At 38.9% G+C, this 72,089-nt stretch overlaps 1 protein-coding gene and 2 long non-coding RNA genes across 3 annotated transcripts; 1 reads left to right on the top strand and 2 right to left on the bottom strand.

The window, feature by feature from the left end:
• Nucleotides 1–34,808: 34,808 nt before the first annotated feature.
• LOC131519119 (uncharacterized) lies at nucleotides 34,809–52,271 on the top strand. The gene is made up of 3 exons (XR_009265473.1): nucleotides 34,809–34,920; nucleotides 51,084–51,325; nucleotides 52,151–52,271. It is a non-coding gene; the product is annotated as an uncharacterized LOC131519119 (long non-coding RNA).
• Nucleotides 44,086–66,229, bottom strand: LOC131519118 (uncharacterized). Its single transcript, XR_009265472.1, has 5 exons — nucleotides 65,753–66,229; nucleotides 63,367–63,508; nucleotides 50,612–50,780; nucleotides 44,808–44,943; nucleotides 44,086–44,442 (listed from the first exon to the last, which is right to left on the bottom strand). It is a non-coding gene; the product is annotated as an uncharacterized LOC131519118 (long non-coding RNA).
• On the bottom strand, nucleotides 64,001–65,814 carry CCER1 (coiled-coil glutamate rich protein 1). The gene has a single exon (XM_058741821.1). The coding sequence runs from the start codon at nucleotides 65,380–65,382 to the stop codon at nucleotides 64,153–64,155; it is 1,230 nt and encodes a 409-aa protein (XP_058597804.1). The 5' UTR covers nucleotides 65,383–65,814; the 3' UTR covers nucleotides 64,001–64,152.
• Nucleotides 66,230–72,089: the final 5,860 nt, after the last annotated feature.

Below are 72,089 nucleotides of genomic sequence, written 5' to 3'. Positions count from 1 at the left end.
TCACAAGGGAAAAAATATATATAGCAGATATTGTACACCATTTCATTTATTCACTCGTACGTCAAGCTATTATTACTTTACTTGACCCAGATATTCAGTTAACAATCAGACCAAGCAAAATTTGATACAACCCACAAAGTAATCTGGGTATTTCATGTCAGAGTCATGACATATTAATTATGCTCAAGAAAAGTGAATACTATTTCCCAATATTAAAACACTGAGTTTAATTGCAAAGTTTATATTAGAAAATTATTTATTATTCACGTCATCTCTAAACAGTATTATTAATAACTGTTAGTCCACAAAAGCATAAATGCCATTCTTATATTTTTCAAAGAGAACTATTATTACCTAGAATTGGAGCCAGTGTAGCAATAAATGTATGAAGACACTTACTACTGATGGCTTAAGTAGACATTTTGCTTGCGATGTGTTTATATTTGTCTGTAGAAAGTTTAAGTTAATTTTCATGCCAAAAGAACTTCAAGGCATTCTCACCTATAAGATCATCCCATGGAAATTACTCCATCTTTACATAGAAAGGAATGTGATGCCTTTCTCCAATCACTCTTACATTGAGCAAGTTTTTATATTTTTCCTGTGCAACTTCACACATCAAATGTCATTATAACAGCTTTGTTGAAAAATAATTTAAATAACTATATGGGAAAATTACGGGGCTTGGGATGGAATAGTCTTCCAATGTAATAGTTTTATCTGTGTGGTAGAAAAGATTCTAATTTAGACCTGACTCAGTGCTTGAAAACAAATGAACATAATGTTTTATGGAATTTCAAAACAATAAATAAAATGACAAGGCAAAAAATTCAAACTGTAATTGTAAATCATAAACCAGTCCACCCTATAAAAAGATAAAGGGGCAAAGTCAATTCAAATGCTTTGTTCCCTGCTTTACCCCCACCTCCCCGCCACCATTTACCAAATTAAGGCGAGTGCCAATGGCCCTCTAGTGGTGATGTACTAAGGTTATAGATTTTTACACTCAAAGGGTAAAAAAGCTATCTCGTTTCAGAACTACTAAAGTGAAACATGTTCCTGTAAATGCCAAATTCTAGGAATATATTTTTAAATCTCCGTGTGGGATGTAAGTAGACAATTTTTCCTCAGCCAATGTGGGGTTTCTTCTTGTACCCCTCAATAAAAGATATGTCAAGTGAAGATGACAAATCGGGATACCACATGGTACATCATAATAACGCAGTACTTTTGCCACATTAAATTTTGCAAAAGGTTGCAGATGAGTCACAGTAAAAAGTTCTCCAAGAGCCACCGCGCATCTCTTTATTGCACCTTAATGTTTTTCGGCAAGCCTCCTCTTACTGGAGCCCTGGCATTTTCTTCAAAAGGACTGCCAATTGTCTTAATGTTGCTAAGATGTGCAGAAATGAGTCTTGAGGTTTCAGACGGGAAGGCAAGTGCCGTCATCTCCTGCGCAGCCTTCTTCCTAGCGGAGCTTCCTGACTTTTCTGGACAGAATGCTCCTAAAAAAGCCCTCCCAACATCAAATGTATTATAAAGAATACATGGTATACCATCTACAGGACACTATTTGGTTCCTGGCCATAGCAAACAGTGGTCCTTAAAGGGGAGGGTGCCATAGAGGTTTACTCCTCTGTGTAAGGAGAGACTTGAACTCATTTTTGTAAGTTAGTGCCCGGATGTCCCAACATGGATCATCGACATTTAGAAGCTTTGCCCCATTTGGCTTAAAAAGCAACCCAAAACTTTGCTATAGCGGGAGTAATCTCTGATTTTGTAACAACAGAAGGCAGCATTTGATCCATTCAGCTTCCAACTAAAAGATGACCCCAGAGCTCAGGAAGCAGTGGTGTCAGGAGGGGTAGGAAGTTAGGTAGAATATGCGCTCATTCATTTCACAACACCCTGCTGCCCAAGACATAGGGTTAGTTCACAAGGCACGTTCGTATTACTGAAACGAATTAAGGGAGGGAGGGAGAGAGGAGGAGGTCAGTTTTTCCTGTTGGCATGAAAACCTTTTGGAGCGCAATAGTTTTTTAAAGCAAACAAAGAAAGAACAAATCACTTTTACTAATTTATTATGAGGTGCTAAGATTCTTACTTTTTCTTTTCTTTTTTAAAGAGAATGTCCAGATGGGTAATCAGGGCTAAAATGTCATGAGATTGCAAAAACCAAATATAAAACGATTGTTTTGCAACCGAAATTTCCTTTGTTGTGTACACTTAAAAGATTTTTGATAATTTTTCTGCTTCACTATAAATGCAAAATGTATCATTTGACATCTGCAAACAGAGACAAGTTATGTTCACCTTAAATTCATGGTGATAACATCTTTCTTTTAATTTCATTTTTTAGAGTTTATTTTCCTCGATTTTAATGCCCAGGACTGTCGTAAAGGGCATTGGCTTTCTGATTTTTTCTTATTTTTGTAATATTTAATGCTCTATTGATTAAAAATATTTCTTAAAGGAAATATGGTGCATACACATGCAATAGGCTCATAAATATGTATGCACATTATTTATATGCATGCAATATAGGTGTGTGTACATATATGTATACATATGCATACACACTCACTCACACACACATACATGAATCTTGACCACATCTGAAATATGTGAGTAGTTTTCTAACTATAATGTGATGAACTTTGAAGAGAGAAGGTTGAAAGAAAAAAATGCACTATATTCTAAAGCCAAGTCCAAGATTTTTCTTGCTATCTAATGAAATATAATTGTGCAATGAGACATTATCTTAGTACTTAAAAATATTTAGCAAAATAACCAATGTCATAGATACAATTTGGGCTACAATTCACCACACTCACACTGATGTACTAAGTGCTTTGGATAGAAGAAAACTGTGCATTTTTTTAAGCTGTGAATTTTTTTTTACATTTATATTTATTTTTGAGAAACAGAGAGAGACAGAACACAAGTGGGGCAGGGGCAGAGAGAGATTGAGACACAGAATCCGAAGTAGGCTCCAGGCTCTGGGCTGTCAGCACAGAGCCTGACGCGGGGCTCGAACTCACAAACTGTGACCTGAGCCGAAGTCGGACGCTTCACTGACTGAGCCACCCAGGCGTCCCTAAGCTGTGAAATTTTAAGTTAGATATTTTATCTAACTTTTTTGGTTATTTGAGTCCTGAGCCTTCAATGATGCCTTACAGATTGATGGTCGACCCCTGGAGAGATGAAACAGACACCCACCAAAGTTGAATCCCCCTCTGCTATTTAGTATCTTTGTGCCCTTAGTTAAGAAACGTCAAATTTCTGCAAGTGTTTTCCTAATCGTAAAATACTACTTAACTCCAGTTATTCAAAGAAATAGAAGAAACAAAGTAGGCCAAGTGTTTCTGCACGGTTTTTACTATATACGAGCTTGGTAGATGGCAATGCGTGATTGTTACAGGAGAAGAACGAGTGTGGTGATAAGATGAGTTGGTGCACGTCCAACTGGTGCAGAGAGGTGGGTGAAAGGTCAGGGGACAAAAGGACAGGTTGATTACCAGCTGTATGTTGAGGAGGGATTGAATCTGTGGAATAATTTCTCAACTCCGCACCTCACTTTGCATTTGTGGTCACATTCTCTGTGATTTTTGTTTTGTGCATGGTCTAAGGTTTATTTTCCAAAGGCTCTTTATGGTGAGGGAGGTATAAATATAGGTAAAATGAGTGATTTATTGGACACTCAAAAATTACTGGCTGTCTTATGCAAAGACGAAAACTATGGAATTCAACTTGGAATGTGAATTTAGTCATTTTAAGTGCTAAACGTATGCATGAGGAATGAATTATAATTATCACCTTTTAGAACGATGCAAACTTTGGCTTCTAGAACAATACCTGCCAAATGATACAAAAGATGAAAATACTGTTATCTCCCTGTTAGTGCATCCCTTTAGCAATATCAACCTGCTTTTCAGTACACAAAATAAAATTGATTTCTAAATATGCCTAAATTCCTCTACTTTGAAGATCAGAGGTATCCAGAAACGAGCAGTATTAAGAGCTGATTTCAGTAAACATAGGGAACCAACTAAACAGAAACCTGAAATCCTGCAGCCTTGGGATTGCCCACCATTCCCCCCTCCCTGTGTCTTTATTACCATGACAGTCATCTGAAATTCAGAAATTAGATTAAGATGGAACACTCCAGTCTAAACTGAGTAATAATATATCCAATTAAAATCAAATGATTTCCAAAATGATAATATTTTACCCTGAAAGCGTTACATATGTATTGAAGCAAAACCTTGACTTTAGAACCATCAAATTTGGTTGGGGCACCTGCATGGCTTAGCCGGTAAAGCATCCAACTCTTGCTTTCCGCTCAGGTCATGATCTCATGATTCATGGGTTCAAGCCCTGCATCAGGCTCTGCAAGGATGGCACGGAGACTGCCTGGGATTCTCTCTCCCTTTCTCTCTGCCCCTCCTCTGTTCTTTCTGTCTCTCAAAATAAATAAACTTAAATAATAATTTTTAAAAAAGACCTATCAAATTGGGGAGAAAGAAAGAAATTCCAAGGCTTTGAGTCAAAAAGGTAAAGGCCAAAGACACATGAAGTGGATGTTTGCAACAAAGATTAACATGATAGTGATTTTCTAGAAATAAAATTATATTCAGATGCATTATTTTAATAATCGTGTTAATTGATGGTTTATTCACGTGTTCTTCAGACACTAGCTGTGTTACAGGATGGAATTTTGCAAGTAAGGGTTTTAGCAAGCTTTCTTAAAAAAATTTGAATTCCTTTGAAAAAGTTCTTCTCTAAGCTATTTATTACCTATTTTAAACTATAATTTATATTCCTCTAATCCTTAATAAATAATGATTTTTTTTTTGCACAGAGCAATGAAAGACTGTGTCAGAACAAGACAAGCACAAACCATACCATCTACACACAGAAATTCTGCAACATTTGTTTTGTTATCTGCACATGGGCAAACAAAAATTGAGAAGACAAAAATATTTATTGAGAGTTGTGTTAAAATATTTCTCCAATTTTTTATTATAATTTTTCCAGAGTTTTCTTCTTCAGATATTTCTGGATACGGAAAAAGAGTCAAGTAAAGACAGCATCACAGTTTAAAGAGGGATTGGGGCAAAAGGAAAGAATGGGAATAGGCTCAGAAGGAACTGTCAGAGAGGTAGAAGGAGCAACAGTTGAAATGGTACAAAAGGTATAAATGTATATTCTATACATTTAATCATCACAGCAGCCTCATAAAATAGATACAAAGGTTATCAGCATTTTACAGACCAAAGATACTAAGGTAACAGAGATGCTAAATATAATGTCCCAGGTCTCACAGTTCATTGGTGGAATGGTGGGATTTGAGACAGAGTTTATATGCATACACTTAATCACCAACCAGACAAGGAATAAACAAGTTTGAGAAAAGGGAGTCAGTAGTATCCATCCCTGTAGGTTCAATAAAGGAAAGAAGCACACTGGTCAGCAACAAGGAAGTCACTAATAACTTTGGTCAGAGAGGTTCAATGAAGATGAACACAGAAAAACAGGCTTTGACATTACACATTGAGAACTTACATGGCAACTTTTCTGACTTCGGATTCCCCCAGTCCTTTTATCCAAGTAGACATTTTCCAGAATGACTCTGAGACCAGATTTAGGATGCAAGATGTTTATCAAGGATCCACTAAAGGAGGACGAGGAGGGAAGGAGCGGTGTAGGGGAAAGAAAAGAAGTCAAACTTGCATGCAGACCTGAAATAGTTTTAGCCATTCCAATAGGGGGAGTCATCTGGAGGGATTACTATGAAAGTTGTTTCACATTGGGTTAAAATGGCTCAGCTCTATAACCACTCTTGGCTCAATCACCAGACATGGCTGCCCCAGGAATGGCGGGACCACAGATGGGGATGGGGTGGGAGGCTCCCAACTGAAACAGACACTTTAAGAGCTGGCCCCTGGAAACCCTTCACTCCCAGATTATCTGCAGAAGTCCTTTGGAGGGGACTAATTCCACCACACTTCCCAATAAATTTTTATGCTTCTATTTCCTTACATTAAATCTCATATTTGGATAATTAAAAGTGTTTATTTTTTTTACTCTTTTTTTTCTTATGTATTTTTTTAAAGATCAGTAACATCTTGAGGTCAAGGACCTTACCTTTTCATCTTGTTTTCTCAAAATCTAACAGAGCTATATGACTCATACTAAAATGTGTTGACAATTGAATAAGCTTTTGAGATAAGTCTTTAAGGATGACTAAGAGTTTGTCAGTCAGCACAGAACCAAAGGCTAAACAGCTTGTGTGCTAATTAAACTTGCAGTAATTCTGTTTTCTTTTGTGTTTTTTAAATATATAAATGAATAGTTTACATGTATTCACTGCACTGTAAAAGCTTACTCAGTGCCCCAAGCAGAAGTCTTTCCAAAAACAATCAGGGAAATAAGTAAAATGCACTTACTTATTTTCAGATAATTTATTTAAATGTAAACATTTCAGCATATAAATCATTTTCAGGGAATTTTTTTAAGTTTAAATTGAATTTGTAAATTTTATAAGTTTAAATTCAACATAAAATGGGAAAAGAAAGACAATCATTTCAGATTTTTTTAACTATAAAGTCATTTTCTCCTTGCATTATACGTTATACATTCTTTTCTATTTTTTTGTGATTTTTACTCTATACCAGATACTGTTTCAGTTCCTCTTTTATTTATTTATTTAAAAAAAATTTTTTTTTAACGTTTATTTATTTTTGAGACAGAGAGAGACAGAGCATGAACGGGGGAGGGGCAGAGAGAGAGGGAGACACAGAATCGGAAACAGGCTCCAGGCTCTGAGCCATCTGCCCAGAGCCCGACGCGGGGCTCGAACTCACGGACCGCGAGATCATGACCTGAGCCGAAGTCGGACGATTAACCGACTGAGCCACCCAGGCGCCCCAGTTCCTCTTTTATAAATGTATAATAGTTTACAGATTTTTATGAGAATTGAATTAAATAGCATTCAAAGTAATTAAGAACCTTGAGTATAACAGATCATGAAAGGTGCCTTATTTTTTGTACCTGAATTGTCGCTTTTCTCTGTAAATAAGGAAAAGGCTGTTTCTCATCTCCTTATTTTCAGCACCTAACACAGTGTTTGAGCCAGAGTGTGTAATAAACAAATGTTTTCTGAACCAACAGAAAATCCATGAAAACAGGATCAAAATCATGACAAGAATTTTAAACAACTAGAAATTAAAGGGAAAAAGTAGTCTTAAGTAGATATAAAGTAAGCATTTAAGACTTTATTACACTACTCTTCCTTCAAACATTAGCTCACAGATGATGTTTCTCCATTGCTCACACAGATTTTCCTTTGTAAATTTGGAATAATGACTTGGGGAATCTGAGATTATTTACCTCTCCTTTTCAGCTGAGAGTGTCAAGGTTGCGTAACTTCTTTATGGTGGTCTGAAGGCTGGAAATTCAATCTCCAAAGATATTCAGTAGTCTCCCCTTATCCACAACAGAGGGAGGGATGCCTTCCAAGAACCCCCAGCAGATGCCTAAAACTGTAGATACTATGGAACCTTATGTAATTTTTTATGTTGATTTATTATTTTGAAGAGAGAGAGATAGCAAAGGGAGATGGGACAGAGAGAGAGGGAGAGAGAGAATCCCAGGCAGGTTCTGTGCTGTCAGCAGGAGCTCAATCTCATGAACCATGAGATCATGATCTGAGCCGAAATCAAGAGTCAGAGGCTTAACAAAGTGAGCCAGCCAGGCACCCTGGAACCCTATGTATACTATGCCTTATCCTATACGTATCCCTATGACAAAGTCTTATTTATAAATGAGGCCCAGAGATTAATAATAATAACTAATAATAAACTAATAGTAAACTAGAATAATTATAACAATATACTATATAATAAAGGTTATGTGAGGTCAAGTCTCTCTCAGAATATCTGATTGTACTGTACTTACCCTTGATGATGTGAGATGATAAAATGCCTTCGTGAAGAGGTTAAGTAGGGTGAATGATGTAACCATCGTTAACCTAGTGTTAAGCTAGTATTGACCTTCCGTTGCTATGTCAGGAGGATCATCTGCCTCAGGACCTCATTGACCAGAGTAACTCAAACTTGAGAGCAGAACTGTGGAAGGGGGTCCGGGGACTACTGTAATTCACAATCATTCTTTGTGAGTCAAAAGTATTGATTGTAAGGTTACTAATGTTTCTGCCATCTACTCTTCTAGACTTGTAAAGGACCAAAGTATAAAATAGGATTCTTTGCATGGGTAAATTATCTACATGTTTTTAATCCAGCAGTTATGTATTTGTGGTTAAAGTTATTTATTTATGTAATAAATCCTCTAGATCAGTAAAACCACTTGCATAATAGATCCGTTGATATAACACAATATAGTCAGATACTACAACTGTTCTTTTTATAGTTTACTCAGTTGCTTGCCTAAAATATTCGTTCCTCTTGTAATCCAAAGCATGCCCGTCCTTCACTGCCAAGGTAAAGTTTTGCTTAATACAGGGTGCCTAAAGTGTTGAAAATTAGGATTCCAGTTTTGGCTTCATGTCTAACTAAGCCACATTATAAGCTTGGAGCCTTTTTGTACACACAAGGATTTACATAGTTCATTTGTAAGTTCCTCCCTGTTTTAAAAAGTTGTAAGGGAAAAAAATAAATAAAAAATAAAAGTTGTAAGGAACTACAGAGCACTTTGCCCTTCCTTACCCTTTCCTTTCTGATTTCTGACGGTGTTTCATAGCCGCTACCATATAATTTGGCACTTGGAAAATTGTGTATACAGTTTTGTGTGACATTCACTTCATTTATCATTTGTATAATTTGTCATATTTTCTAAAAATTCGCAAATTCTTCAGGGTAAGGCTGTACTAAATTCCTTTAGTCTCACTCTCTCACTTATTGACCAGTAATACCAAGAACACACTTGTTACTCATTGGCTCATTTAATAAAGCCGATGCTCAAAAACTTAAACTTGGGAAACAACTGGATGACTCTCAACGTTACTGTATAAAAGAGAGCTATTTCTCTACCGAGGAACTGATAGTTGAGAGGTATATAAAATTGTCAAAACTTTCCTTTTTTTTTTTAAGAGGGGGAGAGAGAGAGAGGGAGAGAGAGAGAGAGAGAGAGAGAGAGAGAGAATCTTAAGCAGGCTCCACATTTAGCACAGAGCCCAATGGGAGCCCAGTGCAGGCCCTACATGGGACTCAATATCACGACCCTGAGATCATGACCTGAGACAAAATCAAGTGTCAGATGCTTAATGCACTGAGCCACACAGGCACCCCAAAACTTTCCATTTGCTTTCTTCCAGGACAGACTTTACCAGAGAGACTGCCTACATATGTCAATCATATTCCTCTGCTCCTTTCTTTAAGAACTCCATTGACCCACACACACCGTCAAGGAAATGAATAAATGAAGTTTGGTCTACAAATGCCAACCTCTGCCAGAAGAAGAAAGCAGAAACCAGCTGCAGAAAATGGCAGTTTGATGACAAATGGCATGTGAAGATTCTTTTCTTTATGTCATCTCTCCCTTTCCTACCAATTAATCTGGAACACTTCTCCTCATTTTGAATATATCTTTCTCTTCCATCTCTTCTCCTACTCTCACATAAGCTTGAAAAATGATTTTTAATGTGCAGTCTGAGTGGCGCTTCAGAGTTTATGATCTTATTTGATGCTCCTAAGACCCCTGTGAAGTATAGAACTTAGCATCTGACTGGTGCAGAGTGAAGAAATTATGAGGTCAGAATTTGGACTTCCTGAAGCAAAGCCCTCCAAGTTACTATATAAAACCAGAAGCCAAAAAATAATAATACATCCTCCTTCCTCACTTGTGCCCTAACTTTATTTATTTTTAATTTGTCCTTAAATCTTCCTTCCCTTTACACTGAGGTTGCTTAAATATAAGATAATAAAGAAGACACTAAACATTTTACATAGAGCAGTCCTTAAGAAAAAAAAAAACCTTCTCCATCTTGGTAACAAAATGATTATACGTAATATATACCGTAGGGTGAACAATAGCTTAATAAAGAATACTTGTGAATTTTATTATTACAAACATTTCCAAGATTGCCAATGTTGGGCCAATGTTGTCTCTTGCCTCCATTTTGGTAGGTTTTCAGGGGGATTATTCCAGAACTGGTACAAGAGTGTGATGAACTCTCATCTCTTCTGTATACCTGACTTTAGCTTCTTAGAGTACCAGATTTTCCTTTTATACACTCTGCAATTAATCAAGCGTAGCCAATTTAATTTTAAAGAGTATATGCCAAATATTTCCCATGACTTGTGATGTTCTCCTTATACCCGGTTGAACTGTGATCTACGAACTGATTAACTTTGCCCTTTTCTTCTTCTTGTAAGAGCCTGCAGGTAGGTACTGATCCATTCCAATTAATATCTAATGATGATAAACTAAAGACAAAATTCCAGCTAACAGCTTCCATCTGTGGTTATGCATAAAATATCTGCTTCTGGCAAGTGACACTATATGCAAATTTTAAAATTTCAATGCTGCAGGAGTTACATAATGAATTCATATATGCCTAAAATAGAGATTCCCCCACTTTTCATCACCTTCCCTTTCTTTAATGCTTAGGAACCCTATAAATACAGTTAGCAATACATTTTTATCCTTATTGATTTCTCTTAGTATGCTGATCTTAAATTTTTCTCTTGTCATGGTTGCCAGTACCAATGAATACATAATATTTTGGCTCTTACCTTTAAAAAATGGAAAATGCATTTCACTTAATAAGTATTAATTGAAGAAGTTGACATTACTTTTAGTGTCATTATTATGTTCTTTAAGACTAGTGACCGTGTGTAATTATTACTATATTCCCCTAAGACCTTATATTTAGCATATACTTGCTGCCTTGAGGTCTCTCTATATTTGCTGCCAGCAAAACTGTCCATCCATATGATTCACTGTACTCAGGCTTAAAAATGGATGGAAGTAATATATTCCATGTGTCACTATACAGATTTTTAACTCTTGTTATTTCAGAAAGACCATTGTCTAATCCCACTCTCTGCCCCCTTCCCTTTAGCTGTCTCTCTGCCTTCCTCTCCAGGAAATGTCTAGCTGGTTTTGAGTTGTTCCAGCTTGGGTGAACATACATTTATGTATTAGCCTAGTGTTAATTTCAAAAGAGCATCATCCTTAGCACTGGCCTTAAAAATAGTCACATTAATAAATTAATTGACATTAAATGGATGAGTCTTGATGGTATCCAAGGGCTCAAGAAAATGAGCAATTTGAAAGCTCAATAATAAAACCTTTTAGGGCCAATATACTCTCTATGAATGTACTACTGTGCACCGTGTATCTGACATCAAAAAACTGGGCATTTGTTGCTTAACAGTACAGCTCTGTTGTCTGTTAGTGAATATGCTGTCTTGCCTGACTGGGAACTGGGTAAACTCTAGAAATTAAAAAAAGGAAGTTGGTGAAAAGTGAAGAGATCGCTTTTTTTTAGGCATGAAAGAACACATTATATAACTTCTACAGCACTCAATATTTTTTTTAAGTCAAGTGGGAGATAGGAAGGTAAGTTTCCACTATCTTTTGATGGGACAAAACCACATAGTTGGCTTTTTTTAACTCATCTTGTGGAAAAGTATATGTGTTCCTCACATTTCAGTATCTCTTAAAGAGCATACTTTAAGTTGTAAACCACACAGGTTAATTCTTCTCTCACTTGAGGGATTCAATCACAAAACATTGCCTGAAGTGAGAAAAGTAATTCTAAAGGTGTATTTGCATAGGTACTGTGCTGTGTCTGTGTTGACCTTTATTTTATTCTTTTTAGATACCCACTGAGTTCAGCTGGGCTCTCTGAATCTCCAAGGTTTTGGAATAATGGCAATTTTATGATCAGTAAATGTTCCAGGAGTAGAAAATGTGAGCTTTGAGAAGCATGGGAAGGCCGGGGTGTTTATCCTCTGGGATAAGGCACATAATGAGGAATCACCGTGGGCAATTTTTTTAGTTTATGGGAACTCTGAGAGCAACCATTCTCACTCCCAGATAGGTGTTTGGGAATAGCAATTTGGTGAACGTGGAGAGACTGACCCTGGAGATGACTCGTCAAGAATGAATGAATTTAATGTTACAGAAATTAAGTGAAAAGATATCGGACAAAATAACATACCAGAGAAATGGCTCATGCAATAGACGTACTAACTTTCAGAAAGTAGAAATCAGCCTATCATTTTGATTTGGGTACGAGTGTTACTTTATTCACAAACACACTTCCAGGTTCAACACTGAATTCAGTTTTGCAGTGGATACTTTTGGAGCTACTGGCCAGTCACAGCTACCATTTCTTTGCCCTGGCTCCCCCGCAGCCATCAACCTTGGCAGCCACGGAGCTCAGTGCACCCCTTTTGCTTATGGACTCAGTGGATTAATTAAGAGACTGGTCAATTTCTGACTGAAAGTGTGCACATGGAAAAGATTGTTGTTTGGGGTGGGTGTACCAGTAAAGCACAAGTTCAGGAAGCATACAATAGCCATCTTTTGTCAGACATAGGAACCAGAGAGGCCAGGGAGAAAAATAAAAAATGTACAGAGAACAGAGATGTGGAAACAAAAGTCAAGATGGCCCTGAAGTCCCTCATTTCAGCATTCTTGTGAGGCCTGCCTGCTTCCTCCCCTGGGTTCCCATGAGACGGCCTTAATCCAAATCACCTCTGCCTGTTGTTCCCCCTTAAGCTAGTTTATGTAGGTCACTGCTAGCTAAATCCTAAAGATTGACTCAAGTATTTCTTCTGTTAGTCAGTGAACTGCTCACTTTTTATATTTCTTAGTAAATTACATTTAGTGCTATTAATAAGGAGAGTCTGCAGAGATGGATAATATCACCTAATTACATTCAAAATGAGAAATCCATGAGTTGTTATTAACAAAAAGAGATGAAATGCAGAAAAAATTGTTATTGCGATTGTTGCTAAGGCTGTTTACCTCTCTTTTATTACTGACTGGTCTCAAGTCAAAGTTAATATAAACCACATTTAATTTTAATGCTTAGTATTAAATATTTAAAATACAAAAAAATGCAAAATTATGATCCTTTTAAGAAGACAGATGTTTTAATCTTATAAAGGAAGACAAATGTGTATGTAATTAGATTCAGATATCATTTATTCAATGTGGCTAACACATCATAACACTTCGATATGTACAAGAAGCAGCTGAGAAGCTTGTTATGAAAATGTGTGTGATAGAGGGTACACGTTAACAATTCTGATAGTGCTTTATATGTATATTTGAGTTGAACAATTAAATAAATGGATAGTGGATGGTAGGAGCCAGATTTCTCACTATTGGAGTGGGGATTTACAGGTAAGCAAGGAGAAGAGCCTGGAATGACTCATGTGGAGCTGGGATAGAGTTGGAGATACCAGTAAGCACTCATATTTAGCTTAATATATTTGGCTTAATAGCTTTAGATACAGATGGTTACCTATTAAAAGACTTACAGATACATGTATATACGCAGCTAAATATGAACGTATATTGTCTGTTTTTGTCAGGTGAGTGTACCTAAAAGAAATGGCACCCCAGAAGCGATGAGCTCACCTAGCACGGAGATTTTGGTGCCTGATGCTATTCTCCAATAAAAGGAAACATGGCTCCTCAGAAAACTGGCTGCTTCTTCACCTGGGGCAAAATGGGTGGGCCAGAGCATCTCATTGTGCCAGAAAATAAGAAAGTGCTAAAAAAGAAGAAACAATAAAACCCACTTTAATGAGACTCTCAAAGGGGCATAGAAGACAGTTGAAGGAGCTCCCAATGACCAAGCTGAAATAATTTGAGCAAACCAAGTAACATAGGATTAGGTTACAACCCAAAGTATAAAATAAATATCCATAGTTTATACTGATATAAGTAAATGATTGAATAAGCTACTGAAATGGAAGAGAACAGACAAATCGTCCATGCATAAGAATTCCAAGTAACTTATGTAGATACTCTGCCCTAAGAGATATGGGTTTAAATGCGGTGGGAGCATAGTGACTCCCTTCCAATGAGCACAGTATGAAAAAAGAGGGAAAAAATAATTTTATGGTGGAAGAAACCTGATAAACAGTACCTCAGCCAGGTGATAAAGGTCAACATCCACAGTCATAAGTCATGTTGACAATATGTATCCTAGATATGTGATGTAAATTGGAATTAATCTCTTTCATTTTGTCCCCTCAAACTTTGAACCTCAGTCTACCTACGAGAACAATATCAGATAAATTTCAAGTGTGCCATTGTCGGTGTGTTGTATATCATACTTTCTTAGTGTTCCCGGAAATTGTGAAAGTCAATGAAAGAGAATGTCTGAGGAACATTCATGACCGGGAAGAGCCTAACGAGATGTAACAATTATATGTAATGCAGGATGTTAGGACAGACAGAAGAGGGAAAAGTTAAAGAAATCTGATAAAGCATGGACTTTAAAATTAATATGCCAACATAGGTTCATCTGTTGTTACAAACATACTGTATTACTGTAGATGTTCATAATAGGGGAAGATATGTGAGGGGTATAGAGGGATTTTCTATTGATCTTCCCAATTTTTCGGTACACTTGAAATAGTTGTTAAAAAAAATAGTCTATTTTGAGGGAGAAAAAAAGTAGATCCTGAGATCTGCCCAGGAAGATTTTTATGTAAGAGGACTGACGTGCACTACGGATTCTAATTCCTCTGGTCCATAACCATGTTTGGAGGAACACTGCCCTAGTGTGTGAATTTTTGGGGGGAAGAAATTGTTTTCTCCATTGTTCATTGAAATGTATTTGCTAATGACAGATTATTTATCTGGCCTACTCTCCTTTCTAATTCTGCTTTCCTGGATTATCTTCACCTCCTGGATTTTTAAAAGCTGGAGATCTTCAGGGGTTGATCTTAACACCTTTTCTTCTTTCACCTGTGTGGATGTGGTCACTTGCTTCCCAAATCCAGCATGGTAGCACCCATTCCCCCAGCTCTGGGGGATGCACAGAGAGCCCTTGTGTGTTGGAGAAAACTTCAATTAATGACCGGCCAACATAGGACTACAATGGCCTGAAACCTTTCCTTACTTTTGGACGATTCTGAAATTCTGTTCTAATTTTAGCATCCCTGTGATGTGACCTGAGGCCTTTTATACTTCATCATAGTCCAACTTCTCATGCTTTCCATTCCAGACTTTTTTCTTTCATATTTTTTTGATCCTAAAAGTGCTCTCGAATAAACTGCCTATATGCTAATTCTCACTATAGAATCTTTTTTTCCTGGGAAACAACATTGCTTACTTCCTCCATGAGTGATTTCATCCACATCAGTGGTTTCCTTTTGCCTCTGTATTATCAGCATTAATTTCTATCTCTATCCCTGACCTCCTCCAAATTCCAAACAGTCTATCTCACAGATGTCTCAAAACATTCACTTGGATTCCTCAAAGTCAGCTAAAAATAAATAAGCCAAAGATGAAAATCATAATTTCTACTCTGAAACTTTGTCCTCCTTCAGCCTTGTTTAGTGTAGCTAGATATATTCTAAGAAAATACCTATGGTCTAGATCTTAGTATCATGTGTAAGACTCCTAATACGGCCACCACAACACTGACTAGATGAGTGGAAGCCAGTAGGTCTGAGGTACGGCAATTTCCTAATCACTTTACAGGTAGTAGCTCATTTACTTCTCTCAACAGTTCCATGAAGTAAGTTTCATTAGAGTATTTTTTTTTAATTTTTAGAGAAAACTGCCATACAAAGAAATATATAAACTGTCCAAGATCCTAATGTCAAAACAGGGATTTGTACATCAATAATATGTGTCCTAAAAATCCATATGCTAATTATTATCCTGACTCACTGACATGAGTAATGGTTTGAACGTTGGATGTATTTGGTTGAGACAGATGGATGAAAGAAGTAGCTGGTCATATATATATGTTGTGGTTGTTAAGAACCCAAACAGGAAGAAACATACTACTTGACCACACATAATTTTTATATTCTCTGAGACTGGTTGAGAGGAATGTCAGCTATTCATAACCATAAGAGAAGATTCTTGATCTTACGTGACAAATGTCCCCTAAACGAGCTTATACTATGTTCCTTTCTGTTAGCCAGTTTGGATTAATACTACACAACTGCAAAACCTATCTACCTATACATCATTGATCTGTATATCCTCGTGTATATACACTATTACTCACTCCTCCAGTATATTTTCAAGTCAAATTTTACTATGAATGCATCTAAAAGTCACTCACTCTTCTGCATCCAAAGCATGACTCTCATCACTACCCCTATAAATACACTCAGGACTTCCCTCACCCTCATCCTGGATGCTGCCTAAAGCCTTTCCATGACTTCCCCTTGCCCTTAAGAGAAAGACCAAAATGTGTATTATGTCTTAGAAGGCTGCATATGCTGGTTCTTTTTGCTTTTCGTTCCCTGGTCAGCATGCAGCCATTACTTCTCTGTCTGTCTTCTTTCAGATCAATTAGCATGCACCACGCTCCTTCCCACCTCAGAATTATGTCCATACTGCTTTCTTCTCTACAGAAAGCTCCTAAACCCATATCTGAGGTGACTCATATTTCAGATTTTCATTCAATCAACACTTGCTTGAGAGGGCTTGTGAAACTCCCAGAAGCAGATCAGTGTCTCCTATTATAAATTCTCATAGCACTATGCCTTCTTCTTTATAACTAAGATACCCAGTGGTTGACCATTAAATACCTTTTAAATTATGACCAACTACATACGTGAACAACATGATAAATCACTGTTAAATATATTTTGGATATTTTGTTGTATGTGTACTATATTCACAAACAACTTAACCCTTTTAAAACTTTTATTGCATTTAGTGATCTCCAGTGGTTAAAACATTTATTTCAAATACCGCACTTGGCTGGGGACAAGGGCAAAAGCTAGGCATCTCAACCAGTTTACAGAGATGCCTCTGGATCAAAATTCTTTCCCTGTAAAAACCAGTCTTATTAAAAGTAAATTGTAAAGCATGTGAGACAAATAGTTCAGGCTTTAAAAGTCTAAAACAAACAAACAAACAAAAACCCACCCAATTCATTCATTGCCAAGATTCCATTCTTCACAGAATTATAGGACTTTTGGTTTGTAATATATTTCATTTGAAATCAATATACCTCCTCTACCTATGAGGTTGGAGAGAGCAATTATAAAATTGAGGGAAGAGGACAAGAAATTCAGCAGATCTAGGTATAGGAAAAAATCCTGTAGTCTGATATCCTAGATGAGGAGCATGATTTAAAAGTGAAAGGATCAAAAAGTAAGTGGGGCGTGAGTAAAAAAAAATGGTGATACTGGCCTTTAAAATGCTTGAATCAGGGGGCAGCTGGCTGGTTAAGTCTGGAGAGCGAATGACTCTTGATCTCAGAGTTGTGAGTTCGAACCCCACGTTGGGCCTACTTAAAAATATATATATATTTTTAAAAGTAAAATGCTTGAGTCAGGACTTTCATTCTAAAATTGGCTATCCCATATTTCCTGCTGGGTAGCACACGAGAACCAGGTCATGATGCTAATGCACAGGGGTAGATTATATTTTAAGTCTCACTTATATCCTCTTCACCTGCCATTTTCCAGTTTGCATTTGCATGGCATATCCTGAGCAAAATATGAAGACTTTAAGTGTGATTACATCGTATTCTTCTCTACGTTCCAAATTGTTTGTAGTCTTTTAAGGATAAAACATTTCTCAAATCCAGGAAAGAAAAAAAAGAAATATTTTTCATTGAACACCTAGAGTGCTCCAGGACAATATTGTCACATTTAATCCTTGCAGTACCCCTGATGCTCATGATAGCCATCTCCATTTCATATAATGGGAACCTTAGAGTGCAGAAGAATCAACATCTTTCAACACCATAAAATTCCAAAGTGGAATCTATGTCTCTCTCTAATGCCCATTTTCTCCCTTCTATACCAAGCTAGTCATCTGCTGCCCTCCAAGTGTCTTTACTGCCCTCCTCTATCACAATGTAAGCTCGTTTTTCTTGATTTCACATCATCTAATCCATGACGACAGTTGGTTGCCTAAAACAAGACATAGTCATTTTCAGCAGTCTCTTATCTCTTTATGATCTGAAAGGGTTAAAGAATTTCATTTACTGAAGGAATGTCAGATTTCAGATGAGCTGTGGAGGATTGGAAAGTCATATTAGGATCATTTGGTTGGCTTTTCAGGTAAAGCTCACTTAACCTTTTTTTTAGGGTGACTGCAGTCTGCAAGGAGACTCTGCTTCCCATCAGCCTGAGCATCTCACTTGAGAATGACCTGAAGGCAGGAGAAACAGCAACTGCTCTAACTGCCTACTTCAGGCAACTCCTGAGTTGGTTAGTTGGAATTCTTTCTTCCCTGGCTTCTTCTAAAGGGTTTTTAGAGTGATATTCCCGCAGGCGCAGAGCAAATAAGAATCCCTCAGAAAAAGAATAGCAATCTGCAGAATTAGGGTCCAGGTATCTACCTTTTTATCAAGCCCTAGTGGTCCAAAATAAATCACACTTTGAGAAACACTAATGTGGAGATAGTTCTTTCTGACTGTGCACCTGCTAAGTGTCCTTCCTGCTGATTTTCCTGCATCTCTACTCTTTTTGCTAAACTTCCAACTTTCCTTTCCCCTCATTTGCCAACCCAGTGACATTATTCTGCTTAGTGATGTACTATATATTATTTATTTGTTGTTTATTATTTACTGTGGTCTTTCCTCTCTATAGGGTATATACCTTTTAAAAATCTCTGATACAGCTCTTGACAACAATGTAGTAAGTACAAGAGTAGATTTTCTTTAATAAAAGAAGTATTACTCTGTTGGCAAGACATATCCCCATGCTATTAATACTGAAAGATGTTCTAAAGTTTATATTGTCTGTCATATTAGTATGGCAAATCAATATTTTTGAACTGCAAGAAAGAGAAAGTGAGTATATTGGTGAAAAGAACAGAAAAACTTTTTTTTTCGGCCATGCTTGACCTTTATCAAGATGATGGATTGAAATGACCCACAATGTTGACAGAATGCTTTTGCTGAGATGACCAGATACCACAGTCATTGGAGTAATTGTAACTCAGAAACAAAGCCAACTGAAGTCAGGCCATTTGCCTAATACAGATGGGAAAGAGAGGCAAGTTGTTATATTTGCTTTATCTTACATGGATGAGTTTTGGCAGAATGGTTGAATAAGAGTTAAATTACAGTTTCTCTCTTTTGTTAGCCAGTTTCCCAAATAACATTACTATATATGGCATTTTAAGGACTATCTCTGAACAGTCTCTCAAAGCCTTTGGCTATAAACTTTCTGAGGAACATTATCTAATCTCATTGTTCCATGAATCATGATTATAAAGTGACTCTCAAATTTCTATCTCAAGTCCTTATTCTTTGCTAGGTTATAGTCCTGAATCCCCAGCACAAATTCGATATCTCCCTCAAAAATATGGATCGCCTTCCCTTCACCATAGCTCCCTCTCTGGACTGAATTGTACTTCTGAAAGTTCTACTAGCATTCCCTGAGTAACTAACATTTAAAATCTGAGAGGAGCCCTTAAGTTTTCCCGTATTAACCACTCAAAACCAATTTTTCATCAAGGTCTTTAAATTTTTGGCTCTAAGTATCTTTCTAATTTTCAGCATCATGACCCTGGACCAACTCTTAACTCACTTTGAGTTCCCTTACATCTATCTCCATTTCTTCCCTACTCAACAAATTCTGCATTCTGCCACCAGATTAAATCTTTCCAAATTGCAGCCCTCATCTTGTCCCCCAAATTTGCAATAGATTTCCAATATCTGTAAAATTATTAACCTTATGTCCAGGCATCGAAAGCCACTTCTTACTTTTCTAGCTATAATTCTAAAGCTCCCCTGTATGCACTTTTAAATTTCTATAAATAGGTGTTTCAGTTGAAAGGTTACTCCTAAAATATATGTCTACTTGGAATCTGTGAAAGTGACCTTATTTGGAAAAGGGGTCTTTGAAGATGTAATTAAGTTAAAGATCTCAAAATGAGGTCATCTTGGACTAGAGAGGCTCTAAATCCAATAACAAGCATTCTTAAAAGAGAGGAGGCAGGGACAAGACATAGGAGAAAGTCATGTGAAGACAGAGGCAGAGTGGAGTTATTCAAGCCGGGAAACACCAGGAGCCACCAGAAGCTGGAAGAAAGAATGAAGGATTTTCCCCCAAAGCCTGTGGATGGAGCATGGCTTCCTGACACCTTGACATCAGACTTACAGCCTCTAAGACTGTGTCTCTTGTTATAAGCCACTCAGTCTGTGCTAATGAGTTGCAGCAGCTCTAGGAAACTCACATAATAGGTCAACTGAGTCTTCCTAATGATATCTGCTCTCATGGTGTTCCTTGTTTAGGATGCTGACCATACCTCTTCTCCCACTAAAATCATAGTTAACATTTTCAAGCACATACAACAGAAGACAACTGTTCTAAGACTTTCCATATATTACATTCTTTTAAATCTTTCATCAGTCCTATAAGTTTAAGGTACTGTTATATCTGCTAGTGACTAGGCACACATTCCAGATGAGCTGAAATTGAACAGAAAATGTCTTACTCTCGAATCCATGCCCCCAAAGTTTTCAAAAACACCAAGGCCAAAGCTCAAAATGTGAAATCTTTCTGATCACCTAACTGGAAGATATTGTTACGATTTCTTATAGTTATTTGGGTAAGTACCACTCATGAAATATACCATAGACTCTCTCACATATACTTTGTTTATTCACTCAGCTAGATTATAAAATGCCTAAAAGAAGTGACTGTGTCATATAAATATATATCTCTAATTTTCTTCTTTTTTTAAATGTTTATTTTATTTTTGAGACAGAGAGAAACAGAGCATGAGCGGGGGAGGGTCAGAGAGCAAGAGAGAGACACAGAATCCAAAGCAGGCTCCAGGCTCTGAGCTGTTAGCACAGAGCCCCACGTGGGGCTAAAACTCATCAACCATGAGATCATGACCTGAGCCAAAGTCGAACACTCAACCAACTGAGCCACTCAGGCGCCCCTCTAATTTTCTTCCTAAGACTCTGGCATAGAGTTCCTCTAGTTTCAAAATAAATAAGTCATCGCATAAATACAATTCTTGTAGAAGACAAATCAAGTGACCATGTTCAACACGTTTAAAAAGATGAAACCATTTGTCTGAGGGTTTTTTGTTTGTTTGTTTAAAAAAAAAAAAAACTTTTGGATTTCTGACTCACCAATGCATTATTCTCTCACCACTGGGTCTTTTCGCATTTTATCTAACAAACTTAGAATACAGAAATGTATTTAAAATATTTGGTTTTGGTAACCTTTATTAACAATAATTTCCAAATAAAAGAAATATAAAGTAATTAAGTTTGATAAAACTGGGAAAATTTTCAAATCTTTAAAAAATAATTTAACAGATAAAGTGAATATTCGTTGATATAATTAGTTACTTGGTTTTATTTTCAAATGTAAATATTAAAAAAATGTAAGAAAACCAATTTAGGAACACCAAATCAAGATGCTAAATTCAGTGACTTATTTATTCTCTGCAGGGATAGAGATAATGACTCACCTCCTTCTTCCCTTTCTAGACTCAGTCATCCTTCTTGAACAATTTGTGTGAAAGCAAAATCATCCCCAGAAAGACAATCTAAAGCATCACTTAATGAATTCTAGAGAAGGGTTTTCCCAGCTCTGTTATAATCTATAAAATGTTGAAAGATGATAATTTGTATATTTAGTTCTAAGTGTTACTCAACGCTACATCTATGAAAAAATATCTAAAATAAACATGATGCTTATTTTTTTCTTTGTAGAAATAAACACAAAGGAAGTGTTTTAACAAGTACAGCTTTAAAAATCATTAATAGTAAAACATTATTAGGTACCAAATCTGAGTATGCATGAAAAGTATAAAGTTAAATATTTTTCCCTAAGATTTAGTTCCCCATCACTGAAGAAGAAATTGCTTGATGGAAGTGAGGGCATAACCAAGGAGGAATGAATAGAAGTCATCAAGAATGTGATCAAGGTCAGAGCATAGCACCAGCTGTATCAGTTAGGAATGCTTCAGCTCAAAGTAACAAAACATGCAAATAATAATAGTTTGAATAAAGGTTTATCTGTTTACCCATAATAAGAAGTCTTAAAGTTGACAAATAGTGATGGTTCCTCAGCCTAGCAATATCCAAAATCTCCATGATCACTTGGTTTTCTTCTCACGTTCCTCATTTCAGAGCTTGAAGCTTTCGTTATTTGTCTAAAAAAGTACAGGGAAAATGAGTAAAAGCTATTTACTCAGAAAAACAAAAGGCTTCTAGGAAACCCCATTCAGTTTACTTTTTTTGATATTCTATTGGCCAGAGCTGTGTCACATGGTCACCTCTGTGGAGACCATGGAGGGTAGTAGTTGGATCATCCAAACATCCAAAATAGTATCTGATATAAAACTACAGTGGAAAGTGACAGTGATAAGTTTTACCGAGAATTTTTAAATCATAACCTGAGGATACATTTTTCTTGGAAGATGGAACTAAGGTTAAATATGACTCTGTATAGTCACTTAAATAATTTAAAAGCATTCAAAGCTTCCTCAGTGCAATAATATCATAACTGTACTCTGTGTCAATTACTTTCTCCATTTTAAAATCATTCTTCCTGGAATCATCCACATGACTGAATCCTTTTCAACATTTAGGTCTGAATTCAAGCGTTACTTCCTTACAGTACTTTTCTGACATATTACCTAAGTTACCTCCTTCCCACTCATCACACTTCCACTATTTGAGTATATATTGTTTGCCTTTGTTTCTGAGTAGATCAAGCACATCTCCTGTACTTAGAACAGCCTCTAGCCTATAGTATTCAATAAAAGTATAGAATTCAATAAATTCTAGCCTATTTATTCAATAAGTGTTGATACAATGCACAAATATATATGTGCGTATATCTCTGCATACCATCTATGTTTATATCTAGATTTGTCAATCATCTACATTTAGAGAGTTTTGCTAAAAAGTTAACAACAAACTATAGAATTTCTATGTCATTGTAATGAACTCTCCTATGACAACTTCAAACCAGTGCTTATCCAGACAGAATGACTTTAGCATGAAATTTTATTGATAATTGGCTATTCTTGTCCTGGGCCCTGATAATCACAAGTGGCACATCTGAGCTTAACTTTACAGAAATAACAATTTTAAATGTGATTGTGATGCAGTTCCTTCATAATAATGCATGCAAGTTCTTACAAATAAAATCATACAACTTCTTTTAAACATATATTTTTCTTCTTGACAAGCTTACCAATTAGCAATCAAAGTCCTTACTAATTACCAATTAGTAATCAAAACATATTTTCTATGAATCAGTTTTTTTAAACTTTTAATTAGAATATATATAGAAATGAGCTATATACAAAAGAAACCATTTTAATATGTGTGATTTAAAATTAGAGTAGCTGTTGTTTAAAGGTGGCTAGCTTCTCTGTTTAGCTTGGTGAGAGCAAAACGCCTTGAAGCAAATCTGGTTTTGAGAAGAATTTCTTGAATTATTTCTTAATTATGAGGATGTAAGGCAATTATGCAACCATTTTCCTGAAAAAAAAAAAGGAAAGTGTAATGGGTGCTTGACAAGGGTATATACATATTCATAGAGAACCATGGAACACCAAGGGAGCCAAACACCATGGGCCAAAATATGATTAGACTATTCTTGATGGGGTGAGATGACCCTGACCTCAGGAAGTGATGCCCAAGTACAGATGCCCAGACTTATGATGCAGTCTTAATCACCTAGGCCTGGATTGTCTTAGGTGGTGTGGTATAGTCGTGGAGACATATCATGACAGGTAGCTCTGTTCCCATAGGCGATGGGAATGATACAGGTCTATCTGAGGCAATGATAAAAGATTGTCCAGTTCTTGGCCAGATGCCTGGAGTGATGCTATTGGAACAGAGTGACAGGAGTGATGGGCAGGTTATCATAACCCAGTAGAAGCTGAGATGGTCTTCAACCAAGGTGCATACTCGATGGCTAATGTTACCATGGATCTGGAGTAGCCAGGACTAAATCTTTGATATGAACGGCAGTGTTCCAGTCCAGAGGCAAGAGCAGAAGCCAAAGCATCAGCAAGAGGCTTATTTCTTTGGATCATTCATCTCACAACTGTGGCTTATGTTACATCTAGCTATGATTGTGATAACTGCTAGCCTCAAGACGATGAACCTGAGATCTAGAGCTTATGCCAATGTGGGATAAATTAAGACTAAAATATGTGAGTCTAAACACTGGGAGCTGTAAATATCTCAGGAAAGTTCCCTGAATGGGAGAAAACAAATCTGCTTCATACTACGTGCAATTAAAATGTTAAGTGAGGGCTATTTTGATTCTTGATGCACATAATCTTTAATTCAATCAATAGAAACAACTAGCTGATACAAAGCAAAATGCCCTTTCAGCAATCATTTATTGAAAGTTCAGTAGTTGAGTGACTGTGCAGGGTTCCTGGCGAGGTGCTGAAGATGTGTTCTTTACTACTGCAGTCATTTTGTTCTGAGCAAAAAGGTTTCTTGCCATTCCTCAAACTCGAGGGTGCTTCTGTCCTAAGCCTGTTTCCCTCACCTGGAACACTCTGCCCCAGGTAGATGGCTCACTGCTTCAACTCATTCAAGTCTTTGCTCATGTGTTGCCTTGAAATGAGGTTAACCCGACCCCTCGCCCCATAAACTACCCTTTTATAAAATTGCAATCCCCCCTCACATACTCTGGTATTCCCCATTCACTCCTCTGTTGTTTTATTTTTCTTGAAACTATGGATTCCCTGATGTATTATTTAATTAATTTATTTATTGAATGATTACTCCCATCCTTACCAACAAGAATTCAGGCTCTATTAGAGCCAAATTTGTGCATGTTTTGTTTACTGATATATGGCCAAAGTCTGGCAATAAATGCTCTCTAAAAGTTGATGAATGAATAAATGATTGAATGAATGTAGGTTGAGAATGGGGAGAAATAAGTGTAGCATGAAGCTTGAATTAATAGGAACCAGGAAGAAAATAAGCAATGAATTATTAGGTTACTGCAGAATGATTGTAATGAGGCAGCGAGGGAAGGTATGAAGGGGAAGGTAACTTCTGAGTTCGATCACAGAAGAGGGAATGTCAAGGGTGAGTAGAATTTCACATGTGTAGAAGCAAGGGATTGAGGCAACAGCTGAGCAAAAGCACAGATGAACATTTAGCTGGGCATCTGGAGTTTTAATGAGTCTGAAGAGTCAGGTGTATGGTATTGTGTAGTAGGAAGGGCTAGAAAAGGTACATGCGTGAGCCAGATTGCTCTTGGCTGTGAAGAATGAAATCATGAATGAAATATCCTTAAGAACACTGGCATAAGCAGTTACGTGTTTACTCTTTCTCACAATTCACATTCCTAGTAGGGATGGATGGCTTCCATAGAGATAAGTCAGCAGTTGGTTGAGCTCACCAAGGACCCAGGTTCTTTTTACTTCTTCACATTCTTCAGTCTTTCCATAGGTTTCCTCCTCGGGCTGATGCAAAGGTGGCTGAGACATTCCAAGCCACACATTTTCAACCATATCCAGAGGAAGAAGAGAGAATCTTTTCTCTTCCTAAGGGTCTACTTTAGGAATGATGAGCCTTCCTCAGAAGACACTTAATGTACTTCTCCTCACAAGTCACTGACCAAATTTTGACCACTTCCTGAGTAGCTTATTTACTTAACAAACGCTTGGAGAGCCCATCTAAGGTTGCCAAGCACTATTCTAGGTATTTTAAAATTTTTTAATGTTTTTTTTTTATTTTTGATAGAGAGAGACAGAACTTGAGCCGGGGGGGGGGGGTAGAGAGAGAGAGGGATACACAGAATCCAAAGCAGCCTCCAGGCTCTGAGCTGTCAGCACAGCTCGAACCCACAGACGCGGGCTCAAACTCACAGACCAGAAGATCGTGACCTTAGCCGAAGTCGGATGCTCAACCGACTGAGCCACCCAGGCGCCCCTCTAGGTATTTTTAAATACTACAGCATTAAACTAGTTGAAACCCTTGCCCTCGTAGAGTTTGTATTCCAGTTGGGGAAACCAATAATACACAAATTATCGAAACATTTAATGTTGGATTATGACAAATTCTAGGGACAAAAACACAGTAGAGTAAAGGAGAAGGAAGAATATGGATATTTTAAAGGAGGAATTTCAGGTTGAGTGGGCAGAGAAGAAGTATCTGAGAAAGTGACTTTTAGGCAGACACCTGAGTGAACTGAAGGAGGGAGCCATGTGAATATCTGAGGAAATCTGTTTCTATACAGAGAGAACAAATCTGAAGCTCTGAGCCAAAAATGAGCCTGGCATGTTCAAGAAAACTCTGTGGAAGGCAAAGTGGCTAGAACAGAATACAAAAAATAGGTTATGTAAGGAGCTGAATTAGAAAGTTAGCAAGGAAGGCAGATCATGAAGGGTCTTACAGGCCTTGGTAAGGCTGCTGGATTTTGTTCTAAGGGAAGTACTGAATGGTTTTGAAGAGAAGAGTGTTGTGATCTGATTTACATTTTGAAAAAGATCACTCTGCCTGCAGAGAATCAATTATAGGGGCAAATGCAGGAGTAGAGATAAGAGGCTAGGGAAGAAGTACAGATAAAGAAACTGTGGCTTAAAGAAGGATGATAGTGGTGAAGATCAGAAGTGGTTGGATTCAGAATACATTGTGAATGTGGTGGAAGGGCTGGCCCCTCATGGGCCCAGTGGACTGAACCTGATTATTCAAACTGATCTGGGAGGAATGCATATTGAGGAGTAGAGCATAATGCCCAGTACAGAGTGGATTAGCATCAGAATCTGGAGGAACTTTAGTTATGTGCACGCCAACAATATTGGTTGCATAGCTAGGATACATGTAGTGGGTCATTTGGTCTGAGAGGCACTCAGAGTTTGGGTGCAGACTGATTATTAGGGCATCCCGTGGGCTGTCTACACAGGGAAGCTGGAGAGCTTCGGCAGTGCCTTTCTCAGGCTTTTCCAATGCTCTAACAGGCTGCAGTTTCTAAATTGGTCTGCTATGCAATGACTGGCAGTCCTCATCGTCATAGGACCATTCCCACTGTTTTTTTTTAATTTTTTTATTTTTTAACATCACCCTGGTCTGATTTAATGATATGTGGGAACTTGTGCTAGTTACTTATCAAACAATTTATGAGCTTTTGGCTGAGCTCTGTAGCCACCATCTGCATGGAGAGATGCTCTTTTTTATTTATAGTCTTGGAAAGGGGAAATTTCAGAGGGTTCTCCTTGGTCTTTCCCACTATGATAGCTCCTACCCTACAGGACTAAGGCTAGATGTGAGAGTTATCCCAATAAGTAAGTACGTCTGTCCCAATTATACATTCAGAAAGTGAGAAAATAACCACCCATGTGTCTATGGATTCAGTGGACCTGCTGTGGGCTGGATATTGGCCAGAACTCCGTTTATGTCCTGGCCCCATATGCCCCCATTCAAACAGGAGGGTCATGACTCTTATGTTCAGTAGTCTTCCAAGTGTACGGACATTGCCCTTTTCCCAATGTACAGTCACTGGCATAAAGAGTCATCGTTACTTTTGGGACTAGATGGAGGAAAATCTTTACCATGTTCATTTGTCAAGGTACTGCAAGATATTTCCTCCCGGGAACACTGCTTTTTCTACAGTCAATATAACTGGGTCTGAAAATTGGTTTGGATACAGAAATTGGACATGTGTGAAAGATAGAAGGAACCTTCAAGTGTCTACGCTCTAATTCTTGGAACTTGTGAATATGTTATGTTCAAAGGCAAAAGGGACTTAACCAATGCAAGTTATGAAGCTGGACTTTAAAATCAGGAGGTTATCTGGGATTACCTAGACAGCCCTAATCTAATCATACCAGCCCTTTCAAGCAGAGAACATTCTCTAGCAGAGTCACAGAGATGTGCCAGAAGAAGGAAAGAAAGACACAGAAACAGGGGAGTTTAAAAGATTTCAAATGTTATAAAGACTCAATGAACTGCTGCTACGGGCTCTGAAGTGTAAGATCCCACATGTAGAGACCAGAGTGACCTTTAGGAGCTAAGAGCGACTTCCAGTGGACAGCCAACACACAAATGACAACCTCAGTCCCACAACCGTGAAGAACTAAATTTGGCCAACAACTTCAATAAGCTTGGAAGCAGATTCATCCCTGGAGCCTCCAGAAGGGAGGCTCCAAATCAACATCTTGATTTGGGTCTGGTTAGATTTTAAGTAAAAGACCTAGCTGCGCCTTGCTGTACCCACAGTTCAGACCTATGGAACTGTGAACAAACGGCCCTATCCCAATGTTATGATGTCATTATTTCCCAATTAGGGCCCTGAACTTCACAGCAGACCTGTACTGTTTGACAGTCGAAACTTTCTTTTAGCTCGGTTATTCTAATGATTAAGTCTCCAGGCTGTTTTTCAGTGTTCTTTCCCTTCCCTCTACAGGAAATGAGAGCTTTTACGCATGCTGCCAAAATGGCCCTCTGACTTCATATTAGCTTTCAATTGGTGATTAATCACTCTCAGCTTGTTATCATTTTCTAGAGAGTCAATTAAACTGAGAAAAAGCTACTCAATTTCACTGACCTTATAATTAACCGTTTTCCCCATATTTCTCAAACTATTGACAAAATGCACCAGCTAATGCACTTATTCTCTTCTGCTGCTACACTAGTATACCATTCCAGGTCACATCGGTGGAAGTTTTAAAAGATGTCAGACTATAACTTTGTGCCAGAGGCTATCTGTGCCCACAAGATACCAGTCTCTGTTGCTATCTGGGCAGCAAATGATCCAGTTACAAAACCCCTACGTATCTCCTGCTTCCTTGGATCGCTCCTGATAGCAATTACAGGTTGAGTTCCATAGTCAGTAGAGTCTGAGATGCAGTGTTTCATGCAGATCATGAAGCAATGCCTTGGTACCAACTCCTGGGAAAGGGAGGGGAAGGAAGAGGGATCAGGACGGGAGAAAAGTCAAGAAGCATTGCATGTCCAATAACAAGCTTGGGAGATTCTACAGGAAACTCTAAAGCTAGCCTGGCCTTCAGTTTGTCCCACATTGAAGCAAATAACCAGACCTTTATGCCTTTTATTAAATATCCATTAAATGAGGAACCCCTGAAAGGGGCACAACTTTGGCCAAAGTGGCTTTCTGCAGCTGAGTTAGTCCCTGGAAGAGTCAACAGCTAAACACTCCCCTTCTCTCTTTCTCCAGAACAAGCCCTTCAGGGAGGCAAACAGTATGCTGGACACAAAGCTCTGCCAGGGACACAAAGGTAAAAAATGTCAAAATTTCAGTCTGGGGGAGGAATATACACATGATTTTGTCACATCAGAGTTATAATTAAAGAAAACACAGTGTGGCGTTATCCTGAGGTAGGTGTTGAGGAATGAAAAGAAATTATCCAAGAAGAACAGTAACAATATTCCAGACAAAGCATCATCATGAAACATACAGAACATGGCCAAACTTCTTCGTTAGGGATCTCAGGCAGTTTGGGTTGTGGACAGTTACGTGTGTGGCCTCAGCTTCTGTATTTTAAAGAGAACTAGTGGGCACAATCTAGAGGATGGATTAATTGAAACGCTTACAATGACTTCAGATGCTTGTGATGGTCATGCTTAACAAAAAAAGCCACTGCAGGTTTCTGAAAAGGTAACTGACTTGATCTCCTCCAAAATCTGGCTAAAAAGCAAACAAGCAAACAAACAAAGTCAAACAAACAAACAAACACCGTATCATGATGTCAAGTGGATCATGGGACAAGAAAGTGAATGTGAGAAATCAGAGAGCTATTAAAATAGGGCAGGTAACCTTCTTACAAAATAATGTCGCTAAAGAAGGAAATTTTGTACTGCAGGTTTGCAGATGGTCCAAAGATCATGTGCTTCTCTAAATTCAAACGAATTTCTTTCAGATTACCAGCCCCTTTTTAACTAACCCCTGACTTGAGGTTAGTCACATGCTTATCATGTGAAATATTCTCTATCTCAGTATGAACTTTCTCCTATTTTTACCATGACAATCTCTAGCAATTAGATCCTTATTTTTCATCCCATACCACTGATACTAAAGGGTGAATTTGGACAAAATAAAAGGGGCCAAATGCACAACATATGGCTGTATCCCAGTGTTCAGTGAAAAGAACACTAAAAGGCACACATGATACAATCAGAGGCCAAGAAGAATAGAATTGCAATGGTATTTTGCTTTGAGATCTCTATTCATTGAGGAAGATTGAATCTTGTGGGCCTGACCCCGAGGACTATAGATATGGAGAAGTTGTGACATACATCTGGATACGGACTGTCTATGATTTCTCCTTAGTAGAGGTCAAAGTGGCTTGAAGGGCAAAAGTAACAAATAAAAAGAATGTCTGAGGACTCTTCCGTCCTGAGCTTAGCTAGTATATTCACAGCTAAGAAAGTAGGTATGTAGTGTTGTTTTATTTTTTTAATTTTTTTAATGTTTATTTATTTCTGAGACACAGAGACAGAGTATGAGTGGGGGAGGGGCAGAGAGAGAGAGAGAGAGAGACATAGAATCAGAAGCAGGCTCCAGGCTCTAAGTTGTCAGCACAGAGCCCGACGCGGGGCTCTAACTCACTGGACCACGAGGCGTACGCCCCCCCTTTTTTTTTTGGTAGGTGTGTCGTGTTAACCTTGAACCTGCAGGAACAAGTGAGCTAATCTCTTCCTCCGGAAATAAGATTAGAATCTATAACACTTGGCCAACTCAGGAAAGAGCTGAGAAGACAGATTGTTGATGGACTTCCCAAAAGAAGTTGGTCTTAAAAGGACGCCTGGGTGGCTCAGTCAATTGAGAGTCTGACTTCGGCTCAGGTCATGATCTCACGGTCTGTGGATTTGAGCGCCGCATCGGGCTCTGTGCTGACAGCTCGGAGCCTGGAGCCTGCTTCAGATTCTGTCTTCCTCGCTCTCTGCCCCTCCCCCGCTCATGCTCTGTCTCTCTCTGTCAAAAATAAATAAACATTAAAAACAGAAAAAAAAAAAAGAGAAGATCCCTAGATCTTAATTACCCCAATCACTAAAAAGATGTAATTATGTGATGTGACAGAAGTATAAATTGTCACTACAATGGCAGACATTATAACATATAAATGTATCCAGTCAACATGATTCATAGCTTACATTTACACAATGTTATATGTTATACATATTTCAATTAAAACAATTTCTAATTAAAAAAAAAAAAAGAGGAAGACCATTTCAGGAGCCAGAAGCAAAGAGGAAAAGGAACTAAGAGATTCTCAGTAAGGGAATCACCAGTTAAGCGGATCATCTTGGGATAAATCAACCAAATTCTCTGTCTCCTTGGTAAAAGGAGTCTTTCAGATTTCTACAGAAAGACCATTGGGCAAGGGCATCCATCATCAGTGTGCTGCGAAGGTTGTGCTGTTGCCAGCCGTAAGGAAGGAGACTTCAAACAGCTCTAATTATTGAGGGAAGGCCTTTGGCAGGATGTGAATGTTGATAAGGTTGTGAACACTATGAGGAACAAGAGAAACTTGTTACAGAATGACCCAAAAAGGATCAAATGAGTATTTAAAATACATCGAAAAGAAGCTGAGTTCTTAAAAATCAAAACCAGGTGAGAGCACATATCTTGCTATGTAAAGATACTCATATACTGTAAGTGGAAACCCATAGGAAGCTCTAATACCTTATTTCTCCTGTTTTCTCCTCCCTCAGGTTGTATCTGCTTCTCTACAACACATCAGCCTTCTCACTATCTTAAGCTTCCTTGTAACTTCAGTTTGCACATCATGGCTTCTTTTGGGCTTTTTCCCTGTATCATAACTTTCCACCTTAAACTCCTACCAGTAACTGGAAAACATTTCATGTATTTCTTATTCCAAATTTAAGTTTATGGAAGCAGAAATTGGACAGGCCTGAGTCATCTTTTCAAGTCAGGCCACAGAGGTCACTGTTGCCTACTCAGCCTGTAGTCAAGGGACCATTTGTTATGTACACATCAAGGAAAAAGGTTTTTTTTAGAAGTGACTATAGTCAAGGAGGATGTTCCAGCCAATATCTAAGTAGCATACTGGCCGAAGTTTTCATATAGTGCACTCAGAATCCTTTGATAGTAGATCCAGGCCATCCATAGCTTCCTTTGTTTATGCCTTGGGCATTATAAGTAGAAAAGTCCATTGACTAGATCTCAGGAATAAAGTGTTTTTTCAAATAAAAGAGAAGTTTTTATCCGTATTCCTGAACACCCTCTTCCTCACACTTTTTAAAACCTTCTCTAGAATGATAAATCTGGAAGCCCCATGACCATCCCCAGGATACCAAACAATGGTCTTTAGGAAGATTAAGCTTTCACTGCCCTCTAGTGGAGTGGAGGAGGCAGTTTTGTTGCTAATAATAACTGGGGTTCAAGTTTGAACATATAAACAGGATCCACCTTATTGTCCAAAAAGAATCATAAGGAAAAAAAGAAAGAAGAGAGGTGTTTTTTTGGTTGTTGTTTTGTTTGTTTTTTATAAAGGGGTAAAAAAAGGAGTTTGTATGGGATACCAAAATAGCCTGGGAAGAAAGGAAAAGCATGGAGGAAAGCCTGAATGCTGAGAGCCCCAAGGTTGGAGAACACGTATGAGTTAAGCTGAGGCCCAGAAGTTTCCAGGGAATGAAGCACTGTCTGAATGACAGGAGCTGTGTGAGAATGAAGTCCTCATTAGAGGATGACCTACATGGTCTTCACCTGATGGGAACGCCATACACATCAGCCATCTGCTTTGAGCACCATCAGATTTAGAGGCACCCACACCCAAATACGTGTCTGGTTTACTGCCAAACCCACCCCAACTCCACGTTTTCCCAAGGCATGCTCTCTCACAGTGCCCATTTGGCTCTAAAATCATTATCTGGAATGTAATTCAGTGCTCAAAAGCTGATTTCATGAACTGTACTATCAACATGGACCTCTAGACCCCAAGTTCACAGGTGAAAGGAACTTCTGCACAGGTTTCAGAATGATGCAGTAAAAACACTGTGACATTCTAGCTAAGATATTCGAAAATGGATTCCTATGTTCTACTTCAATATTTTTCTTGGAGTTATTCAACTGAGTATTATTTGCAGCCAAAATAACTGGATGTAAGTAGACCTTGTTTTATAGACCTAATGTAAATATGTGGCTTATGCTTGTCCTTCACAGCAGAAAAGTATAGACTGTTGAACTGCCATAATTATTGCAACTTATCTGCAAATAGGCTATGAAACTACTTAGATGAGTAAGTATGGACTGACTGTTAAAACTAGAGAGTAAATGCATATTGATGCATAACTTCCAACTGTTACAAGAAAACTAATTCTACCTGAACCAACAAGGTTTGCCTGTATACCATGGGGTTTTGTGGTATATTGAATGTAAGCTGAGTACATTGTATCAATGGAAGAATGTACACCATTTTTTATGGTGGTGATCCAAATGATTGGTGCAAAAAAATATGACATGTTATATTATCTACTAGGAGATTTCTAGCCTGCGAGAGTCAATCAAATATTTATGAATACTATGCTAGAGATATATTGTCAGAAAAAAATGATGAATAGCGCTTTCACTGGGCATTATTGAAAATTGCCCAGAGGAGTCACCAAAAATGACCCTCAACCATCTATTCCACTGTTTTAATGTTTATATTTTACATGGTAGTGCAAGGAAAAGACTGTGGTAGCTTCACCGACTAAGAAATTAAACTGTGAAAAGGATCCCACTGAATATATGGATCAGCCACAGTCCTCAAAGAGATAAACACCTTATACCACAAGCAAGATTCAGGGAACATATCGTATTGATGTCAAATCAGAGTGTTATTGGCAAGCACAAAATAGGTAAGCCAAGAAATATTGCCCCAGTTCTGTTGAAGACCTGATGATAACATTCTGTGTTTTGAAGAGAATCATATGGGATCGATTGTTAACTCTCTGGCATAAATTTCTGTTTAAATACTAATTAGTAAAGAATGCAGTCCCTTATCACTGAGGCAAGGGAAGGTGGCCCTGCGAAAGGGAGAGAGAAAGTCCCTCTGACAGTGGTTTTTAAGGTCAATATACATCAGCATCACCTTGAAGGCTTGTTAAAACATTACTGGGGCTCCACCCCTGGAATTTCTGATTCAGTGGGGGTCAAGCCCCAGACTGCATTTCTGAGTGCCCAGTAAGGGTGATGGTGCTAATTTGGGAAATTATATCTTGTAAACCACTGCACTTGGCATCACGTTGGATTTACTAATTTTGAAAACTTTGGAAACAAGTATGTGGAGGTGACATACATCGAATTGGAAGTTGGAAAGGAATGCTGATGACTGATTCTCTCTCTACCGACTTCTAATCTAATAGGAAAGAAAAAAAACATATGGATATTTTTCTTATGTTCTGGTTCTTTACATACATTATCTCATTTAATAAGCATAGCATTCTTGAGCAAGCAGAATTCAGTAACCTTTATAGTATATAGATCATAAAATGTATAAAGCCCAAGGATTCTGTGGTAAAAAACAAAACTGTGTATCATGTTCCACTCAAGGAAACATTAGTCTGATGTATAGGGGAATTGGAGAAAAAAAATCAGCTCCTCACCAGGTTTTTATTCTAAAAAACCTCGGTAAGTGAAAAGCACTCATAAGGTATACTGAAACTCTTTCCTTCCCCTCTTTCTACCAATATATTTAGTAGCATGTGCACCATACCAAGATTATCATGAAAGATGGGACCACAAGAATTCCTGGGACCAGATGGAAAGAACTGTGTCAGCTGAGTTAACTGAGAACACAAGGAATCTGGTGGGTTTCTCTTTGACTTTCAAAATTTGGGTTTGAATTATACTTGCCAGAAACAAACGAAACAAAACAAAATTCAAAACAGGGATTGGGGTAAGTTCATGTCTCATACTTCTCAATTCTCATTTAGCCCACTCTAGAATCTACTTCAAAGATTGCTATATTTAGCAAAATTAATATCTGTCTTGAAGTGGTTTTAATGGGATGGATCTCTGCTGGGTAAAAGCTTGTCACATGACTGAAATCTATCCAATCACAGCACTTTCTTGGCTGCAGCGATTAGGTTAACTTGACTACTTTCCCCCCCTGGACTTTTCGTGTGGAGGGAAGGGAAAATTTGTATCTTTCCATCAGTATTGCAGGTGGCCATTTTTACAAAGTGGGAGAGACAGCACGTTAATCGAGCAAAGAAGAGACAAGCAAAGCTAAGAGATGGACAGAAAAGAGGATCCTGATGTGAAGCAGAAGAAAGCACCCTTAGAACAAAAACGTGGTCCACAGTGCCTGTATTCGAATTCCAAATTTTCCACATACCTTGGGCAAGTTACTTGACTTCTTTGAACCTCAGGTTATTCATCTCTAAAATAGGTATCTCCTAGGGTTGTTGTGAAGACTGAATGAGTTGATACATATAGAATATATATTTAAAAAACAGGACACTGTCTGAACACACAGTAAGTACTATATACGTGTTGGATATTTTTGACATTCCTTGGTCCCCTATTCTACCCAGTAAAGGAGTAAATAGGCCAAAAAAGCTTATACCTGCTGCTATCATAATTGACATACACAATAGATGCCCACATTTCTCAATCTGAAATGTTGTGCAATAATTACTGGGTGTATTAAATCCAGATACACTGAAAAAATATATAGTATTGTTAGAGTGGTATTACTCTATATACATTTATAGAGTTGTGCTTTATTTTCTTCAAAATAGTAGCTACTGATCCCTATTTAGTAGTTTAAATGTTACATATTGATGCTATCAATTGGGCAAATATAAATCATGAGTAAAAATATTGTTCAGTCACATACTATATCCTAAAGAATAATTAATTTCTCCTTTATAAAATAAGGAGTTTAACCAAATTAACTCTTATGTAGGTTTTCATTATTAACCTTCTCTAGAATTGCAAATCTTTATTTTTTTATTTTATTTATTTATTTTGAGACAGACAGAGACAGAGAAAGAGAGAGAGAGAATCCCAAGCAGGCTGCCACTGTCAGCACAGAGCCCCATGCGGGGCTTGAACTCATGAACGGTGAGATCAATACCTGAGCCAAAATCAAGAGTAGGATGCTTAACCAACTGAGCCACCCAGGTGCCCCTGCAAATCTTTAAAAACATACTTTTAGAATTATAGAACTTTATTACAAGAAGACATGTAAATTTCGTTACCCTGTTTTAGATTAATGACAGAGTTTGAAATGACTTAGTATGATTTCTTCAAGATTGTCTGACAATGGCAGGTACTTGACTTAAAAACTGCCAGAAAAGGAACAGCTGGGTGGCTCAATTAAATGCCCAATGCTTGGATTTGGCTCGGGTCATGATCTCATGGTTCGTGGTTTTGAGCCCCGCATCAGGCTCTGCACTGAGCATGGAACTTGCTTGGGATTCTCTCTCTCTTTCACTGTCTCTCTTTCTCTCTCTCTCTCTCTCTCTCTCTCTGCCCCACCCCACTGGCGTTGTCTCTGTATCTCTCAAAATAAATAAATAAACTTTTAAAAAAGTTGCTAAGAAAGAGGAAGGCGAGAGTTAAAATGGAAGTACAGTCAGGTTAAAAAAAAAGGACTTTAATTTTTTTGCAAGGGCAGAGACTAGAGGAAATTGAAGGCAGAAGGTCAGGAACCCATATGAGACTGTTAAAAAGAGCACTGTAGGAGCAATGTTCTAGAAGAGAGTAGAAGGGTGTGGTTTACAATCCAGGTGAAATAGTTACCTTTATTTTTATTAATAAAATATTGTGTTTTGCAAATAAAAGCTTAGTTGAGTGGCTGTTGCAGCCTCAGTTACTAGAGACACAGGGACATCCTATAATTTTGATTCTTTTTTTTTGCTATGAATTACCTTCCAATGAGCCTCTCTAGTTCTGCAGAGTGGTTTTGATACTCTAATCCATGCGAAAAGTATCAAGTATTAAACGTCAAACAAAAAGAGGAACTCAATGAAACCACAGCTATTCTCAGGGGAAGAGCAACTGAAGGCCTCTAAATTGAGACCATCTCCCATCCTAGGGCAGTAAAATGACAATATCAGAATAAGTTTCCAGGTGTCCTCCCCTTTGTAATATGGCCCTTAAAATACCACATGCGCGGATAACTGAAATCATAACGAGTCGTGCGGGTGTAAGACCCAGCTCTCAAAGCAGAGAAAATTAAAATATTTAAAGAAACCCTCCACGGGCTCTGCAAGCAAAATGTCTTGTCTGAGAAAACAATCAAACAAACGCAACAGTTAGTTGTATTTAGAGGCATTTCCTCTTGTGAATCTGAAGAAAAATTTTAAACAGATACAGATATGCGTCGGTGCACAGACATGAAGGAAAGGGGATACAAGCATCTGTGCTAAGATGCTCCTTCACTCCATTCTCTTCACTGCTTCATCCTTATTATCATTCCTATTGGCTCCCATTCCTAAATGCTCCCAGGAGCGTTTCCACTCTTACTGTGGACCTAGTTCACCCCTTGCATCCTGTGAATAGTTTAGCTCTAGGCTCCTGACCTCAAAAGGCACTATTTGGCATCAAGATCATTCTTGCTTCTGAGCCCCGTGTCTCAGGCTCTGCCTGATAATGCATCGACTTTCTTTGGAACTGAGTTCTGAAGCCTCATTTTTCTGGTCCCTATCCCATATTCCCTAGACTATATTTCAGATCTCTTTTCTATGACTTCCGGATTCTCACCAAGTCCCTCAAGGTGGATCTGTTTTACCCTCCTGAACCTCCTTCCTCATACCGATGACCTAAAATACTTCATTCTCTTTCTCTCAGACTAGAAAGTTCTCAAGGTTATAACTTTTTTTTTTGCCCCACCGTAACACATGTTAGAATCTTCTGGTGTGGATTGGTTTTCAGCCCGAGCCTCCTTTTAGTTTCTTACAGTGTTAGCGTCTCAGGTCTTAGCGTTGATTGCTTATGACAAATAAATGCATCTCTATAAAATAAATCTAAATACCAACTATACGGATTGAAGGAACCATGAGATTGAGGACTTCCAGTTACCCTTCAGCAGACCTAGACTAGGAAGTATGGAAAATTCACTGGGGAATTAATTATACATGAATAATCAGAGTACCAGATAGTGGTGAAGGCCAGCTAAAAATGGAAAGCAAGACTCTAATTGTTCAGTTCCCTGTGGTTCTGTATCTTTCCTAAGGATTACTCTGTGGGCTTGTTAGGGGAACTTAGGCCATGGTTACTAGGAAGGAATTCTGACTTGGACTTGACATCAGTGGCTTGAAAAGTTTCAGGAAGACGAGAGCTTTGATTGTGCTAGTACTGAAGTAATTGAGCCAAAAGTTTAGGAGAGAAAAAAGGTTACTGCTATAGAAACCTCTGTTATTTTAAGATTCTAAATGCTTTAATTATATTATTGCTTATTAGGTTGCAGAAGAGCTGAGTAAGAGTATTAAACTGAAAGTAACCTATGGTGGAAGAGGGAAGGTGCTGGGTTGGAGATCTCAGAGGAGATATGACACCTTCTAATGGTTACTTCCAGCATGATGAGTCACAAGACAGTAGTTCTGTGCAGAATAAGTAGCCTTAAGGAAACTGGTGAAATTGGTGCAATGAACAAGCTTAAGGAGAAACATGTGAGGAGACAGCAGCAAGAGTGATTCTAAAAGATTGATACCCCAAAATGAGATGGACTGGATCTGGTAAATATATATTGTTTAACATGATACATTAAATGTCCTTAAAAGTAGCAGGTCGGGGACACCTGGGTGGCTCCACAGGTTAAGCATCCGACTTGGGCTCAGTTCATGATCTCACGGTTCATGAGTTCGAGCCCTACCTCAGGATTTGTGCTGACAGCTCAGAGCCTGGAGCCTGCTTCAGATTCTGTGTCACCTTCTCTCTCTGCTTCTAACCCAACCCCCAACCCCCTCTCATGCTCTGTCTCTGTCTCTCAAAAATAAATAAATGTTAAAAAATTTAAAAAGAAGTAACAGTATGAAGTACAGAGGAGGCCGACCCCTGCCATAACTTCTAGTTTGGCATTAGAGAAAAAATAAAGGCAGGGAAGAATAGGAGTGTTTATCTATCTGCAAGACAGATAAAGATGATAAAGGAAAGGGGTTCAAAAATAGTTTTGGGGGAAGAGAGATTTACTTATGTATTTTTATGTTTTTACCCATTATGAATGTGAGAGAATAGGATTAGATAGGATGAATCAATGCCAAATAGGTTCCATAAGTAGCAAAGGTATAGTTGGAGTTGCCTATCTATGTAACAGAAATGACAAAAGAATTGAGGTGGACAAAGGGTATGAGACAAAAGCAATAGTTGTGATGGGGTTGCCTGGAAACACTTTTACACAAAGCAGAGGGTGAGAGGGTTTGGATATCGGCAAGAACAAAAGACGGAGTAGAATTTTCGTTAAGGTCTGAAGTTGTGAATTCATGCCGAAATAAGACATCTGTCAAAATTTCTTCAGTGTTCAGCAATATTTTAATTAGCTTGCCTTTTGTAACGTTTGTTTCCTCAAGCTATCAACTTTTATTTAATTTTGCCTAGGTCTGTAACAAAAAAGAACAAAAGTCTCTTGGAAAAATTCTTGGGAAGTACAAGGTACAAATTGTCCTCATTCAACAGTTTTAATACATGTCTGCATTATAATTTGCCTGTATTATAAAACCCTTGCTTGGTAGTAAAGCCTGGAAAGGCATGTTGACTCTGCTGTGAGACGGTCTATGGCTGGATCTCATACACATTTTTAAAAGGGCAGAAGTGAAATGTAATTTTCATGGCTTGAAGCTCTGAAAGTTTTTCTTGCCTGTGCTGTGTCTTCAGTAATACAGCACCCTTTTATCGGTTTAGAGAGTTCAACCGATAGGCAGACGGCGGGCTTTAAGATCACGCCCACTGAGTAATAATTAGAAGTTCAGTTTGTGTTTCTGAAACTGCATATTGAGTCACGTCCCAAAAGAATCAAACTAAACACTGTTGTTATTTTATAACTTCACATCCACAGAGTTGTTTCAAACATGGCCTTACAGAAAATGTTTATAATCTGATTGTGTATATGCAATAACAGAGGACTGCTTGAAAGAACCATCCTTTATAATCTTTTTCACAATAGGCATACATTAAAGTAGTCCCTTGTCTGTAGCAAATGTTTGCTGAAGCCACCATTCTTCGTAACATACTTCATGTCTGAGCAAATCTAGGTGGTACGGAATGCAAAAAAACACTGGTTACACTTTGGTAGCTTTCATATACACCCAAGGCAGTTTTCAATTAAATTTACTCTGATGTTAACATAGATAGGGCTTCAAATTTACACGTGTCCTAATATTTTACTTAAAAGCGAGCAAACAAACCTAGACTTATTCCATGTTTGGTTGCTTAGTTTTATGCAATTCCTTCAAAGGAATCAATCCTGTCAGGTTCCCATGAGCACCGAGAATTGTTAATCCAACATCATTCGGGGCTGGCTACTTGGGCAACACAGGACTGAACATTTGCTCGGGATATGGAAATCAGAAAAGCATCTGAGGGCGTTACATTTGATCTGGAACTTGTAGGCTAAATAAGATTTTGCTAGTATTTGGGAGGAGGTAAGCTCGTGGGCAGGAACGAGCAACAGCAGAAATGTTTTACAGATCTGAACCTACATTGCTGGGTCTGAAAAATGCCAAGTGCCCCAGAGTGAGCTCAGAGTCAAGGGTGCTGGGAATGAGAACTCAGGGGGCTTTGATATTGTGATAAGAAAAGAGGGACCGCTGTAGGTATTTAAGCAGAGGAACAAAACATTATAGCAACGTTTTCAAGATCACTCTAGCAGATGAATGGAGCATTGATGAACTGAAAGAAAGTCAGGAATACCAGTTGGAATCCTAGTCTAGCAGGCTACATAAGAAATAAATAATAGGCACCTGGTTAAGGCAAGACAAGGAAAAAGCCTTTGAATTTTAAGAGCTCTTTCCACCACCCTCCACCCTCATTTTCTTCCATTTCTCCTTAATTGGGGGGGGGGGGTTAGTTTTTCCTTCCTGATTTCTAAATGAAAGAGTTTCCACCCGTTTTTCAATCTATAACTGACCCACAAAATTACACTGAGAATTCAGTGAGACAACACATTTAAACACATGTATGTATGCTATATATTTTTATATACACATTTCTACATGTGGGACATATTTTGATTGCTTTCACTTTTTCGTGAAAGGATTTTCACTTTATAGGATTTAAGACTGTTTTTTAAGCAGATGTCTTTCAAATAACCAATCCTATTCCAACTTCTCTCATGACCCGTACCCAATTTGCCAAGTGTCCACTTGTGTATTTTCACTTACGTATCTGTTGATACTTTGAAACTCAACTTGTATAAAATGGAATCCAGTCAGGCGCTTCTCCTGAATTTCCTATGACCATCAACCCGTTCTGCCCGTAGAACTCAGCTCTGTAAGACTTAGCTTCCTGTGTGTGCAGGCGCAACAAAATGTGCCATGTCTGTCCCCTTTCCACTACTCCTGCAGCCACCTGTCCCTGGGCTTCAAAATCTCCCTCAGGATCTGCATCCAGAATGATTTAACTGTTCACCTGCCTCTTCCAGCCCTCTCTCAAAAGATGACACTTCCAAAGGTGGAGCGTTCCTGCTATTTTTCCTCTGCTCAAACGCTTCCAATTGCATTTGAGTGCAGCCTTCTTTTCTAGTCACATTTCTTGCTTCTTATCTTCACAGAGTCTGCACTCAAAGCAAGCTGGATGCTTTCTCCTCTGAATGCCTCATGTTTTCCTGGCTTTGATCATGTTCTTTCCAAGGTTAGCTCAAACATGATCTCCCTTATGATCTTCCTTGTAAGCGTTTTTAGAGATTTCCCCCACTACCAAGTATGATTTTGATCACCATTAAAACTCCGTAACACTTTAATCCCTTCTCTTTATGTCTCCTTAATATACATCACTGTAAACAACGGTCTTACCCTCACAAATCCACTAGATTGCAAACTTCCTGTGGACAGAGTCTGTGCTGCCCATGGTCGATCCTAGCACAAAGCCGTGCGTGAAGAAGCAGTTTGTTAAGCATCAGATTGACTTAGTTGTATTGAACGTGCCCTCACAGAATGTATTTTCCTAGACTGGGTGCAGCTGCTTCATTTTAGGTGAATGTGCAGCATTTGCCCATTTTCGTCATCATCGTCACCGCCATTATAGTCACCATCAATAAAGACTCATTGAAGATCTACAAAGGCAATTCACGCCCACTTTGGTGGAACTGTACGTAGTTGGCACGGATTCCCTGCCGACACTTTTCACTCGAGGACTTCACTGGCAGCGATGCTCAAAGGTAAGCATGGGTTGGCAGTACTGACAATGCGCTGAAATCACGAAATGCCAAGTTACCCTCCATACTGAGGAAAAGTCGAAGTTCGGGCACGGCCGTGACTTTGTGTGGAGACAGGGTTCTCTTCCGATTAGTTTAGCCTTGTTAATTGTGAAGCTTAGCTAACATCCATATCTTCCCCAGAAATCACAGCACACCCTTCTTGCACTTTGCAGCGCTCCTGAACTATGCAGACTACACTTTGGGCCCATGGTAAGTAGAAAAATCACCAAAGCACAAAATACAAACGCACATGGCACTAAGTAGACCTCAGAAAGGATGCTTGCTTAGAGTAGGAGAGCCGAAATAAGAAAGTAGGGGAGTCATCTTGTCGGACCTCAGCTGGGAATGTGCGGGTTGGTCGACTTAACTTTTCACCACTCTGCACAAGCTTGTGAATATCCACAAAAGCACCTGGATATTGGTCTTGGGGTCACAGGTACATGTTAGCATGTAGGCAAATTCACAAACATGGAATCTGCAAATAATGAGGATCAATGGTACTAAGGGTGATTAACCACTGGCCAGCCAAAGATTAGATAATATTTTATTAGTTCCTTAGGTTGAAATGATGTTTATAAAGTTTCTTACAATTCCTCAGCTTGCATTCTATACTAGTGATGAGAAGCTGTTTATAGTCTCCCCATACATTTACTATCTTAAGTCTCTAAACTTGTAATTGTATAGTAACTACCCCGTTCCTGGAAGGCTGGGCTCCCGTCTTCTTCAGTATTTAATTCCTATTTAATCATTGCAATTCAAGTTAGCATTACCTCCACCAGGAAGCCACCTACTGACCTCCCTCTGAATGCGTGCATTTCTCTATTTTGGCTCTTGAAATATTAAGAACTTCTTAATAAAGCTCATGTTTAATAATTCTGTGCCCATAATTCCATCTAGCACATGCCTGTCACATAGTAGGTGTCAACTATTGTGTTGAATTGAATTAAACCAGGAAGGGTATAGGAAGAATTGCCAATTCTTTGGAAAAAAAAAAAAAAGAAAGAAAGAGAGAGAGAGAATTCAGCTTGAAAGTGTAGAAAAAACAACTAAAAAGAAAAAGTAGGATTGGATTTACCAAGCTCAAATGAAAGTACAGTGAGGAACAAAAAAAACAAATTCAATTGATTTAAGAAAGACTTTGTGTGCTCAAATACCAAGGGGGAAATGGCTTAAAACTCATCATTTAACACAAATCGTATGATTCAGCAGCATAAAGCAATTTTTTAAAAAGCTAACATTATGCTGGAGTATATTAATAGGAGTATGACAAGCTTATCATGAGTAGTAATCATTCTTCCATATTTGGCAATAATCAAGCCTTTCCTGAAGTATTTATGAGAGTTGTAGAGAAATTGGAGCTCATTCAAAGAAAATCTACAAAAATGAAAATGAGACAATTATAAAAGATGAAAGGGACTCTGGGCCTCCAAAGAGGTCAGAGAACAGCAAGGAGGAACGTGAATTAGAACTTGTCTTCAAGCCCAGTCCAGTATTTGGCACAAGGTTCAGTAAATAACTCATCGATTAATTAGAATACTGTATTTGAGGCTCAAAAAAGACAGAGATCAGTGGTCCTGTATTCGTATAGTAGCCAAAACTGGATGCAATAGATTAAAATTTTAGAAACAGATGAAAAGTTATTTGAAGGAGAATCTGATGGCACTGAGGGATTAAATACTGGAATAAACTTTAGCCAGAGATCTTGAAATATTCCTTCATATGTAACTGTTAGAATCACTTAGATGACAGCCTAACTTAAGTCCAGTACCATCCTAACAGAATTATAATACTTACTGGTATATTCCACTATTTTTCTGATCAAGCAGTCTGTGACTATAGTTTTATTTAGTCTATTTAACCTGTGTCCATAATGACTGTTTTTGTGTTCCCCACCTTTACTCTCATGTATATTGTCCCAGGGATGATGAAGGTAAGTGTCTTCATTTATTTCCTTCTTCATATTCTCACCTGGTAATAGATTTGAATCAAGCGACAGAAAGAAATAACTCTTGATGTAGGAAGTTGGCCACATTTCTTGAAGAAATAGTAAGAGTAATGATTATTTTTATAGCATCTATTAAGAACTTAAATGTTCCGTTTACTAGGATGGGAGTCTTATAAGCTTTCTCTCATCTAATCTTAACAAAAAGTTTCTGAGAAAGATACTGGTATAATGTCTTTCATGGATGAGGGAAATTAATTGTTAAGTGAGGAATTCTAAGTCACAGGAATTGAGAGGTAGAGTGGGGATTCACATGCAGGATCTTTCTGACTCTGGAATACAGGTTCTGAACCTGTGTTATCCTAGTTTATTCATTCATTGATTTATTTACCTAGTTATTGAAATGATATTTGTTGAAGCGCCTACTGTTTGACATGATTTTTGTTGGTGGTGGACATAGATTGGGTTCCCAAGGAAAGAACATCTGAGATGGAAATTTGCTTGCAGGAGGTTTATTGGGCTGTACTCTAAGGAACAACAATTAGAAAAAAGTGAGAGAAGCAAAATTGGGCAGAGGGAGAAGATGAATTGTAAACACGTGGTTGCACAAAGGGTCTTGGCCTGTCTCCTGGGAGCTCTTGAGCTAGATGGCCCCTCATGGTTGTCGCAGATTGTGGGAAGGGGTCTGGTTCTTCATCGTTTCATTCACTGGTCACTGAGTGGGGGCTTCTCCAGGGAAGGCATTTACCTTGGTGAGGCATATCTCCTTCATCCAAGAGCAATTACAAGAAAGGAACTCAGGGGCGCCTGCGTGGCTCAGTCAGTTGAGCATCCGACTTTGGCTCAGGTCATGATCTCATGGCTCATGAGTTCGAGCCCTTGTCGGGCTGTGTGCTGACAGAGCCTGGAACCTATTTTGGATTTTGTGTCTCCCTCTCTCTCTCTCTCTCTCCCCCTTTCCTGCTTGCACTCTGTCTCTCTCTCAAAATAAATGAACATTAAACAAACAAACAGAGCAAAACAACAACAACAGCAACAAAACAGGAAAGGAGCTCAACCTCAGGACACTCCCCAAAAGGATACAACAGTGAAAACACATGAGTGCCTACCTCCACGATGTTTATCTATTAGTGGAGAAATGGGAGATGTCATCAAAATAATATATTCTTTTTCCCTGTGGCAGATGGTGATGTGTTGCAAGGAGAAAATAAAGCAAGGGAGAGAGCAAGTTTGGGAATGAAGCAATTTAGACAAAGCTTTGTTAAGAAGGTGACGTTGGAGCAAGTATTTGAACAAGACGAGGAAGAGACACAAGTCGATGGCTAGGGACAGAGAATTTCTGTTGGAGAGAACAGTCCCATGCAAAAGGCCCAAGAAGGAGCATGACTGCAGTGTTTGAGAAAGAGCAAGGTGAGGGAAATGCGTGGGGATGTACACAGCTGGCCAGTGTGGCTGGATTAGAGCCTGCAAAGCACAGACTCCTAAGAGGTCAAAGCCAAAGAAATATCAGGAGGCAGGACCCCAGATAATGCATAGGGGTCTATGACTTATTAAGGACTTTGGCATTTGTTCTGAATGAGTTAGGAAGTTATCTGAGGCTTCTGAACAGAGGTGTGAATGATCTGACGAATTTTAAATGGCTCCCTCTCATGTGTTAAGAACAGACTGTCGGGCGACAAAGGCAAAAATAGAATAGGAGTTAAGCTATTGCAGTGGCCTAGGCAAGCCTTGGTGGTAGCTTGTGCCTGGGTGGCAACAGTGGAGGTGGTGAGAAGTGACTGATTCTTGATACGTGTGAAAGGTGGAGTCAAAAGAATTTGCCAATAGGGCTCTGCAATTTACTTTTTGGCCTTAAGCAAATTAGTTAATTTCTTAGAGCCTTACTATCCTGGCCTTAATATGTGGAATAATAGGTCTACTTTATGGAAGCGATTGTGAAGACTGAATGGAAAAATCTATGTGATGTGCTTGGCCTGGTGCCTAACACCAAATGGATGACCAGTAAACAGAATGAATGTCCGGTAAACACTGTGTTTCCCCGCCCTTGTCTCCCACTCTTCATCCATCGGTTGTTACTTGCATTGCTTCATCTCGTCTTGAAATACATACTCTGAGGTACCCAGACAAGCCTTATTAACACTGATTTGTAAATAAAGGCATATAATGATTTAAATGACTGACATGAAACTGCACCAAAAATTAATGAAAAGATCTCTGGATTTAATTCCTGTTGCAATGTGCTTTCAAGTGTAGGGTATGGCTTCTGACAAGCTGGTGTTTAAATCCTTTAAAATATCTCATAAATCTCATAAGAGGCAAAATTCACCCTACTTTTTGGTGGATTTTTAAAGTGTGTTCTTCAAATTTTAAATTTTAAAGGTTTCTTTTAAAGAAACATATGTTATCCCAGCTGTCTCCATCTAATAAAGCAGCCACTGACATAAGGGGAAAAAATGGAATGTAACATTTCAGAAGTTCTCCAGATACACTGAATACTATGAATGCAGTGAAATCAGGTGAACATGCAAGTAAGGGAATTATGGAAAGGTAAAACCCCCTGCAATGCATGTAGAGTCCCAGACTTTCAAAGGCAGTACGGTTTACAACATATAGGTTATTAGCAAGTCAGACAAATCACAGGTTATCAGGGCTCCTGGGTGGCTCAGTTGGTGAAGCGTCTGACTCTTGACTTCGGCTCAGGTCACGATCTCAGGGTTCGTGAGTTTAAGTGCCAGGTCAGGCTCTGCACTCACAGTGCGGAGCCTGCTTGGAATTCTCTCTCTCCCTCTCTCTCTGTCCCTCCCTACTCTCTCTTTTTCTCTCTCAAAAATGAATAAACATTAAAAAGAAAAAAAAAAAGAAAGGGGCACCTGGGTGGCTCAGTCAGTTAGGTGTCTGACTTCGACTCAGATTATGATCTTACAGTTCGTGAGTTCCAGCCCCACGTCGGGCTCTGTGCTGACAGCTCAGAGCCTGGAGCCTGCTTTGGATTCTGTGTCTCCCTCTCTCTCTCTCTGTCCTTCCCCTCTTCACGCTCTCTCTCTCTCTCTCTCTGAAAGATAAATGAAAATTGAAAAAATTGAAAAAAAAAGAAAAATCACAGGCTATTAAACAAACATGCTGGGTGTTTCTGCTATTGATATATTTAAAAATCACGTGTTTAATGATAAGATGTTTTTATAATGTTTCATTTTAACAAAATTTGTAATGTCACTCCTCTATCTTATAATCTCTAGGTGAATAATTATACAAAGAAGCCAGTACATGTCCCTGCCTGTTTTACTTTCTCATGGTCAGAAGTGGAAATATTGTAACAGTTTATAGAATACCATTGAAGAATTTTATTAAAAGTCACAATTGTCAAAATCAACAACAACAAAAACAAAAGAAAAAGAAAGGAATCCATACAGAAAGAAAAACCCTTCGATTTGCTATCAATTAATGCTATGGTTTCAAGTTGTGTCAATAACTTGAATAAGACTATTTTTCCTATAATTGACAAAGCTGGTCTATTACTCATTGTATGATTTGTGTTTAAAAGTCAGTTTGGTTTTGGACACAGATCTTTCTAATCTCACTTCGCTTGCAGGAGGGCAATAATAATAGGACTGTGAGGATCCAAAGGAAGAGCGAGGGCTTCCTAAGCTGCCTTCCTCCTCCACATAGTCTTTCCTCTTCCAGGGGAGATCCAAATAAAAACCTAACGAAAGGACAATCATGGGAACCTCAACAGAGCCTCAGAGAATCACCTGGGAGGCTTGTCAAACATGCAGATTCGTTTACCACTTGCAAACCCTCCCAAATCAGAATATCCAAGGTGGATATCCCAGAAACCATATTTTGTAAGATCTCTGCATGATATTCTCGCTTACTCAAGTTTGGGAAGCACACATTCTAACTTCAGAAATAACGTGAACAGGTCACCTGAGTCTAGCCGGTCCTCAGTTTCCTTCTCTGTAAATTGAGGATAATTATAGTCACCTCATAAGATCACTGCGAAGAGTAAATTAGATAAAACCAAGGTGAGACATATGAAGCATGGAATGTTTAGTACTATTTTTAATCATTGTTAGTGACCCTGAGTTCCTGGTCTTCTGGGCTGATGCAACCAAAAACAACAACAACAACAACAACAACAACAAAGGATTTGAGGATATTTTCAAGAAAGCAGGTCAAGTGATAGATGGTGAAATTTAGACATATTACTAATTAAAATGAAGCCAGGAAGGATTTGGCAGAGTGAAAGAAAAATGAGTGTTGGTGGGTCTGAGAGTCTCAGTGAAATCTAAGAAAAATGTGTAGTGGGACTCCATGGAGAGAGCTGGCAGGATGGAGTGTGGAGAAGAAAGTGCGTTTTCTTTCCTCCAGTTTCTAGAATGGAAATTGTGTGTGTGTGTGTGTCTGCGTGTGTATGTATAAAACAGTTGGAAATGTGATAACACTATCAAAAGCACATGACATCAACTACAGAAGTACTAAAACATGAAACACGAGACAATTTGATATGGGACAATTTAAAACCCTGCAGCCCAAATCAAAACCTGCTGTCTACTCCATCGCAAGAAGCCATTCCCTTGCTCGTCCCTAAAAAGTTGTGCTTCTCTTGAAGAGCTGCTCTTCAGGGCTAGAGAACAAAATAAGAGAAGAGAGTTGCCATAGAAAAGGAACATTTAAGATTTTACTGGTCTTGTGGCCCCTGATTACGGCAAGACTGAGATATGACAACAAAATTAAGTGACATGGCGGACACGAAGACAAGTAGGGTGGAGGCCAGGGGCCTGTGAAATAGCTATTATGGCATGGGTTTCCAGCAGAGAGAGGGGGTTTGGCAAGGTTTGGGGTGATGAGGAAGATTGGGCTCTGGAGACGATACAATGATCCCTGCAAGTTGGAGAGTGTATGGGTGCCTGATCGATGAAAAGGAAAAGTGTGGAAGGGCCTTGGTCATGTGCTTGCTGTGGTGCTTACTCACATTAGGCTGAGAGTCATGGTTTACAAGTGGGCAGCATTGCAGAGCAGGAGTTATGCCTCCCACCCTCACGCTGGTCTTCATGAACTTAAGAGAATAAGCAGTGTATGTTCAGGCAGCTTCAAGGGAAGCCGCGTTCCTTGGAGGAGCACCGGATTTAAGACAGAAGGTTCCATGTGAGAAAAGACAGAGATGCTGGGAAGGCCTCCCCTCATGGGGCAGGTGAGCTTCCAGAGTGTGCTCCTAATGCCCTCAAATGGGGCCTTGCTCTCTAACACTCTGTGGACATTGCCTTGAAATTCTTATAATCTTACCTTTCAAGTTGTTTTGTAAATGAAATCTGATGGGACGATGGAGAATGTGTGAGAGCTTAGAACCTCGGCTCACCTATTGTCCTGCCTCCCTGCCTCCCTGGACAAGGCCTCAGCCACCTGCTCCCCGCACCCCACTACCCCTACCGATCAGTGACTGTTGCTGCCCCCACTGAGGGCCTACGTATGGACTTGGGGATGAATAGGGGGTGAGGAATGCAGGCCCCACACCGAAAGTGCTACGGCAGGGTCTGGGCTCCCATGAGGTTCTATACTTGTACCTCACCCAAGGGAACAGGACACTTAAGTATCTTTTTAGGGTACCCGGGTGGCTCAGTCGGTTAAGCATCCAGCACTTGATTTCGGCTCAGGTCATGATCTCACAGTTTGTGAGTTTGAGCCCCACGTCGGGCTCTGTGCTGACAGCGTGGAGCCTGCTTGGGATTCTCTGTCTCCCTCTTTGTCTGCCCTCCTGCTTGTGCTCTCTCTCTTTTTCGAAAATAAGTAAATAAACATTAAGGAACGATTTTTTAAAAACCACTGTGACTGGTTCAGAAAGAGAGCACAGAAGAAAGGAAAGAGCTTCTTCCCCTGCCTTTTCATGCAAGGAGCCCTACGTTCACATTTGCACTTGAGCCCTACAATTTCTGTAACTGGCCCTGACTGGAGGTTTCCAGAGGTAGCAGAGGAAGATCACAGAAGGAGGGCAAAGGAGGGCAGGACGAGAGAGAGGGGACATCAGTGGGACTCTAGGTGAGGGCAGATAGATAAACAAACCGCAGGGGATGATGGGCTTTGCCTTTTGGGCAGTGACCAAGGAGAAGATTGCGAGAGAGATGGAGCTTACCTTGTCAAGGATCCAAATGGAATGCCGGCAGAAGTTTTAGTGTGAGTGTCCTGAACCCCAGTGCTTACCTTTATTGCTCAGGGCACCAATCAGAAAGCTGGGAGGTTCTCATAAGTTGGTTCAATAAATCCTCTCCCGGAAGCTTCCAAGACAAACCACTTCAAATCGAAACTCCTCTTGCTGAATACAGCAGTGTGCTCATGGTGTGTGGGGTCAGGTCCAGGCCAAAGGAAGGCACTAGGGACAGAATTTGAGTCTTACTGTAAACGGCTGGACATAGCCAAAGCTTACGGGGCTTACAAAGGAAAAACAAAAGGCTTTGGGGCCTGGGTTTTCAGTGACCAATTTTAACCCCAAAGAAAGACCTTAACTCCTTTGAGGTTTATCTGTAAAATGGGGATGGTGATCACTTTTGCTTTCTGATGACCCAGGTTTGTTCAAAGTATCAAAGTATATCAAAAATGTGAAAATGCCTTGCAAATAGCTATATAAATATTAATTGGTACTTTAATTCTATATTCTTTTTTTTTTTTTTTTAAGGATTACTGGATCCTACAAATTAGTCTGTGACAGCATTTAGGAGAGAGACACTGGAGTCATGCTTCATCATTGTGAGCCTCACATCTCTGGAAGGTTAAAGCCTTAGGGTGGAGCTCTGAAAATTTTAAACACAAACAGAAGCAGAAGGTGAAGTTCCAAAACAGAAGAAAGCTAAATTTATATATACAAATGGCAAGTGTGGCTGGATGAAGGTCCCGAAAGACATCTATTACACAAAGAAGGTGGGAAAGGAAAGAAAAAGTCCTATCTTTCTGAGTTGTAGAGTACTTTCCACCTCATACATTTATCTACATCAAAGGAGTCTTTTCTGTGTTATTGTCTCTTTCTCTCTCTCTTTTTTTTAATTTAAAAAATTTTTAACGTTTATTTAGTTTTGAAAGAGACAGAGAGAGAGTGAGCAGGGGAGGGGCAGAGAGAGAGGGAGACACAGAATCTGAAGCAGGCTCCAGGCTCTGAGCTGTCAGCACAGAGCCCAAAGTGGGACTCAAACTCACAAACCACGAGATCATGACCAGAGCTGAAGTCAGATGCTTAACCAACTGAGCCACCCTGGCGCCCTGTCTCATTCTCTTTTTGATAGATTATGGGAGGATCTAAAATGGAAGTGGGATTAGCACTATTTACCAACTTTTCCTCATTCATCAATGGAATACCCACAAAAGAGCAATTGTGGATAGTGTGGAAAAAAACAAGTACCAATCTAAAGAGATCAATGAAGCATCACATTAAATAATAATGTCAGGGTTTTAGAAAACAGGTTATAGACAGTCCAGAAACTAAAATCTGAGTAACATGTTTCCGTCACCTCTTAACAAATCAAAATCTTAGCTTAATTCAAACAAATGTGTTTGAAACATCTTTTCTCAAACATGTATTTAGAATTTTAAAGTGGATAATACCCATCTCTTCAATTTGTTAGATTTTGGAGACAGAACTTAAAATCTTATGGTGTCCCAAATCGTAGTTTTTCGTCTTGTGGAGATTAAAATAGTAGCTAGAGTAAGGTGTAAATACTGGGTGCTGATATAGCTCAATTCTCTAATTAGGTGGGTGTGCTGGCGTGGCTTCTTTGAAAATATCGCCACCTAGAGGAAATTATGAATCAAAGCAACATCTGCAATGCACCACGGAGACTGCATAAGAGAAGTATGACATCTGTAAGAAGACAAACAGGTATTTCAGTGAATGAGGTGGGCCACCTAGGAAACGTATTAGGTCGCGGGTCTACTGGTGTATTTTTGCATAATTTAATTAGTTTATATATCTATTTGTATTCCTAAGTAACATTAAAACTGCATATAGCTTTTATTTATGCATTAGGGATTGACTTCTAATTTTTTTGTCCATATCTGGAAATATTTTTAGAAAATAGATATCCTGATATTTGACTACAGGGGTAAAATTTACATTTTGGGAAAATTCTTCAATTTAAAAATAAGCAGTAATTTAATTAATATCCTGAAAATGTTTAAGAGGCTAACATACTAAGGATTTTCTATCTCAAGTCTTAGAAATTAACAAACAAAATTCCTTAAAGTCATTTGTTTCTGAGCATTTATGACTAGGTTCCAAATCATAGCAAGTAGGGCAGGAGGTAAGTTAGTTGGTTGATTCGAATAAAAATGGGATCATTTTCTTTGCTTCAATTTCTGATGTTTTTCAATCATGGCAATTTCTGAAAGCATATTTAACACGAAATATGATCTATGCAGTAATCTTAATATGCTATGTAACAAATACGGGACCTTGAAAGCAACAGATCTTTAAGGTAGCTTTAAATGGATGATTTAGCAGCTCTGAGAGATTTATATCCTGTTTAAAAAAAAAAAAAAAAAAAGCTGCCAACTTCAAAAGTTAACTCTCTTAAAAAGTCCCTAAAGATGATTTTACTTTAAATTGTCTTCTGAAGATAACAATTTTTGGCTAATTGGATTCCTCTGGATTGTCAATTTTCAACGTGTCAAGAATTATGGAGTAGGTAAGAATATAAATAAGGAAAAAACAACTTCATCATAGACTATTTGAAGAAGTTTTATTGTCCTGTGTTTACCCTTGTTAGATCTGTTGCCTATTAACTCATCAATCTTCCCCAATAAATGCTAAGCCCCCTGGAGGCAGAGACTATTTTTTATATGCAGTCATTCCTAGAGTGCCATTTGGTCAGTGTCTGTTCTGATTAATTGATATCCATAGTACAAGTGGTTAAATATTTTGAATATAACCCTTAACTGTATCTATAGCACTTAGAGTAGTCCCTGACATTTGGGAAGAACACAAAACACAATGGGTGAGTGAATGAATGAATGGCATCCCAAATTGGACCTACCGTCTGTTTTAAGTGTATGTTTATTGAATGTATCTCTCCTCCCCACCACACACAAAACCCTTAATTAAGTAATCTGTAGAAGGTCTGATTAACACTTGTAAGGCAAAGACAAACATAAGTCATTCCTATCCTTTTTTAGATTATCACTAGCCTAAGCATAATGGCATACCAAAGGGAACTATTTTGTCATATGAAATTATAAATGTGTATATGTGTATATATGTATACATATACATATACATAATATCTTATATACATATTACAGTATACATATTATAGTATGAATTTACATATAATATATATTTATATATTTGCATATATATATATAATTTTAGGAACGGGTAGTATATTTGATAATGGAATAGAAAAGATTCTTAGGTACATCAAGATGAATCATAAATTAATCTACCTGGATAGGTAAACTTGACGCTTGATCATTGCCTAGGAAAACTATTTAAATTACTGGGCAGCTTACATGTAACATACCTAATATATATTAAATTCAGTGAGCACTGATTTTCTTCTATTTGCAAAGTAGCTGTTATGAGTCTAAACTTTAGTGTTCTATAGTTTTTGTAGAACCATGGTTAAGGAAGATGAACAACCTAAATGCTGAAAATTTCTGTGTTCTAAAACACACTTGACTTCAAGAATTTCAGTAAAATATGTGTGATTCTGTCTTGTGTATGTAGTCTAGACCAATCAGCTTTCTCCCTCCAGCCTCTATCAGCAATGCATCGCCACATTTTGGGAAAAATTTATTGTATTGTATTGTATTGTATTGTATTGTATTGTATTGTATTGTATTGTATTTTTCAGAGAGAGACAGAGGGCGAGTGGAAGAGGGGCAAAGAGAGAGGGAGACAGAATTTGAAGCAGACTCCAGGCTCTGAGCTGTCAGTGTAGAGCCCAACGCAGGGCTTGAACTCACAGACTGTGAGATCATGCCTTGAGCCTAAATCAGATGCCCAACCGACTGAGCCACCCAGGTGCCCCAATGCATCACCACACTTAATCCCCTTCAAATCTTAATGCCGTTCTGCTTCTATGAACTCTCTTTTCCTCCAAGTCAACAGCTTTGCTACAAAGCAGGACAAACTAATCAATTGTTTGATCAATTGATTACTGGACAAACTAATCAATGCTAATACAGTCATTGGGCTTATTCATTGTCAACTCTCTCCTGATAAATGCAGAATCTAGTAGATGGTTTATAAATACATAAATAAATAAAAAATGTCTTAAAGGAGTGGTGAGGCTTAAGGTAGGAAGCTTAAGCTAGAAAAATCATAAACATACCATTGACCAGTGGAAACTATTTTGAAAAAAGAATTTTAACGTACACCAAAATTTAAACTCCCTGTCTCTTGTCATATTTATGACTGGGTCTTATGGTAATGAGTGACAGAGGAATTGTAACATCTTACACAGCATTATTCCTAGTTAAATCCTTCTTTTCTTTCTTTTTTTTAAATGTTTGTTTATTTTTGAGAGACAGAGAGAAGAGCGCGAGCGAGATGGGGGCTGTGGTCAGAGAGAGGAAGACACAGAATCCAAGCAGCCTCCAGGCTCTGAGCTGTCAGCACAGAGCCTGACACGGGGCTCGAACTCACGGACCGTGAGATCATGACCTGAGCCGAAGTCGGACACCCAAATGACTGAGCCACCCAGGCGCCCCAAGTCCGTATTTTCTATTAATTTCATCCACATTTCCTGTTTAAATTCTTGCCTCCTCTCATTCCTGATGTTTTCCTTATGGTGATACTTATTCAGCTCTTACATTTGGACACTTCATTATACCCAAAGCTTTCAAGTGACCTCCTGATATTGGCTACTGCCTGTATTTTTTACACCATATTCTATATTTTTCCTTAACCGTGGCTGCCATGTGGCAGCTCTTGGGCTCCTCCCCTGCCAGCAGCCAGCAATTTTCCATTTCCACCCACTTCCATTAGTGACAGCTGATTTCTAATTTAGAGAATGAAGAATTCTGCAATCAGAACGTGCTTTATACTTTCACCTTAAGAAGAAAGGGGAAAGGGGCCAGGAAACGGCTCTAATGATGTGAGGATTCTAGCACAATTTTGCACACTGTTTCTTTTCTCTCTTTAAAAACTTCTCCTCCCATAAATAATTTATCACAGAACCTTTGGACATCAATTACTGAGACTCAGCATTTTTCCAGGACAGTATTACAATATGCAGTATGACTGCAGAAGTTTGACTTTGAATATCCACTCTGAGTTATGTCCTTGACTAATCTGAGCTGAATTTAAAATTTCATCACACTCCCCTCCATTTCATGGAGTAGAGCAACGATACAAGGAAACAGACTGTGTGGCTTCCAACTTCAGTCACTTGTTAGCTTTGCGACCTTGAGTAAGTTCTTCAGTAGCTGTCAGCTTCAGCTTTCTCCCTGGGAAACTAAACCTATACTCAGGGCACAGGTCCTGGAACAGGGTAGGGACTCAGCCAATGTTAAGTTGAAACGTGGCAAAAAATAAGTTTTTAAATTTCTAAACCTATTTAAATTGTAGAATGATAATTGAACTTAAAATGTATTCTCAGGTGCACTTGAAGAGGAAGATCGTTGCTGTGGGCATTATCTAGGTGGCTCATATTCATGAGCCTGAGTTAAGAGCTTCCTTGTGATTAAAGGACTTTGTGTTCAGTCCCTATACAGGTCTGTTTTGTCCACAAGGATGTGCCTAGTGTATAACACAGAGCTCAGGGTGCGAGAGATGTTGTGCATCTGAAAGTGGTTTTAGTACACTCATCATGAATAAGTCACTGTGCTTCCCTATGAGAGCTACCTAATGATCACAGCTCGTTTCATACATTTCGTTTCATTTTTTTTCAGAATAAATATTTTCAGAATATTAAAAACATTTATTGAGGGCTTTTTATATGTAAGAGTCTGTATTGAAATAGAAAATCAGTTCCTTGCCCTGAGGGATTTTCTAGCCAGAGGAGAACCACAGAAAACCAGCTATAATTTTCAAAGGATAATGGAATTCTCGGTGAATTGAGTACCTGCTCTTTCCAGAGGTGCTCGGAGCAACTGATGCAAGTGTTACTAAGAAAGTTGTATAGGTGGAAACTACTTCTCAGGCTAAGGCAGAGCCAATCCTCAGCACTGACTTATGCTCCCAATAGAAGTGGTTAAGCAGCTGGAAAGAGCTGGAAATGGGACAGTAATAAAAATATTAATTATCCTCTGGATGCCGGACAAACAAATAAGCAGGGTTGTCTCTTTCCCTGACAAGTTGTGCTCTAAGGAGTGGCTGTGATCATTAATAAATGAAATGACGCTCAAGTCCCAGGAGGTAATTGACGATCACAAGTCCTGCATTTAAAACTAGGCCAAAATAATGTACCACTGCATGTCAGAGAAGTGGAATTAAAATAAAAACTTAAATTTTAGAAAAAAAATATAAAAATAAAATAAATAAAACTAGGCCAATGGGCACATAGTTTTATTTTTCAGGATTAAAGTATTAAGCATTATTATTATTTTTTTTTTTTTTTAATTTTTATTTTTGGGACAGAGAGAGACAGAGCATGAACGGGGGAGGGGCAGAGAGAGAGGGAGACACAGAATCGGAAGCAGGCTCCAGGCTCCGAGCCATCAGCCCAGAGCCTGATGCGGGGCTCGAACTCACGGACCGCGAGATCGTGACCTGGCTGAAGTCGGACGCTTAACCGACTGCGCCACCCAGGCGCCCCAAGCATTATTTACTTTAGCAACTGGGAGTTAAAATTTAAGCATCGAAAAATAAATTCAAAATTTGCTAATTGTCTTCTCTGCTGTTGGTTTTAAGTCAAAACAAATATACTGTCAAAAATACATTGCTTGTATTAATTAGGGGTGTAAATCTCAAAAGGAATTCAAAATAGATTTATTATAGTAATATCTTTAGAGAAACTTATTATCAGTATAAAATTAGAAGTATAAAAATAATAATCCATGGAAATCCAAGAATCTTGTGGGTCTGTTTTCCTTCTTTCTTTTACAGTTTGATAGTTTATGTTTATGGCTTAGTTTCATAGGTCAAAAAGATGCTATTGTTAAACACCAAGACAGTTGGCAACACGTTCAAATAAATGATACAGACATCTTAATCAAGTTCTTGGGCCAGCACCTTTAAAATGTTCATTTTCTATGTATTAATATAGTATGTGTACCAGAAAAATGCATCTGTGAATACAACAGGAACGCCATGATCATTAGTTCACATCTAAATGTCCAACCTTTGCCACTAGGTGGCACCTATATATTAATAGTTGCAGAGCATATGTCCCGCGTCAGAAGGCAAAGTTGAGAGTATGTAAGAGAAAGGTAAGTTAGTTTAGCTTCGTTTTGTATTTAAATATTTGTGCTGGTATATACCTTGAGGTGATGGGTTTATTGCAGGAAATAATGTGGAATTCACAGATTTTTTTTCAGAAAAGGAAAACATTATTTTTTTAAAAAGAATAAATAAAAGATGAACATTGACTTTGGAAAATCCACTGGGGGTGGGAAGATGTACATCCACTTAGTCCTGACCTCAGCTTGTCATTTTATATTATCTCTCAGCTCAGTGGAATGTTACAATTGAAAGTTACAACAACAACAAAATATCCAATTATAGATACCAGCATTATAATTTTGCTTTTGGAAGTGCTATTAATAGTAAATGTCGTACGAAGTCTAATTTAATAGTGATTTTTGTCAGAACCGGTAAATTAAATTAACATCAGTAAAAGGTCTCGAATTACTAAAAGTGACGTGCTAAACTTCTAAATCTCTTCACAGGAGAGAATACTCAAATATTTCATGATAATAGAAGTATCAACCATTGTAAAAAAGTCCAAATGCCACATGAAAACTACACAAGATGCTAATATTAATAGTTTCTCTTTAGGAGGAACATAAGACAGAACCTTCAATAATGTTATAGTGTTATGAATGATATCCAGTATCTTAATACACCTACAAAATTACCTACAATTTTTGTGAATATTTTTCTATCATGAAAACATTGATTTCAATTATAGATGAGAAGCAATACAGTCACTAAAACTAAATTTTCTCAGTGAGGTGTTTTTTTCCCACCAAATACGTGTATATTGACACACACATATATAAAATTATTAACCAACAGTGATCGTCATCATATGACTTACATAAGCTGTTAAACTAGTAGTAAGAATTATAACAGAGACAGGAATATCAGTATCTCTTCCTTAGGTGCCATTATTATCAACCCCACATTGAAGACAATATAATCTTTTGTACTCTCCTTGGAACTCAGGTCAAGGTTATTAAAGGAAATTTTGTTCCTACCCAAGGTGTCTTAAATAAGACAATAGAGAGATATGTTCCAATAATACAGTGGGCCTATAACTTTAAACTCCAAACAGAGGACATGAGTCCTGAAACATTTTACTTCTTTGCATTTCAGGCCCTTCATCTGTATAAGGAAAATAAAGCATTAGTTCACACCGTGGCTATGTATTTCAATGTGATAATACATCTTAAGCATCTTGCATATGCTGGGGTGCCTGGGTGGCTTAGTTGGTTAAGTGTCCGACTTCGGCTCACGTCATGATCTCACTGTTTGTGAGTTCGGGCCTTTCATCAGGCTCTGTGCTGACAGCTCAGAGCCTGGAGCCTGTTTCAGATTCTGTGTCTCCCTCTCTCTCTCTTGCCCTCCTCTGTCTCTGTCTCTCAAAAATAAATACACATTAAAAAATTTAAAAAAAAATCTTGCATATGCTTACATGTTTTTTGAAGTATTAAGATCTCTGTTCTGAATTGTGTATGTTTTCCACATAGGTGGCTTGTAGCAGGTATTTAATATTTATTGGAGTTTTCACTGTCTTAGGTGTAGCATAAGACAGAATCTTCTTTTTTAAGCATTACTATGCATGTGTTTTGATTTTGAAAAGATACATTGCCTCTATGAAAAAAGAATGATCCTGACTGGGGAGGGTAGTTCTTAGCACTAGCCATTAGGGTATTAATGTCAGCCATAAGAAGGAAAGAAACATCACTGACCTGGCGTTAGGGGGAGATGATAAAGAACAGAAACTTCTAGCTATATAGATTTGATTTTCGTAGTCCTGCACAACAGTAAGTACAGCTCAAAGTATGTATCTGATTACAATTATCCATGGGGAAACAAGGTAGTTAGTGAATCATTTTGTTACTTACCTTGTAGGGTTTTACATTTACAGTTGCTCTGATTACTAACAAGTGACTTTTAGACACCCCAGGATATGTCGATGGTCTCATCTGTGCATTTATTAAATACTTAGTATTATAAGTAGTAGATATTGGATATCACTGTTCTGAGTGTTTGGTATGTATTGACCCATTTAACCTTCATAATCTCATTTAATCTCGTGAGGCAGATACTACAGATGAGGAGAATGAGAAGCCAAAATTTCAGTAACATGCCTGAGGTCACACAAGTAGTAAATAATAGAAGTTTTGAAGCTACAAAGTGCAGCCTTGATCATTAAATTCCCTTGAGGACTCTCCAATGGCACAAACCCCTCAACCACAAAGCTTCTAGGCCTTCACTGTGCAGGCATATCGTTTAAAGATTGTGCTACAAAGCAGATTCTAACTCAAAAGGTTTGGGTGGAGGCTGGGCATCGATAGTTCTAGCAAGACCACAGGTAGACCCAATGCTGTGTGGTCCATGGACTACACTTTCAATAGCAAGGCACCAAAGCACTACATTTGCACACTATTTTACCAGGAGCCAAAACCGAATTTCAAGGGCAGATTCGTTCATTCTTAGTTTAGTGATAACAACTAAAATATCTAGATATCTCAGTCCAACAGAACTGCAGTGAGATGACACTTCATGAGCCTACTTAATGAACGTAAACTGATCTCATGTTCAGAAATCGACATGATTTTTATGATTAGATGTAGGTTAGCGTCTAATTAATGGTGATGCAGTCTACACTGTACTTCTTAAATATTGGGTTATTTGATCTCCACAGTAGACTTGAGCAGTAATGGAGTACGACAAGTACCTTTGAGGAAACAGACCCAAGGAAAGTGGCTACTTAGGCACTCTTAGGCAGCAGTGACCACACACAAAGGCCCAAACTCTTCTCTTCCCTCAACTGACCTTGATGTCTGGCCATGTTCCATTAACTGATTAAATGTAAATAGATGCAAATACAGAGTAAATGGATACAGAACAACGATAGTACCTGAAACAGGTAAGAGGCAGCCACATTCTGATTTTGCTTTAAATACACAGATAACCAAGGCCAAAGGAATTTGGAAGCATGAATATTGAGTAATTTTCTATTGTTATTCCATTAATATAAATGTAGCTAACTATGAACAACATAGCTGCATATATAATTTTCTTATGCTGTTAAAATCAAAATTAAAGCTGTTTTCTTAGTCCTATTCACTCCCTTGCCCCGAGACCACCTATGAGATGATATTTGTATCATTTCCTTCCCAGACTCTGTAGGTTTGGTGTAGCCATCAGGAAACTGGTTATTTCACCTTTCGTGTTAATTGTAATGGAACTAAATCTGTTGGAATTACTTTTTTCATAAGCAGATGTTAAAAATTTTATGAAACCATACTCAGAATTCAGAGTTGATCTCTAAATGTCAAACGTATTTACCATCCTTAGAAGACTAATATTTTCACAGAAAAAAAAATCCCTTTGAGTTACTCTGGAGATGAAGTAATGATGATAAATCAAGAAATGCTGTCAGTCTCTAGGAAAGGAAAATACCGGAATCTCTATATTTAAAAACATTTGCGAATAGACAGCAAAGATTCTTATCAAGCCTAGGCCTTCTAAACATATCTGCGATTTATAATGTTATCTTTCTTATCATTGGCAAGGGAAATAATACCTCCACTCTTGAGAGAATTGACTAAATGGCACCTCTTTATCACCGTGTTCACGCATCGAGTTTGAAACGACTTTAAGAATGATAGACTTACTTTGGAAAATTGTATTTTCTTCGAGTGTACACTTAACTGTAAAACTAAAGACTAGATTTATTCTGAGTTCTTACTGATATTACTGAATCATCAAGTTGTACTGAACAAGCTGCGTAGAGGTTCTCCATGAGAATTGAGAACTACAGTGCTCCAAGCATGCTAAGCAACAACCCCTAGGATCCTGTCATTACATGGGAGTGGATGGGGAGAAGTCTGAGAAATGTAATGGTGGGGTATACTGGGGGCGGGGGGACTATCCCTCTTTCCTCCCAGCATGATTTAATTATTTCATATTAGCCTTTAGGATTAGAAAAGGGGCCATCACAACCTGGCTAATAAAACAAGAGTTCCCATAGAGAATCATCAGGTACTAATCATTTTCGTCATTAATTTTTGCTGGTGTCTATTTCAGAAGATATGGGTTGCACAGAAATTAATAGATAACATAGCTTCTGCCTACCTCTGTCACTGTTCATTGGCTGCTCCTTCAGGACATTCTCGTATTTCTGTCCTCAGTCCCTTAAAGGCACCAGGCTCCTCCCAGCTCTCTGCCTTTACACTCATGGTTCCCCCTGCCCACAGTAAACATCCCCTTGGAAACCCCTGTGATACATACTTTGCTAGTGATGCATTTCCTTGGCATTGCTTGAAGAGTGACTAATTTGTCTAACTCCTCATTTAATGTGTCTTTTCTCCTAAACCATAAGCAACACGAGAGTACTGATTTTGTTTATTCACCATTGTATCCTTATCAGGATTTACATTGCTTGGCCCCTAGGAGTGTTTTGAACAAAAGTTTGCGAAGTGGAGGAAATTCTTGAGGTTTACATCCTTTACAATGGCTAACGAAGAATGCCGCACGCCTGTGGAGTCAATTATGTGTTAAATTTTTTAACGTAAAAGTAGAATCTTTTGTAATAATAAACTGATAATTGTCCAGATGTGATAATGAAGAAATGAAATCCTAAATCCTTAATGAGAACATATTTATGACCCAGTGAATATTGTAATGTCTTGGACAAAGTATTCTATGAGCTTTGATTTGCAAGAATTTGTGGGTCAGTATCAGGAGCAGAACTCTTGATTTCCCCCTACAAATACATATTAGAATAGTAACAGTAATATGGCTGGCTGGCTATTTTTAAACTCCTTTATAGGTCACTCAGAAGCTGTATCTTGTGAAAAGTAATGATTTTTTAGAGTATTATTAAATGTTTGGTTATTCATTGCTACAGTTTGGAGGGTTGTCATTTTAAGATTCCTATAGTGTGTCGTTTCTTCTGTTCATCCTGTTGACAGCTGAAGTATTGCTGAATAGATTTCTGACATTAAATAATAAGTGAAAAGCCGAGGACTATCATTTAACACTTCAATTATTTTATTTTTCAAGAGCTTAAGCTTATCACCCCCAAAGCTATGTATGCTGGGATATGAATAAAATTCAACATCCATGTAAGATACCACCATACAGTCTTCTCTTCATCAAATAAATACTAAATTGTGGTTCAAACTGGAGGTATAGTTTGTCAAAAAAAAAATGTCATTTTTGAGAAAGCAGGTTCAAATTCTTCATCTAGGGATATTCTGGAATATGCCTTCGGTGGAACCTTTTATTAAGTTATTGGAATTAAGTGCCCAGAAGGAAATGTGTTACTACTTCCTAAAAATGTTTGAATAAAAGCTATTACTCTGAATAATGTATTCTTTCCAGGTAATTGCTTAGACCTTAAAAACCTAGCTCACATAGGCTTGCACTTACTCGTCTTTGTTTTCCTGTCCTTTGTAAGGAAGACAAACTGGGAAAGAAATAAAACATTCCACCCCCAATAGGCCAATAATCCTTTAAAAAAATCCATTGTGCAAAAACTATTTTTTCTGGTTCCTGTGAACTTATGACAAGGAATATATCCAGGAACAAGGCTCCAAAACCTAAGCTATGTTCCATTGCTGGCCGTTACCTTGGATTTTAACTAGATGTACAAGTTGACTTCTGACCATGGGGAATCCTCTCCATGCATGGATTTATGGATTGTTGAGGCCATGGCAGATAACCAGTTCCACAGAAGCAACTCCATGTTCTTCTGAGGAAGATCCATAGCGCTGCGGAACAAGGAATATAAGTGAGCGATGCCACAAGACACTGCAAATGGGGTCATCAAAATACAACCCTCAAAAATGAACTCTGAAGGTGGAGAATCTACAAGGAAAAATAGTTTTTGAAATATAGACATTTTTAAATGGTTTCAGTATTAAGAGCACTGATAGACGTTCACTAGCCATGGCATGTGCTTCTTAAACATGTAACAGCCAAAATATCTGTTGATTCCAAGTTTATTAAGTAGACAGTTGAATAAATTTGTTAAAAAAAAAAAACCTTTCAGCATTGCCAGAATTAAGAAAAAAGAAAGAAAGAAAGAAAGAAAAAGAAAGAAAGAAAGAAAGAAAGAAAGAAAGAAACCTCCAGTGTCTAGAAAGGAAAACACCAAAAGAAACTATTCAAACTGCAGTAATAAAATATTTGGCCTTTAATCATTTCCAATTAAATTATATTTGAAAGCTCCCCTCCCCCACCCAGAGTCATACACAAACACACCAATTTTTCAATGTTTTATAATGGTCAAAGGAGGGCTTTACATAGATATGTTTATTAATGGAACCCACTTTTTAAATTAGGTTTTAATAAGTTGCTAATGCAGTTTAGCCTCAAATCAGTTCCATCTCATTCTCAATCCCTTTCCTGATGTCTAACAGTTAATGTCGTCTAACATGAAGAGAGCTTCCTGCGGCATTTTGGGAATTACCTGCGTGGGGCTTAAATAAGTACAGTTTATAAAGTTCTCTCTCTCTTCCTCAGCGCCCACTAGGAACGATAAAGGCATTTCCAGAGGTAAGTGATTCTCTTCCTCCCTCTGCTCCTCCCCTTCCACCCCTTCCTCCTCCTCTTCTATTTCCTCGTCTTCTTCCTCTTCCGCCTCTTCCTCCTCCTCTTCTTCCTCCTCCTCCTCTTCCTCTTCCTCCTCCCCCTCATCCACACAGTCCGCCTCTTGGACCTCCTCTTCGTCTTCGGCCTCTGCCTCCTCCTCCTCCTCCTCCTCCTCCTCGCTCTCCTCTTCCTTCCCCTCACACTCCTCATCATACTCCTCATTTTTCTCCTCGTCGTCGTCCTCCTCCTCCCCCAGCTGTGCTGTCGGAGACTGGTCCGGAGGGAAGACCAGAGGCGGGCTCTGCGCAAAGCTGTACAAAGTTTCCCGCAGCTCCGCGGCTTCTTCGCCGCCGCTGGGGGGCGCGTCGTTCCAGGAGGGGCCCTCGGGGGAGGCCGGGCCGCGCGCCTGGGCCTGCTGCGCCCGCAGCGCCTCCTGCTGGCGCTCCAGCTTCTCCTGCTGCCGCATGTCCTCGTAGATCTGATTCATGATGAACTGGGTGGTGTTCCGCGGCGCCCGCATGCCGGGTGCCCGCCACCCGTACAGGTTGACCGGCCGGAGCAGCGTGCTCAGATCCACGGGCGGGCTCCTGGGGAAGGAGCGGCGAGGGTGGCGGCGCAGGCCGCGGCCCCTGCGGCCCCAGCGCTTCTTCCTGCCCGGGGGCCTGGCCCAGCGCGGGCTCCAGGGCCCGCGCCAGCAGGAGCAGCAGCAGAGGCAGAGCGGCTGCAGCCCGTATACCCGGATCACTTGCACTCGGCCTGGAGGCCTCCAGCATCCCTCTGGAGGTGGGCGCCAGGGCCCTCCCCAGCGCCCCCAGTTAGAGTACACCTCCCAGTGGGGCCGTCGGGGTGGTTGGAACCAGGGGCCCGGACCGTGCTGTTGCTTCCTGGGGGGCTCATACTCAGACTTGGGACCAGAGCGGTAGCGCCGCTTGTTTATTGGAGCTCCCCTGCGCCTTCGGTGCCAGGAAGACCAGGTGCCTAACGGGGCCGAGGATGCCCAGCCGCCGCCCAGGTTCAGAGGGTCCTCCCTTTTGTGGAGAGTCTGGGTCATCGTTCAGGGAGCTCCGGGAGGTCTAAATGGAAGCGTCCTGGTAGCGGTCAAGTTTGGCCAGATCCGAAGAGCTGAAGAGCCTCGTTAGTCCGCTCAGCACCACGTGCCTGCTCCTAGGATCACGCCTTTCTCTCCAAGAGGACTCCTCTTCTCCCTCTTCTCCGCTTGCTTGATCGCTCTTCCTTCGTAATCTCTTCGCACCCGAGTTGTCTTGCCCAGGTGGGTTGGGCGGGACTGGGGCTGGGTAAGGATGGTGGGGGAGGAAGGTGTTGGTGGGCGACGCACAGCGAGACCCGCTCCCGGGTCCCACACACACCCGCCTCGGCAGAGGCGCGGGCTGGGAACCGGGGAGGCAAGGGTTGCGCGTTACCTTGCAGCTCACTCCCAACCCAGGTGCTTCACCGTCGCAGTCCTGGTGGGACTGAGGGGCCGAGGGCAGAGGCAGCCTTTAAATACCGGCCGGAGCCGCCGCGTGCCCACCGCGTCCTTGGTTGCCCAGGGTGATAGCCAATTGGGGCCGAGGTCGTTCCCCTTGTGGTGGAGGGGGATTCCGGGTGGAACGAGGTGCCCTGTGAAGGTTCGCAGAGGGCTTGTGACGCAGTTTTTGAAGGAGGGAAAGAGGGCCCTAGGCTGGGGTTGTGCTCAACTCTGATAATATTTGATACCTTTGTACCTCCTGGACGTGGGAGCATATGGAAGCTGGACCGTTAGCCGAACCTCTTGGAAGGGGGGCAGGGCGGTGGGGGCTTGTACATTGGAAAACTTATAAAGGGAAAGTGCCTAGAGTCAGAAAACTGGGCCCCATTCCTTCCTTTATGCCTGTGCACACTCTTCTAACTCTTGAGAGTTATAGTGCGTCATGTGGGAAAACACTACCACGAACATTTATTGCGTGTGCCTGCAGCAAGCGTGGGCTCACCGCACGTAGCCCTCACACCTCCCCTGTGAGGTAGGCATTGTTATCACACCTCACAGAGTAGGAAATTGAGAGGTTATTTTACCAAGGGGATTAAGCGCTTCGGGGCTGGTATTGAAACCTAGGTTTGTCTGGCCACAGAACCCACATGCTTAACCACGTGACTCTCCTCCACTGCCCACCCTCCTTAAATAGGACTCGTGAAATCCTATAGGAAAGCACTGTGCTAATTGTATCATAGCACGTGAATGCCCACTGATTAAATAAATAGTACCAGGATGTATATTCGTGAGAACACAAATATGCCAGTTATGTCTTTTCATATGTCCCTCTATCTGTACCAGAAAACCCATTCGTTGGGAGCATTTATAACATTACATTGAAAATATTTTGATTTAAATTATCATGAATATACTCTGAGTGATGCTATAAGGGTGGATGTATGTCATTATGCATTCATCCAAATCCATAGAATGGGCAATATCAAGACTGAACCCTAATGTGAACTATGGACTTTGGGTGATGATGATGTGTCACTGTAGGTTGAGCGGTTGAAAGGAAAGTACCATTCTGGTGAGGGATGTTGGTAACGGGGGAGGCTCTGCATGAGTGGGGAGGGGGGTATATGGGAAATCTTTGTATATGGGAGATCTTACACTCAATTCAAATGTGAACCTAAGCTGCAAAAAACTTGAAATCTATTTTAAAAATGTGCTTGAATTTCAATTTACCGATTATTAGTCTCTGTAAACCTCAGATTCCTTACCCATACCCAGAAAACAGTTATAGTACCTATTCCATAGGGTTGTGTTAATGATTACATAGGGCACTTCATTAAAACAGCTAGTGCAGGTACCCCATGAGCACTCAGTAGCTGTTAACTATCATTGTTGTCATACTAACTACTTGAGGATAAAGAAGTTGATTCAGTGTATGTAAAGATTAGTAACCCTGTGGGTAATGCCCAAATAGGTGTCCTTGCCCTGTGACTTTTTCTTGTTCCACTTTTCAGAAACATCAAGGAAATGCCCCGAGGCCTGATCCTAGAGAAAAACCATCTCAGAGTATATCCCTTTATTGCTTTCCTATGGTGAGTAGAATTGCGGAAAATGGAACGTTGCCCATTGGGAACCTGAGTCTATACAAGCCCCCAGTAAATGGCAAAGAAGTAAAAGGTGGAAGCGCCATGAAGCCTGCAGAGGTCATGTAGGCTTTCCTGGTTGAAAACGGAGAACAGTGTGGGGATTCTTGGATCAGGACTTCAGCCATTGCCATGGGACCTGCAGGCTTCACAGGCTTTATTCAATTTTGTTTGCTCTGTGGTTTGCTGAGACTAGCCTGCTTGACTCAAAGTGCAGAATGCTGACACATTTAGTCTCCAGTGTCCCTTTCTGGATGTAGACCCAGACATTTGGCAGTTACTGTCCCTTTACTCTGCTTAATTCAAATTGGAATGGTGACACCCCAGATTTATTTTTTCTGAGGACCTATGTGGAATATGATATTGGGTTTTAATTGGGAACTTTAGAAACTGACCATGGTGCCATAGTGGAATTCTCACCAATGTCTCGTTTCAAAAAAGGTTAACTCAGATAATCAAGGACATTGTTTTTTGTACAATTGTTCCACGGTGACGTATACATTTCATATTAATTCTCCTTATTAAAGAACATTAATGTGGTATTGTTCTTGCCCCATCCTTCCTCTTCTTAAGAGAAACAGAAAATTATGATTTATGAGTTTTAGTTTTATCAAAAGATTGGCATTGTAATTCTGGCTGTTCATGTAGTGGTAAATCACCCAAGAAAATTATTGCCTGAGTATGGTAAACACAGCTTTCAGAAATGCAACTAAGGAATTTTTTAAGACATCTTTTAATGGCCCATGTTCTTTAAATACTGTAATATGAGGTGTTCTAATTCATCATGAAAATATAACACACTTGCCATGGCTTAGTATGTTGTATTAGTTTCTTACTGCTGAGTAACAAATTCTCACAAACTCACTGAAACAATGTACACTTGTTACTTCAGACTTTTCGGGTGTTAGTTGGGTCCTCTGCTCAGGGTCTCACCAGGCTATGGTCAAGGCACTTGTCTGGCTTGGTTCTTATCTGGAGGCTCCATTTGGGAAAATGTTATTGGCAGAATCTGTTGTGGGTATACAAATTAGGAACCTGCCTTTAGGACCCTCCAGCTGTCTGTTGGCTGGAGGATGCCCTGAGGTTTGGAGGCCACCCACAAGTCCTAGGGGTTAACAGCCATTCCTAGAGACCATTCTCACTTCTTTGCCATGGGAAGGCCTAGGCTCAATATGGCTACTCACTCCAATCAAGTCAGCAAGGCAGATCTCCCTGGTGCTTCCTAGCACAATGAATACACACACACGTACATATGTATCATAGCATGGGCTTGACATTGACATTTGTGACATCCATCATCTTTGTTATACTCTATTGGTTAGAAGCAAGACCCCATGTCTTACCGGCATTCAAGAGGAAACGGTTCCACAAAGGCACGGATACCAAGAGGTGGGAAGTTAATTGGGGGATTACCTTAGAGTTTGTTCATCACATATACCAAGTAAATTTAGTAAAATATGTACTTCTTGGTAGCTAGTTATGATTTTATTTGGGAGACCTAATGACATTTTACATTTTGAAATTCCACTGAGTGGCACATGACAGCATAGGTTACACTAGGCTTTATGTACGTGAGACAGTATATTTTTAAGTTGAAAACACACTGCTATCTTAGTGTTGTTTTTTGTGCATTTGTGTGAATTGAAAAGGATGAATTCAAACACTTGATGGCAGTAGTAACTCATTCAAAATTCGGTCAGCGAAAGCCCTGGTATACAAAACAAGCTATGAGAATATAGGTACTTCATTTTTATATTTATCACGAACACTATATTTAAACTATTCCAGTTTGCCAATATGAGTTACTAGATTTTAGCATTTTTTCAATTGGCTTTTAGAAAGCAAACCTCAGTTAATTAAACGTATAAAAAATTCTGTAGCTAGAAGTTGGATATACCTGATACATTTGGTCAGATAAATAAAATTCAACAAATATTTTTTAGATCCGTCTTTGTAACCAATTAAGTTCTATGGTAAATGAAAAAAAAAATAAATGGAACATATTTTATGCACTCTCAAGAACTTGCTTTTTGCCACCCTGAAGGTATCCATGCACAGGAAGTTGAAATCACAAGGGGAGGCACCATCTATTGGTCTTAGAGGCTAAATGCAAAGTATTAAGACCAGCTTTCAAAGTGGGTGATGGGCATTGAGGGCACCTGTTGGGATGAGCACTGGGTGTCGTATAGAAACCAATTTGACAATAAATTTCATATTAAAAAATAGTGAGATACAAATTACTCATTGCTTTCCCTTGATAATTTGGGAAGTTTGGGGATAGTTGGCATATTGTGAGGCCTATTGTGCATCAAAGAATAACATTGTGGTGCTTTTCTACTTATGACTCCTGGTGTCATTTAAGTAAATTATGAAGAGAAAGTTAACTTTGTAACGAGATAACTACAAAGACAGTTTCTGCAGATTTAAAGAGAAGTAAGGATGGGAATTTTGTACTGGTAATAGTACTATGTGTAGGTATTATTTGTTATCATGCTTTGAAAATATTACTAATCTTTTATTCACTCAAGATTTTCAGAGAATTAACCTGGCATACTGTAGTCATGACATCTGAAAAACATGTGTAGTCAGTAATGATTAATTAGGAATTATTAGCATGAAAATGTTTGTTTATAAATAAGTTTAAAGTATGCTTGTATTGTGGGGCAACAGAATGAAGTGCCGCCCCCCCCTGAAAAATGACCTGTAATAATCGAGAAAAATAAACCTGTGTAGCAATTGAATAAAGAAAAGAAAGTTTATTAAAAACCACAGCATTTAATCAGGGGCCAGTTTTAGAATTAAAGCTTTCAATGAAGAATGTGACGTGTTGGAACTGGCCACTGAAAAATAGGATGCATTTACAAGGAATGCTAAAATGTTATCATCATATTGCATATTCCATATGAAATAAGGAAACATATAATCCATATAATCCAGGCTAGATTCATTACTGCATATTTATTATCATTATTACCATTATCTTGCTTTGTTTTATATTAAAAGAATGAAGACATTTTTATAGGTCTCTAAAACCATTATGGGACTTTGGCAACTGTTAAATCCTTAGCTGAGAGCCTAGTTGGTTCATGTAGGATTTCTGACCTATATAAACTGTGAGATAGTAAGATGCTAATTTTGCGCCAATTTTTTTAAAGCAATAATAGAAAACGAATATAGAGTTGCAAAGTTAGAATTCTACTTTTAGTTTGATTCAGAATCATGTATTGGAGTGTGTCTAAAAAGTCCAAACAAAAGCTCAATTAATTTCTAAATATCACTGTTTTATAATGATGGCTTGATGGTTATTCTTTTCTAAGGTTTGCAACTTGGGGTCTACAAATTATGATTCACAGGGTGCATGATTAATTTTACCTCATATGTCTCAAGCAAATTAATATATATTTTTAATTATTACAGACATATTGGTATTTATACTTTTAAACTGAAACAAAGAAATGCTTACACATCTACTGTGGAAAACATAACAATTCTCTTCAATTGCTGAACTACAGAAGTTCTGGATTTAGCTATACTGTCTATAAATAATGGCATATGATGGATGGTATGAAATAATGAGAAAAATTTCAGAAAATATAGATGAAGAAATATATTTGCCTGAAAGAGATAGTTGAAAATAAAAATATATACTTTAAGTTTTTATTTTTTATTTTAAAAATTTTAATGTTTATTTTTGAGAGAGAGAGAGAAAGAGTGTGAGTGGGAGAGGGGCACAGAGAGAGGGAGACACAGAATCCGAAGCAGGCTCCAGGCTCCAGTTTCTGGGCTGTAAGCACAGAGCTCGACCCCATGAACCATGAACTCATGAACCAGGAGATCATGACCTGAGCCGAAGTCAGACGCTTAACCTACTGAGCCATGCAGGCGCCCCAATATATTGTATGTTTTTAATTATTAAAGGTGTACTATTGCCAATTGTCTCTTTTTTTACTTTAATATATTAATTCAGAAATAGTTACGCAAGGGCGCCTGGGTGGCTCAGTCTGTTAAGTGGCCGACTTCAGCTCAGGTCATGATCTCACAGTTCGTGGGTTTGAGCTCTGTGTTGGGCTCTGTGCTAACAGCTCAGAGCCTGGAGCCTACTTTCCAGATTCTGTGTCTCCCTCTCTCTCTACCCCTGCCCCATTCACACTCTGTCTCTCTCTCTCTGTCTCAAAAATCAAATTTAAAAAAAACAACATAAGAAACAGATTATGCAATGATGAAGTTTGATATTAAAACATTTTCGTGAGGTATAGAGAATTGTGCACTCTCCCACACTGTTGGTGAAAGTATAAATGGGTACAACATCTTTGAAGGCCAATCTAGTAATATTTATTAACATTTAAAATAATATGCTCTTCAACCCAGAATTCCACTTCTATGGCTTTACCCACAGATGTACTCTCACATGTACACAAAATTATTTTTGTTTACATAAGGCTAGTCCTTCCAATTTTAGTGTAAATAAAAGAACATAAAATGTATGCTCATGTAATGGGCTGATACGTGCTTTTCAGAACCAGTAGAGCTGTATGTGCTGATATGGAAAAATCATCGAGAAATATTTTTAAGCGAAAGAAGCAAGGTTTAGAATAGTGATTATTGTAGTTAAAAATCCATGTTTACATGTATAGATGCATATATTATGGT

The sequence above is a fragment of the Neofelis nebulosa genome, chromosome 8 (assembly GCF_028018385.1).
Source record: "Neofelis nebulosa isolate mNeoNeb1 chromosome 8, mNeoNeb1.pri, whole genome shotgun sequence".
NCBI classification, from domain to species: Eukaryota; Metazoa; Chordata; class Mammalia; order Carnivora; family Felidae; genus Neofelis; species Neofelis nebulosa.
Note: the sequence above shows the minus strand (reverse complement) of the source record. Positions and strands in the feature narration are given on the sequence as shown.

What these genes read in the sequence shown, in the direction of transcription:
- CCER1 (XM_058741821.1), bottom strand. Translation starts at nt 65,382, where the DNA reads ATGACCCAGACTCTCCACAAAAGGGAGGACCCTCTGAACCTGGGCGGC.